Source organism: Procambarus clarkii, chromosome 90 (genome assembly GCF_040958095.1).
Source record: "Procambarus clarkii isolate CNS0578487 chromosome 90, FALCON_Pclarkii_2.0, whole genome shotgun sequence".
Taxonomy (NCBI): domain Eukaryota; kingdom Metazoa; phylum Arthropoda; class Malacostraca; order Decapoda; family Cambaridae; genus Procambarus; species Procambarus clarkii.
The window spans coordinates 6,070,822-6,131,908 of NC_091239.1; the positions used below are offsets into that span (position 1 = coordinate 6,070,822).

The window sequence follows — 61,087 nt, forward strand, 5'->3', positions numbered from 1 at the left end:
ATGCTTCATGTCTCTGAGAGAATCCTTCATATCTATGAGAGTGTCCTTCATATGTCTGAGAGTATTCTTCATGTCTCTGAAAGTGTCCTTCATGTCTCAGAAAGTATCCTTCATGTCTCTGAGAGTATCCTTCATGTCTCTGAGAGTATCTTTTTTATGTCCCTGAGAGAATCCTTGATGTCTTTGAGAGTATCCTTCAGGTCTTTGAGAGTATCGTTCATGTCTCAGAGAGTATTGTTCATGTATCTAAGAGTATTCTTCATTTCTCAGAAAGTACCCAACATGTCTTTGAGAGAATCCATCATGTCTCTGAGACTATCCTTGATGTCTCCGAGAGTATCCTTCATGTCTCTGAGAGTATCTTTCATGTCCCTGAGAGTATCCTTGATGTCTTTGAGAGTATCCTTCATGTCTCTGAGAGTATCCTTCATGCCTTTGAGAGTATCCCTGATGTCTCTCAGAATATTGTAAATGTCTCTGTGAGTATCATTCATATCACTGAGAGTTTCTTTCATTTATCTGAGAGTATCCTTCATATCTCCGAGAGATTCCTTCATGCCTCTGAGAGTATTGTTCTTGGGTCTGAGAGTATATTTCATGTCTCTGAGAGTATTCTTCATGTTTCTGTGAGTATACCTGATATCTCTGAGAATATCCTTCACGTCTCTGACAGAAACCTTCATGTCTCTGAGAGTATCCTTCATGTCTCAAAGAGTATCCGTCATGTCTCTGAGAGTATCCTTGATCTCTCTGGGAGTATCCTTGATGTCTCTGAGAGTATCCTTCATGTCTTTGAGGGTTTCCTTCATGTCTCTGCGAGTATCCTTGATGTCTCTGAGAATATCCTTCATATCACTGACAGTAACCTTCATGTCCCTGGGATGTATCACAGTATCCTTGATGTCTCATAGAGAATCCTTTATATCTCTGAGAGTATCCTAATAGAGTCCGAGAGTATCCTTTTTTGGCCTGAGATTATCCTTCACGGGTCGGCGAGTATCCATGATGTCTCTGAGAATTTCCTTTATATGTCTGAGAGTATCCTGCATGTCTTTGAGAGTAACCTTCATTGGTCTGAGAGTATCCTAGATGTCTCTGAGAGAATCCTTGATGTCCCTGAGAATATAAATGAGGACTCTGAGAGTATCCTTGATGTCTCTGCGAGAATCCTTCATGTCGCTGAGAGTATCCTTGATTACTCTGAGAGTATCCTTCATTTCTCTGAGAGTATCCTTCATGTCTTTGAGAGTATCATTTATATCTAGTAGAGTATACCTAATGTCTCTGAGAACATCCTTCACTGGTCTGAGATAATTCTTCCTGTCTCTGGGAGGAGACAGGAAGCCGGTCGGCCGAGCGGACAGCACGCGGGACTTGTGATCCTCTGGTCCTGGGTTCGATCCCAGGCGCCAGCGAGAAACAATGGGCAGAGTTTCTTTCACCCTATGCCCCTGTTACCTAGCAGTAAATTAGGTACCTGGGTGTTAGTCAGCTGTCACGGGCTGCTTCCTGGGGGTGGAGGCCTGGTCAAGGACCGGGCCGCGGGGATACTAAAAGCCCCGAAATCATCGCAAGATAACCGCAAGAACCTCTGAGACTGTCCTTCATGTCTCAGAAAGAATCCTTCATGTCTCTGAAAGTGTCCTTCATGTCCCAGAAAGTATTCTTCATGTCTCTGAGAGTATTTTTCATGTCTCTGAGAGTATCTTTCATGTCCCTAAGAGAATCCTTGATGTCTTTGAGAGTATCCTTCAGGTCCTTGAGAGTATCGTTCATGTCTCAGAAAGTATTGTTAATGTCTCTGAGAGTATTCTTCATGTCTAAGAAAGTACCCTACATGTCTTTGAGAGAATCCATCATGTCTCTGAGACTATCCTTGATGTCTCCGAGAGTATCCTTCATGTCTCTGAGAGTATCTTTCATGTCCCTGAGAGTATCCTTGATGTCTTTGAGAGTATCCTTCATGCCTTTGAGAGTATCCCTGATGTCTCTCAGAATATTGTAAATGGCTCTGTGAGTATCATTCATATCACTGAGAGTTTCTTTCATTTATCTGAGAGTATCCTTCATATCTCCGAGAGATTCCTTCATGCCTCTGAGAGTATTGTTCTTGGGTCTGAGAGTATATTTCATGTCTCTGAGAGTATCCTTCATGTTTCTGTGAGTATACCTGATATCTCTGAGAATATCCTTCATGTCTCTGACAGTAACCTTCATGTCTCTGAGAGTATCCTTCATGTCTCAAAGAGTATCCGTCATGTCTCTGAGAGTATCCTTGATGTCTCTGGGAGTATCCTTGATGTCTTTGAGGGTTTCCTTGATGTCTCTGCGAGTATCCTTGATGTCTCTGAGAATATCCTTCATGTCACTGACAGTAACCTTCATGTCTCTAAGAGTATCCTTCATGTCCCTGGGATGTATCACAGTATCCTTGATGTCTCTGAGAGTATCCTTCATATCTTTGAGAGCATCCTCCATGTCTCAGAAAGCATCCTTCATGTCTCTGAGAGCATCCTTCATGTCTTTGAGAGTATCATTCAAATCCAGTAGAGTATACCTCATGTCTCTGAGAATATCCTTCACTGGTCTGAGATTATTCTTCATGTCTCTGAGAGAATCCTTCATGTCTATGAGAGTGTCCTTCATATGTCTGAGAGTATTCTTCATGTCTCTGAAAGTGTCCTTCATGTCTCAGAAAGTATCCTTCGTGTCTCTGAAAGTATCCTTCATGTCTCTGAGAGTATCTTTAATGTCCCTGAGAGTATCCGTGATGTCTTTGAGAGTATCCTTCATGTCTTTGAGAGTATCGTTCATGTCTCAGAAAGTATTGTTCATGACTCTGAGAGTATTCTTCATGTCTCAGAAAGTACCTACATGTCTTTGAAAGAATCCATCATGTCTCTGAGACTATCCTTGATGTCTCGGAGAATATCCTTCATGTCGCTGAGAGTACCCTTCATGCCTCTGAGAGTGTCCTAGATGTCTCTGAGAGTATCCTTCTGTTATACTCAAATTCTACGTCAGTTGAAATATAACCAATCACAGGCAAGTAGGCCTCTGACGTCATGCCAGACAGAGGAGCATCAGCGATGCTCCCAGCAGCCTCAGTTCTCCTCACAGACTCATGGTAGGTGGACCTCGGTTGGCCAGATATATGCCTTGTTGTCTCGGTCAATAAATATATACAGAAGCGACTACTGTGACTACATTCAACCCGAACAAGGCAAACGAATACTGGTAGCAGCAGTAGGACCCAGAATTTTTTTTCTGGAAACAAAAGTTCAAGTACCCAGCATCGCCTCGTGTTCCAGCCAAAACCGCCGCCACCGCCATAAGCCGCCATCCTGCCACCCACGCATTAAATATTGTGCCAGACCGGGGTCCTGCCATCAACCACTACTCCAGGCCAACGTTTCAGAAGTAAGGGTCAATATTTTCCTGTGAGAACGCTCATTCATCAGTGAGGAGGAAGGAAGCTTCCCGCGCCAGCCATTTTTGAATCTCGCGCCACCACGTGGGAACCACCTGCACCCACCACCACCACGGCCACCCAAGCTGACAGCATCTAAGCTTTGTGAGTGTTTTAGCTACTGAAATCATGGTCAGTCATCGTCGCAAGCATCACCTGATCATCGTATGTGCTGTATTGTTCCTTGAGAATATTTGGTGGACTGCAATTGTTTGACTTAAGTGTCGCCACCAGCTCACACACCTCGCCACCAGCCCCTGCTACATCGTTTTGTGTGAACTTCTAGAAAATTGTGTTCTCCACCGCCATCGTCGCAATATCGTCGTCTCCGAGTTTATCTTCGCGCTCCCAACATCAATTCCGAGCTTGGGGGTCTCCACGGAGCTTCGCGCCACCGCCGCCAGGAGCGCTGCCATCGCACCAGTTTGTAAACAAGCCCTCACATGGTCCTCTTCACACGTCTCGTTACCGTTTTTCATTTTGGCCATTGTTATATTGCAAATCCTGCAGCCCTGAGTTAAGTAATTATGAGCTAAGATATCGTGTGCTATGATTTAATGAGGTTTAACGTAACTATGTCCATAATATCCTGTGAATTAACCATTCAGTGACTTGTTAAATATTGGAGCCGGTTTAGTACTCCATTCCCACAGTTTCTCTGAGTCCTTTCAATATTCCCTGCATTGATTCCATTATTCATTAATTGTTACTAGTGTCATTAGTGAATTCAAAGGTGAGAGAAGTAGGAAATAATTGTTTCTAGCAGTTTATTTTGCACAATAAAAATTTGTTTTGAGATTTCCATAGACAATAGAACATATAATTTTTTTTTATATTTCTCCAGACCTAACATGAAATTTATCCTTTAAGCATTTTATTTTAAATTTTTACCATAGCAGTTATATACATTCCTGTGTCTAGTTTATGTGCTACACCCATATTTCTTGCATTGCCACTTGTTGTGTTGAATCTTTTTAATGAAATTTTGCAATTGCATTTCCCAGTTTTTATTCTCAATTGCTGTGCTTAGTCTGGTTTAATTAATTTACATACATCTAATTCCAGTCATTTTTTAATGAAAGATTGCTAAAATTAGTTTACAATTTGCTTGTTCTTAATTATTTTCTTGCCTAGCCCAATTTAATAATTTTATTTCTGCCATTTTTACTTTAGCCAAGTTGATATTTTTTAGTGTGTTTATTTTTGTGTATACTATTTCTGATGCCAGGTGCACTTAATTATAATCTGCGTTCAAATATTACTTCCACGGCTGTGACAATGCCTACCACTGTTGAAACCCCTTCAGACTCAACGGGAACAGTTGCTCGTCCCAATGGCCAGAGATCAGCTCAGGAAATGGCTATTCCTCTTTTTGCTGGGGAATCGCGCTTATTAGAATCATGGTTTAGTAAGATTGAAGCGAAAACTGTTGCACGTTTTTCTAAGCCTACTGATGCCGAATACTTAGCAATTGCATGGTCAGCTGTGGACACAACCAAAGGTGATGCAGGTTTTGTTGTTGATGAGAAAGCCATTGTTAGCCTCCAGTCTTGGCCCGAATTTAAAGATTTCTTTCGCCGTCGCTTTGTTAATAAAGGAGACCTCGACCCGTATAGGTTAGTCAAGAAAATTGCCAATGACACCATGCAGCCTGGTGAATCTTTTAATGCGTTTACTAGCCGTCTCGATCAGTATCTGTATGCCTTAGTTTCTGCTATGAATAATTCGACTTGGTTAGATAAAAACAATAATCTGCCACCTGAGGCTATGGCCAAAATGATAGCATTTGGTACTTTAATGCATTTTGCCCCCGAGCATATTAAACCAATCGTTGAGCAACAAAATTTTGGTGTTAAACATGAAATTGGTGAAGTATTTGAGGCCATTAACAATGCCGCCGATAAACTAGCTCCCCGAAGTGCTCAACTGTTGCCACCCTCTGATACTGTAAATGTAGTAACAAGCTCTCAGCATCCTCCCACAAATTCTCAAAACTCTTGGTCGCAGAAGCGTACCCATGCTCGTAGCCCCCAGTCAAATTCGCCATCTCATAAATTGCCGAAACGCCATAGTCCACAACCATCCACTCCCTCATCTTGGCATTGTGGCAAAAGTAACCACCTCGCAAGGGACTGTTGGTCCGCCCCTAGATCATCACCTCCTAGACAATTCTCTCGGTCCCCTCGTCAATCTAATTATTCTAGGCTCCCATATTGCAAATACCATAAGCAAGTTGGTCACCACACTGGGGATTGTAGGCAAAGGACATCTCCACCTCGTAACTCCCACGGTCAGTCTTGGCGAGGCGCACAGCGTCCAAGACATTATCAGAACTCTCGTAATTACAACTCCCAGCCCAGCTATAATGCAACTTCAAATTATAATGCTCAGTCACAGAATGCTGGAGCTCAGAATGTTCACTCCATGTCGTCGGGAAACCCCCCAAGGCCATCCGCTAACCAATTCAAGCTAGCCAATCCTAGTGCCCTCCCTGTGTATTCAGTAGCTACCCAAAATAGATTTTAACACTTGACAGAGGAGGACACTGACTCTAGACCAGTTGTAGATGTTGACGGATCCACAGTAAATTTGACCCAAACAAGACGCAGATATCCCAGACAACATAAGTAAAAAGTAGTAACTTGTCCAGTCTCAAGTGATGGTCCCCTTGTATCAGCCATTGTACATGGCAGAGTTTTAAAAGTTTTTCTTGACTCAGGTGCAAAAATTAATATTGTCAAGCCCTCAGCTCTTAGAGACATTGAAAGTAAGCACCCTACTATTTTAAAACAGTCACACATACCTTTTCTAAGTGGTATTTCAGGAAACAAAGTAAAAGTTCAGGGTGAAATTGACCTCCCACTCAAGTTTAATGCCCGAAACGCTTTGCGTAATAGTGGCTTTAGGCATTGTATGTACTAGCTCTATCTATAAAGCCAACAAACTTTGTAAATCTCTTTATGTTTGTACCTTACCTAAATAAAAAATTATTATTAATTATTATTATTATTATTATTATTAATGATGTCACATTGTCTATAACATGTTTAGTTGTTGGTGTTATTCATTTTCCTGGAGACATTCTCTTAGGTCTGTACACCATGATTGATGAAAATATTGCATTGTTTCCCCATCGTTGGAACATAAGTATCAAAGACTACGTCATACCCTTGTGTAGCATGTATCGACAGGGCCACGAGTTCAACCTTCAATCAGATTACGTTAATTTTGTTGACACCCGCCTTGCTAGCGTAGGTTTGTCAGATCATTGTCGTGGTAGCATACCCGAGAAAACAGGCACTCGATTGAAGCATAGTAGTTGTGCAGTTGTTAAGGAGAATGAGTATCGGGACTTTCTGGAAGGGGACACCCTAACGGATTCTCGTTGTCTCGCTCGCCTGGCAGCTTCCATCTCTGAAGTCAGTGGTTCCACGGCTACTGACACTGTGCTACACCCTTATTCTCTCACCAGAATAAGAGTTAAGGTTCAGGGAGTGCCTGAGTTGTCGGATGTAATTGCGGAAAGTGAAACATGTAAAGTGAATGGTACATTTGTTGAACCCTCCTGGCACACAGCACAGTGCAGGATGGTACCGTTACATTATTTATTGCAAACACTAGTAATGCCGACATCCATCTCCAGTCTGGTACCCATGTTGTAGATTTTGCCCATTACTCGTTACCGGTGCGAGTTGTGGATGATGTCTCCATGGATCATACTGTTTGTACACTCACACCAGGAGAACAGGGATCTCAGCCAGAGGTGCAAGGGCAACACCTCAGTCCAACTGATTTTCCTGACTCTGTGGCTCAGCTTTTGGAAATTTTGAACAGGAATAGAGCTGTTGTTGCTCTACCAGGAGAAAAATTAGGTCTCACTCCTCTTATTACACATAAAATTCCCCTTGAACAAGGAACTATGCCTATTTATGTACCAGCTTACCGTCTTCCCCATTCTCAGAGAGCAGAAGCAGATAGACTTCTAGAGGAAATGTTACAGAGTGATGTAATTGAATCGAGTAATTCGCCATGGAACGCTCCATTGATTCTTGTACCAAAGCGAGATGGGACTTGGAGACCTGTAATCGATTATCACAAGCTTAACAGAGTAACAATACCTGATCGTTTCCCACTTCCAGTTCTAAATGATTTGTTGCAAAGTATTGGTCGAAACAAAGTATTCTCAACGTTAGATTTGTTGCAGGGATTCTGGCAAATCCCCCTTGATGAGGAAAGTAAACAATTGACAGCCTTTAGTACTCCCAATGGTCATTTTCATTTCAAAAGAATGCCGTTTGGTTTGCGTAGTAGTCCAATAACCTTTTCACAGCTCATGACAAATCTATTTTGTAGATTGATAGGAAGTACTCTTCTAGTTTACCTTAATGATCTCATAATCATGTCGCAAGATGTTCAGACTCATTTCCAGAACCTTGAGAAAGTACTTGCAAAGCTCGCTGAAGCTAATTTAAAAATAAAGCTTGCAAAATGTTCATTTTTAAAGCAAAAGATTATTTCCTAGGTCATACAGTTACACCTTCAGGTATTACATTGAATGAATAAAAAATTATTGCTGCCCGTGATTTTCCAACACCTCGTACCACAGAAGTCGTAAGACAGTTCACAGGTCTTGTAGGATTTTATCGTTCATTTATTGCTGGATTCTCTATTATAGCCGCTCCGCTCTACAAGTTGCAAAGAAAAGATGAACCCTTTGTTTGGGGAGAGGCCCAGGATCAGTCATTCAAAAAACTCAAAGCAGCCTTGATTTCGTCACCTGTCTTTAGGTACCCAGATTTTTCTAAACCTTTTACGTTGGTTACAGATGCTAGTGACATAGGTCTAGGTGCTGCATTACTTCAAACAGAAGGTCACAGAGATCACGCAATAGCTTATGCTAGCCGCACATTATCTAAAGAAGCGAAAAATTATAGCGCAACAGAACGAGAAGCCTTGGCAGTTGTCTGGGCACTTAAACATTTCAAGGATACAATTTATAATTACCCAATTCATGTTCTTACAGATCACCAACCATTAATTCCCTTGTTCAAAAATAAGAATCCAGTTGGAAAGTTTGCTCGATATTTGCTCACAATTCAAGAATTCAATCCCACATTTGGATATATACCAGGGAAGCAAAATGTTGTAGCCGATGCGTTTTCTCGACACGTAGCTGCGATTCAGTTAAATTACCCAGCATTAGATGCTACAGTAGTAGAAATGGAACAAAGACAAGACCCCATATGGGCACCCGTCATTAAATTTTTGACTAAGCAAGACTCTCGCCCGATTCATAAACCACCAGTACCACTGGAAGAATTAGTTATGTTGGACAATTTACTGTGTAGAGTAGTAAAGCTAGGGACAGCCCCGAGGAAATGTTGTCAGTTAGTTGTTCCAGCTGTCTTCCCAGCAAACACAAATCATCTAGAAAACGTTTGTCTATCTATTCCCATAGGCGTGGGAATGATTTGCATTGAGAATGGTGCAGGAGAGCCTTTGAGAAACTTTTAATCAAAAAATCCAAACACAAAGGTTTTATAATAAATTGTTTTTCTACAACTTTTTTGTTCCTAATGTATTACAAATAGTTTTTACATGTTTAAATATAAAATTTATGGTGTTTTTTTTGTAAAATTCATTAATAAATTGTGAATGATATATATTGGCTGAGTGAAACGTTCAAAATCCATTTTGTTATAATATGATCAGAAAAAAGTAGTTTTCCAAATTTTCTAAAAATCGCTCTTTTTAACACAATTTGACTCCTTATGCATTCCACTAAACACTAATATCATGTTTAAATATATAATTTATGTATTATTCCCTAAGATAATTTATATAAATTATAAAAGTTGCTGGGAAGTGGTGTGAAAGAATCTGAAAACGTTTTGTTGTCTTATATTGGCGTGTTCTTATTAACTAGAGTGAGTAAGAGTGAGCGAGAGTGGGTAAGAGTGAGTAAGAGTGACTGAAGGTGAGTGAGAGTGCCAGAGAGTGTGTAAGTGTGAGTAAGAGTGAGTATAAGTAAGAGTGACAGAGTGAGTAAGAGTGAGAGTAAGGGTGACAGAATGAGTAAGAGTGAGAGTAAGGGTGAGTATGAGAGTAAGAGTGATTGAGAGTTAGAGTGAGAGTAAGAGTGATTAAGAGTTAGTGAGAGTAAGAGTGATTGAGAGTAAGAGTGATTGAGAGTAAGAGTGATTGAGAGTAAGAGTGATTGGGAGTAAGAGTGATTGAGAGTAAGAGTGATTGGGAGTAAGAGTGATTGGGAGTAGGAGTCAGAGTGAGAGTAGGAGTAAGAATGAGAATAAGAGTGATTGAGAGTAAGAGTGAGTAAGAATGAGAGTAAGAGTGATCGAGAGTAAGAGTGATTGAGAGTAAGAGTGATTGAGAGTAAGAGTGATTGGGAGTAAGAGTGATTGGGAGTAAGAGTAAGAGTGAGAGTAAGAATGAGAATAAGAGTGATTGAGAGTAAGAGTGATTGGGAGTAAGAGTAAGAATGAGAGTAGGAGTGATTGAGAGTAGGAGTGATTGGGAGTAGGAGTGATTGGGAGTAAGAGTGATTGAGAGTAAGAGTAATTGAGAGTAAGAGTATGAGAGTAAGAGTGAGAGAGTGAGTATGAATGGGTAAGGGTGACTGAGAGTGAGTAAGAGTGACAGAGTAAGAATGACAGTAAGAGTGATAGAGAGTATGAGTGACAGAGAGTAAGAGTGACAGAGAGTAAGAGTGACAGAGAGTAAGAGTGACAGAAAGTAAGAGTGACAGAGAGTAAGAGTGACAGAGAGTAAGAGTGACAGAGTAAGAGTGACAGAGAGTAAGAGTGACAGAGTAAGAGTGACAGAGAGTAAGAGTGAGTATGAAAGTGAGTAAGGATGACTGAGAGTAAGAGTGAGTAATAGTGCGTAAGAGTGATTGAGAGTTAGAGTGAGAGTAAGAGTGATTGAGAGTTAGTGAGAATAAGAGTGATTGAGAGTAAGAGTGATTGAGAGTAAGAGTGATTCAGAGTAAGAGTGATTGAGAGTAAGAGTGATTGGGAGTAAGAGTGATTGAGAGTAAGAGTGATTGGGAGTAAGAGTGATTAGGAGTAGGAGTAAGAATGAGAATAAGAGTGATTGAGAGTAAGAGTGAGTAAGAGTAAGAATGAGAGTAAGAGTGATTGAGAGTAAGAGTGATTGAGAGTAAGAGTGATTGGGAGTAAGAGTGATTGGGAGTAAGAGTGAGAGAAAGAGTAAGAATGAGAATAAGAGTGATTGAGGCATTGTGTTGTGGGGTCCTCTCAACCTCGTGGCCCCAACCCAGGGAACCAGGGGTATTCTCTTGCACCATCGGTCTGTGTCAGGTTCGGTTAAAGGCAGTGTGTCCTGTGGAGGCAGGAATGTACTAGATGATCCTTAAGTGACTTTCCTCATCTCCAGGCCAGCATTGGAGGTGTTTGGGCAAACCTAGGCCAGGAAGGGTGGTCCCCATAGGTGTTTTTCAGCCAGTTCCAGATGTCAGTCAGGGCATTATGGAGAGGGCTTGCTAGGCCGTTAAAATACAGCGATGGGAGGATCCATCTCGACTGAGGGTCTGGAGTGGGGGCCTGTATGAGGAGCTCTGACCTCGTCTTCAGGTCTAGTTTGTTTTTAGCCGTTGCTATTACTCGTTCTGGGTATCCTCTGGCTGAGAACATGTCCCAGAGGTCTAGAAGTTGAGTAGCAAGTGTGTCTTCAAGGCTGTTTATCCTCTTCAAACGTAGACCTAAGGAGTAGGGTAGGGAGTTCTTCAAGGAGGAGGGGTGACTGGAGTCGTATCGTAGATACGTGTGCAGGTTCGTGGGCTTGTAGTATGCCTTCGTGTGAAGGAGCCTGTCCTCACTGCCGATGAACACTGTCGTATCCAGGAAGTTTATCTCTGTTTTACTCTGCTCCAAGGTGAACTTCAGATTTTCGTGGGCTGTATTTGTCCAGGCGTAGAAAGACTGGAGGAGTGTGTCTTGTCCAGTCATTATACCGAAAATATCATCAATATAACGGAAGTACACGTCTGGTTTATCTGGGCGGAGTGCTCTCTGGTGCTCAAAGGCCACGTGAACAAAGATTTCCGCTATAGCCACACTACTTGATGCTCCAATTGCCGTTCCCTTTACTTGTCTGTACGCTGCTGAATCGAAGGATAGAATTGTATCCCTCATGACATGCAGAATCGCTTCCTCCAGGAGAGCCCTTGATGGGGGCCTCCAAACTCCTGCGTCTCTTAGAGGCTGGCGTATGAGGTGTTTATGGTCGTCGAAGTACGTCGAGACCAATCTCGCTGCCTCCCGTTGGGGGATGCTTGGGTAGAGGGAGACTATGTCAAGGGAGAACAGGGTCGTGTTCTCTGGGACGGGTCCTCTGCTTGTATTCAAATCCCTTAGTTTCAGCAAAAGATCAGTTGTATCTTTCAGACATTCATCTAAAAGAGAGAGAAGGGGGTTTAGTAATGCTGTGCAGATCAAGTCAATTGGGCGAGTTGGTGCTTTGCAACCGCTAAGGACTGGTCTGCCCTGCCATGTACCTGTAAGAGGGTGTAAATCTTTATGAATCTTAGGAAGGAGGTATAGGTTCGGAAGCTCTGCTTTAAAGGCAAGGTAATAGTCTCTTGCGGCTGAGCTAAGTATACCTCCTGTTGAGTTTGCTTGTTTAATGTTAAAGAATTTCAGGACCAGGTTTCTACTCCTTGTCCTGGCGTTCTCCAGGACTGTGTGGCCTTGCTGTATTTTTTGGTAAGTCGTCTCGTCTGAGAGGTGCCTTACCATTTCCTTTGTGTAGTTCGTTTTTCTCCAGACTGCTACAGTACCGCCTTTACCCGCGGGTTTAATTATAATGTCTGGGCGAGCCTTAAGGGCGCGTAGCGCCTCCCTGTGTGTTTTTGTAAGGTTACCATGGGTTCTCTGCTTTACCTGTGTTTTTAAGGCTTTCCAGGGTTGCCTGGATTTGTGGATGAAGTCCATTTAAATTGAAAGTGGTGTTTCCTTGAACTGAGGCAGGATTCAGGTATTTCATTGAAAGCGATCTCTCGGGTTGTTGTTTCCTTTCTTGGTGGGGTTGTGGCCCTGACCTGAGTTTGCTCCATGCCTTGTTAATCTGTGTCTCTAGGTGTGAGAGGGTTTCCTCTACTGCCTGTACTCGTTTGGGTTCTGTAGGGGGGCCCAATCACAAAGGACAGGCCCCTACTCAAGAGGTCCCTCTCTATGGTGCTCAGAGGGACCTCAGATACCACCGATTTTTTTAGGGATTTTGCCCGTTTGATATTGGCCCGTTTGAGGTCTCGTTTTGCCCTCCTCCATAGTTCCACCCGGTGCCGTTTCCGGCGCCCTGTGTGGACACTCTGTTCCTGCCCCTGCCCCTGCCCCTCCCAGGTTTGCCCCTCCCAGGTCTGCCCCTGTGGGGGGGGTCTGGGCGGACCTTGAAAATTCTGGTTAGAGTATGGCCCGGGTTGTTGGGCATAGGGTTGAAAGTAGGGGTTGTGGGCATAGGGTAGGAACCCTGCTGGGGGTTGAGCATAAGGCCAGGGTGGAGGCTGCTGGGGGGCCTGGGCTGCCACCTCGGTTTGTACTTGGGGTTGAGTAACTTTTGTTTGTAGTTGGGGTTGAGCTACCTGAGTCTGGGATTGAGATGTCGTTCTGCCAGGCTGTGTAGACTGCTGCCCCGGATTTTTAGGTGGGGCTAAAGACTGTACCTGGGTTTGTTGGCTTGTACCAATCTCGTCGTCAGGGAGCGGCCGTAAGACTGAGCGGGGTGTAGCTAGTTGTTGCCCCTGGGTCTGGGCCTGTGGTCTTAGGATGTTCATTACCTTCTGCCGTAGTTCCTTCCAGGTCCCTTCGGATGGCGTTGTCTGAAAGATTGAATATTTTGTCGTGGACTGACCTGACCGTACAGTAAGTTCCCCTGAGTAAGTCGCTGGAGGTGGAGAGTGTTTCGGATGGGCTTTTCGTCTGTAACCCTCCCATAAAGTTGCGCCTATTCTCAGCGGGGGCCAGGCTCCATCCATTAGTCCTTCTGTGATTGTCTCTAGCTTTGTGTTCTCTCTTGCCAAGGAGGCTTTCAGCAGCAAGGTGTAGATCCCCATCAGGTTCCTTGCGTGTGCTGTGTTTAGCTCCGTGATAAACTTATCTAGGGCTGGAAAGAGAGGGAGATCTGTGGAAATGAAAGGAACTGTGGTTTTAAGACCCAGATATTCTGGTACTGTGCCCTGAATAGAAGCGCGCTGTATGTGTTTAAGCTTATCTTTAAGGTACTCAATAGTTGAGAAGACTGGTTTCATCAGATCCGCCAGTTCGAGTTCCTCCGGGCCCAGAACTATGCCGTCGTACTTACTCTCGTCTGAAAAAACCTGATCGATGAGGGCCGTTGTTTTATTTTCGTTATACAGTCCTGTTTCGGGGACTGCAAAGGGCAGGGACTTCAGGGCCGTTCCGCCTGAACCTGTCCACAATCTCTTCTCTCTCCAGATCCCTGGTAGGGAGCCTGGTTCTGGCGCAGGTTTATGGAGGTCACGGCTTCTGAGGTTTGCCAATAGCGAGGTGTCCCAGTCATCTCTGCTGCTGGAGCTGAAGGCATCGAGGAGGCCTGTCTCTGTGGTCGCATCGTCCTGGGTTGTTCTGGCACGTTGTGGCTGTGGGTCTAAGAGAACAGAATTAGGATCATGGTTGAGTACAGGGGATTTTTGGGCGAGGGGTATTGGACTCTCAGAGGAGCTTCGTTCTGGTGTAGTAGAAGCACTCCTGTGGGAGGGGTGTTTCTTTGACTCGTTTTTTTTAGGTGGAGTTTTTTCACAGGGGGAGGATGGTTTGGACTTCTTCCCTTGGCCGCTGCGGGTGCTATCTGCCGGCATTTTATGTTTTCTTTGTGAACAAGAATATAAGTTGGAATTTGTTTGAAACCCCCCAGACATATAGTATCACAAATCACACGTATGGAGAAAAAAACACTTTGTTGTAGTATCTCAGGTCCTCCCGTTTGAATGACTTTTTTTGTTTTTAAGAAATTCTGGGTGGAAGATTTGTGCAAGAAAATAGCGTCAACCGGGGTTACCCGGGAGCTTGTATGATGTCTACTCTAATATTACTTAGAGGGGGGGGGGGTTCTTTTACGTTAACCTGGCATTGTGTTGTGGGGCCCTGTCAACCTCGCGGCCCCAACCCAGGGAACCAGGGGTTCCTGGTTGAGAGGTTGAGAGGGCCCCACAACACAATGGTTAGATAAAAACAATAATCTGTCACCTGAGGCTATGGCCAAAATGATAGCATTTGGTACTTTAATGCATTTTGCCCCCGAGCATATTAAACCAATCGTTGAGCAACAAAATTTTGGTGTTAAACATGAAATTGGTGAAGTATTTGAGGCCATTAACAATGCCGCCGATAAACTAGCTCCCCGAAGTGCTCAACTGTTGCCACCCTCTGATACTGTAAATGTAGTAACAAGCTCTCAGCATCCTCCCACAAATTCTCAAAACTCTTGGTCGCAGAAGCGTACCCATGCTCGTAGCCCCCAGTCAAATTCGTCATCTCATAAATTGCCGAAACGCCATAGTCCACAACCATCCACTCCCTCATCTTGGCATTGTGGCAAAAGTAACCACCTCGCAAGGGACTGTTGGTCCGCCCCTAGATCATCACCTCCTAGACAATTCTCTCGGTCCCCTCGTCAATCTAATTATTCTAGGCTACCATATTGCAAATACCATAAGCAAGTTGGTCACCACACTGGGGATTGTAGGCAAAGGACATCTCCACCTCGTAACTCCCACGGTCAGTCTTGGCGAGGCGCACAGCGTCCAAGACATTATCAGAACTCTCGTAATTACAACTCCCAGCCCAGCTATAATGCAACTTCAAATTATAATGCTCAGTCACAGAATGCTGGAGCTCAGAATGTTCACTCCATGTCGTCGGGAAACCCCCCAAGGCCATCCGCTAACCAATTCAAGCTAGCCAATCCTAGTGCCCTCCCTGTGTATTCAGTAGCTACCCAAAATAGATTTTAACACTTGACAGAGGAGGACACTGACTCTAGACCAGTTGTAGATGTTGACGGATCCACAGTAAATTTGACCCAAACAAGACGCAGATATCCCAGACAACATAAGTAAAAAGTAGTAACTTGTCCAGTCTCAAGTGATGGTCCCCTTGTATCAGCCATTGTACATGGCAGAGTTTTAAAAGTTTTTCTTGACTCAGGTGCAAAAATTAATATTGTCAAGCCCTCAGCTCTTAGAGACATTGAAAGTAAGCACCCTACTATTTTAAAACAGTCACACATACCTTTTCTAAGTGGTATTTCAGGAAACAAAGTAAAAGTTCAGGGTGAAATTGACCTCCCACTCAAGTTTAATGATGTCACATTGTCTATAACATGTTTAGTTGTTGGTGTTATTCATTTTCCTGGAGACATTCTCTTAGGTCTGTACACCATGATTGATGAAAATATTACATTGTTTCCCCATCGTTGGAACATAAGTATCAAAGACTACGTCATACCCTTGTGTAGCATGTATCGACAGGGCCACGAGTTCAACCTTCAATCAGATTACGTTAATTTTGTTGACACCCGCCTTGCTAGCGTAGGTTTGTCAGACCATTGTCGTGGTAGCATACCCGAGAAAACAGGCACTTGATTGAAGCATAGTAGTTGTGCAGTTGTTAAGGAGAATGAGTATCGGGACTTTCTGGAAGGGGACACCCTAACGGATTCTCGTTGTCTCGCTCGCCTGGCAGCTTCCATCTCTGAAGTCAGTGGTTCCACGGCTACTGACACTGTGCTACACCCTTATTCTCTCACCAGAATAAGAGTTAAGGTTCAGGGAGTGCCTGAGTTGTCGGATGTAATTGCGGAAAGTGAAACATGTAAAGTGAATGGTACATTTGTTGAACCCTCCTGGCACACAGCACAGTGCAGGATGGTACCGTTACATTATTTATTGCAAACACTAGTAATGCCGACATCCATCTCCAGTCTGGTACCCATGTTGTAGATTTTGCCCATTACTCGTTACCGGTGCGAGTTGTGGATGATGTCTCCATGGATCATACTGTTTGTACACTTACACCAGGAGAACACGGATCTCAGCCAGAGGTGCAAGCGCAACACCTCAGTCCTACTGATTTTCCTGACTCTGTGGCTCAGCTTTTGGAAATTTTGAACAGGAATAGAGCTGTTGTTGCTCTACCAGGAGAAAAATTAGGTCTCACTCCTCTTATTACACATAAAATTCCCCTTGAACAAGGAACTATGCCTATTTATGTACCAGCTTACCGTCTTCCCCATTCTCAGAGAGCAGAAGCAGATAGACTTCTAGAGGAAATGTTACAGAGTGATGTAATTGAATCGAGTAATTCGCCATGGAACGCTCCATTGATTCTTGTACCAAAGCGAGATGGGACTTGGAGACCTGTAATCGATTATCACAAGCTTAACAGAGTAACAATACCTGATCGTTTCCCACTTCCAGTTCTAAATGATTTGTTGCAAAGTATTGGTCGAAACAAAGTATTCTCAACGTTAGATTTGTTGCAGGGATTCTGGCAAATCCCCCTTGATGAGGAAAGTAAACAATTGACAGCCTTTAGTACTCCCAATGGTCATTTTCATTTCAAAAGAATGCCGTTTGGTTTGCGTAGTAGTCCAATAACCTTTTCACAGCTCATGACAAATCTATTTTGTAGATTGATAGGAAGTACTCTTCTAGTTTACCTTAATGATCTCATAATCATGTCGCAAGATGTTCAGACTCATTTCCAGAACCTTGAGAAAGTACTTGCAAAGCTCGCTGAAGCTAATTTAAAAATAAAGCTTGCAAAATGTTCATTTTTAAAGCAAAAGATTAATTTCCTAGGTCATACAGTTACACCTTCAGGTATTACATTGAATGAATAAAAAATTATTGCTGCCCGTGATTTTCCAACACCTCGTACCACAGAAGCCGTAAGACAGTTCACAGGTCTTGTAGGATTTTATCGTTCATTTATTGCTGGATTCTCTATTATAGCCGCTCCGCTTTACAAGTTGCAAAGAAAAGATGAACCCTTTGTTTGGGGAGAGGCCCAGGATCAGTCATTCAAAAAACTCAAAGCAGCCTTGATTTCGTCACCTGTCTTTAGGTACCCAGATTTTTCTAAACCTTTTACGTTGGTTACAGATGCTAGTGACATAGGTCTAGGTGCTGCATTACTTCAAACAGAAGGTCACAGAGATCACGCAATAGCTTATGCTAGCCGCACATTATCTAAAGAAGAGAAAAATTATAGCGCAACAGAACGAGAAGCCTTGGCAGTTGTCTGGGCACTTAAACATTTCAAGGATACAATTTATAATTACCCAGTTCATGTTCTTACAGATCACCAACCATTAATTCCCTTGTTCAAAAATAAGAATCCAGTTGGAAAGTGTGCTAGATATTTGCTCACAATTCAAGAATTCAATCCCACATTTGGATATATACCAGGGAAGCAAAATGTTGTAGCCGATGCGTTTTCTCGGCACGTAGCTGCAATTCAGTTAAATTACCCAGCATTAGATGCTACAGTAGTAGAAATGGAACAAAGACAAGACCCCATATGGGCACCCGTCATTAAATTTTTGACTAAGCAAGACACTCGCCCGATTCATAAACCACCAGTACCACTGGAAGAATTAGTTATGTTGGACAATTTACTGTGTAGAGTAGTAAAGCTAGGGACAGCCCCGAGGAAATGTTGTCAGTTAGTTGTTCCAGCTGTCTTCCCAGCAAACACAAATCATCTAGAAAACGTTTGTCTATCTCTTTCCATAGGCGTGGGAATGATTTGCATTGAGAATGGTGCAGGAGAGCCTTTGAGAAACTTTTAATCAAAAAATCCAAACACAAAGGTTTTATAATAAATTGTTTTTCTACAACTTTTTTGTTCCTAATGTATTACAAATAGTTTTTACATGTTTAAATATAAAATTTATGGTGTTTTTTTTTTGTAAAATTCATTAATAAATTGTGAATGATATATATTGGCTGAGTGAAACGTTCAAAATCCATTTTGTTATAATATGATCAGAAAAAAGTAGTTTTCCAAATTTTCTAAAAATCGCTCTTTTTAACACAATTTGACTCCTTATGCATTCCACTAAACACTAATATCATGTTTAAATATATAATTTATGTATTATTCCCTAAGATAATTTATATAAATTATAAAAGTTGCTGGAAAGTGGTGTGAAAGAATCTGAAAACGTTTTGTTGTCTTATATTGGCGTGTTCTTATTAACTAGAGTGAGTAAGAGTGAGCGAGAGTGGGTAAGAGTGAGTAAGAGTGACTGAAGGTGAGTGAGAGTGCCAGAGAGTGTGTAAGTGTGAGTAAGAGTGAGTATAAGTAAGAGTGACTGAGAGTGAGTAAGAGTGACAGAGTGAGTAAGGGTGACAGAATGAGTAAGGGTGAGTATGAGAGTAAGAGTGATTGAGAGTTAGAGTAAGAGTGATTGAGAGTTAGTGAGAGTAAGAGTGATTGAGAGTAAGAGTGATTGAGAGTAAGAGTGATTGAGAGTAAGAGTGATTGGGAGTAAGAGTGATTGAGAGTAAGAGTGATTGGGAGTAGGAGTCAGAGTGAGAGTAGGAGTAAGAATGAGAATAAGAGTGATTGAGAGTAAGAGTGAGTAAGAGTAAGAATGAGAGTAAGAGTGATCGAGAGTAAGTGTGATTGAGAGTAAGAGTGATTGAGAGTAAGAGTGATTGGGAGTAAGAATGATTGGGAGTAAGAGTAAGAGTGAGAGTAAGAATGAGAATAAGAGTGATTGAGAGTAAGAGTGATTGGGAGTAAGAGTGATTGAGAGTAAGAGTAATTGAGAGTAAGAGTATGAGAGTAAGAGTGAGAGAGTGAGTATGAATGGGTAAGGGTGACTGAGAGTGAGTAAGAGTGACAGAGTAAGAATGACAGAGTAAGAGTGATAGAGAGAATGAGTGACAGAGAGTAAGAGTGACAGAGAGTAAGAGTGACAGAGAGTAAGAGTGACAGAGAGTAAGAGTGACAGAGTAAGAGTGACAGAGTAAGAGTGAGTAAGGATGACTGAGAGTAAGAGTGAGTAATAGTGCATAAGAGTGATTGAGAGTTAGAGTGAGAGTAAGAGTGATTGAGAGTTAGTGAGAATAAGAGTGATTGAGAGTAAGAGTGATTGAGAGTAAGAGTGATTCAGAGTAAGAGTGATTGAGAGTAAGAGTGATTGGGAGTAAGAGTGATTGAGAGTAAGAGTGATTGGGAGTAAGAGTGATTAGGAGTAGGAGTAAGAATGAGAATAAGAGTGATTGAGAGTAAGAGTGAGTAAGAGTAAGAATGAGAGTAAGAGTGATTGAGAGTAAGAGTGATTGAGAGTAGGAGTGATTGGGAGTAAGAGTGATTGGGAGTAAGAGTAAGAGTGAGAGAAAGAGTAAGAATGAGAATAAGAGTGATTGAGAGTAAGAGTGATTGGGAGTAAGAGTAAGAGTAAGAATGAGAGTAGGAGTGATTGGGAGTAGGAGTGATTGGGAGTAAGAGTGATTGAGAGTAAGGGTAATTGAGAGTAAGAGTATGAGAGTAAGAGTGAGAGAGTGAGTATGGAGGGATAAGGGTGACTGAGAGTGAGTAAGAATGACAGAGTAAGAGTGACAGAGAGTAAGAGTGACAGAGAGTAAGAGTGACAGAGAGTAAGAGTGACAGAGAGTAAGAGTGACAGAGTAAGAGTGACAGAGTAAGAGTGACAGAGAGTAAGAGTGTCAGAGAGTAAGGGTGACAGAGAGTAAGAGTGACAGAGAGTAAGAGTGACAGAGTAAGAGTGAGTAAGGATGACTGAGAGTAAGAGTGAGTAAGAGTGATTGAGAGTAAGAGTGAGTAATAGTGTGTAAGAGTGATTGAGAGTAAGAGTGAGTAATAGTGCGTAAGAGTGATTGAGAGTGAGAGTGATTATGAGAGAGTTAAGAGTGTGAGGTGTGAGAGGGTAGCAGGCCAGCAAAGCAGGATGTGTGGTCACAGATAGGCCTAGGCCTCGTGATCTCTAATGTTGGTTTTTATATATATGTTGGATTTTTTGTCCTGTTTCAAATTATAATTATTTAGCAGGAATGTAATAAGAAATTGCACAGTATTAATGTGACAATAATATATGCATTATTTCCTTGATAATCAAACTTGTTGTTCAGAGATAATATACAGTCTTTGAAGGAAACATTTTGAGAGCGCGAGCTGCCAACACTGGGCTGGTGGGTGAGAGAGACATATGGTTAGTTGTGCTCAGACCTTCAGTGGTGAAGGGTGTGTCCCAGGTGGCCGCCACCAGCCGCCACCCGCCGCCACCACCCACCACCACCAGCCGCCACCCACCACCACCAGCCGCCACCCGCCACCCACCACTAGCCGCCACCCGCCACCACCCACCACCAGCCGCCACCACCCACCACCGCCACCCACCACCCGCCGCTACCACCCACCACCAGCCGCCACCCGCCACCAGCCACCGCCACCCACCACTGCCACCCGCCGCCACCACCCACCACCACCAGCCGCCGCCGCCACCACCACCCACCACCACCGCCGCCACCACCCATCACCTGCCGCCGCCACCACCACCCACCACCACCGCCGCCACCACCCATCACCACCGCCGCCGCCACCACCCATCACAGCCGCCGCCGCCACCACCACCACCCACCACAGCCGCCGCCGACACCACCGCCACCACCCACCACAGCCACCACCACCACCCACCACCGCCGCCACCACCACCCACCACCACCACCCACCACTGCCGCCACCAGCCACCGCCACCCACCACTGCCACCCGCCGCCACCACCCACCACCACCAGCCGCCGCCGCCACCACCACCCACCACCACCGCCGCCACCACCCATCACCGCCGCCGCCACCACCACCCACCACCACCGCCGCCACCACCCATCACCGCCACCGCCGCCACCACCCATCACAGCCGCCGCCGCCACCACCACCACCCACCACAGCCGCAACCGACACCACCGCCACCACCCACCACAGCCGCCACCACCACCCACCACCGCCGCCACCACCACCCACCACCACCACCACCCACCACCGCCGCCACCACAAGCCGCCACTGCCCGCCACCGCCCGCCACCAGCCGCCATCACCACCACCACCACCAACCGCCATCACCGCCACCAGACGCCACCAGCTGCCACCACCACCAGCCGCCACCACCGGCCGCCACCAGCCGCCACAACCACCAGCCGCCACCACCGCCCGCTATCAGCCGTCACCGCCCGTTGCCACAGTCACCACCGCAAGCCGCCACCGCCGCCCGCCACTGCCCGCCACCGCCCGCCACCACCGCCAGACACAGCCGCCAGTGTCCGCCACCGCCGCCACAGTCCGCCACCGCCGCCACTGTCCGCCACCGCCACCACTGTCCGCCACCGCCACCACTGTCCGCCCGCTGCCACCACTGTCCGCCTGCCGCCACCACTGTCCGCCTGCCGCCACCACTGTCCGCCCGCCGCCACCACTGTCCACCCGCCGCCACCACTGTCCGCCCGCCGCCACCACTGTCCGCCCGCCGCCGCCACTGTCCGCCCGCCGCCGCCACTGTCCACCACCGCCGCCACAGCCGCCACGGTCCGCCCCCCGCCGCCACTATCCGCCACAGCCGCCACTATCCGCCACCGCCGCCACTGTCCGCCCGCCGCTACTGTCCGCCCGCCGCCACTGTCCGCCCGCCGCCACTGTCCGCCCGCCGCCGCCCTGTCCGCCCGCCGCCACTGTCCGCCCGCCGCCACTGTCCGCCCGCCGCCACTATCCACCACCGCCGCCACTGTCCGCCCGCCGCTACTGTCTGCCCGCCGCCACTATCCGCCACCGCCGCCACTGTCCGCCTGCCGCCACTGTCCGCCCGCTGCCACTATCCGCCACCGCCACCACTGTCCGCCACCGCCACCACTGTCTGCCACCGCCACCACTGTCTGCCACCGCCACCACTGTCCGCCCGCCACCACCACTGTCGGCCCGCCACCACCACTGTCCGCCCGCCGCCACCACGGTCCGCCCACCGCTGCCACTGTCCGCCCGCCGCCGCCACTGTCCGCCCGCCGCCACGGTCCGCCCGCCGCCACTATCCGCCACAGCCGCCACTATCCGCCACCGCCGCCACTGTCCGCCCGCCGCCACTGTCCGCCCGCAACCGCCCTGTCCGCCCGCCGCCACTGTCTGCCCGCCGCCACTATCCGCCACCGCCGCCACTGTCCGCCCGCCATTACTGTCCGCCCGCCCCCACTATCCGCCACCGCCGCCACTGTCCGCCCGCCGCTACTGTCCGCCCGCCGCCACTATCCGCCACCGCCGCCACTGTCCGCCTGCCGCCACTGTCCGCCCGCCGCCACCACTGCCACTGTCCGCCTGCCGCCACTGTCCCCCCGCTGCCACTATCCGCCACTGCCACCACTGTCCGCCACCGCCACCACTGTCTGCCACCGCCAGCACTGTCTGCCACTGCCACCACTGTCCGCCCGCCGCCACCACTGTCCACCCGCCGCCACCACTGTCCGCCCGCCGCCACCACTGTCTGCCCGCCGCCACCACTGTCCGCCCGCCGCCACCACTGTCCGCCCGCCGCCGCCACTGTTCGCCCGCCGCCACCACTGTCCACCTGCCGCCGCCACTGTCCGCCCGCCGCCGCCACTGTCCGCCCGCCACCGCCACTGTCCGCCCGCCGCCGCCACTGTCCGCCCGCCGCCGCCACTGTCCGCCCGCCGCCACTGTCCACCACCGCCGCCACAGCCGCCACGGTCCGCCCGCCGCCACTATCCGCCACCGCCGCCACTATCCGCCACCGCCGCCACTGTCAGCCCGCCGCCACTATCCGCCACCGCCGCCACTGTCCGCCCGCCGCCACTGTCCGCCCGCTGCCGCCACTGTCCGCCCGCCGCCACTATCCGCCACTGCCGCCACTGTCCGAAACAGCCGCCACTCTCCGCCGTACAGCCTCCCCTCTCTCCGTTAGTAAATAATTATAATTGTTAGTAAATAATAAAAGAAATATAAATTATTAGATTTTTTTTACCCTTAAATTGGTTTTAATATTTAAATTGAAAATAATAATATAATATAAAATATATTAAAAATAATATAATATAAAATATAATTTAATTTCAAGAAATTTAACTTTAAACACAAAGATGTGAAAAGGGTTCAGATTATAGGCTCAAACCTTTCATAAGAGATTCATATTGTATATGAATGGATTATGAATGATTCAGGTTAGGATTGTAAAGTTGCCACAACATCTCAAATTAGTGTTAGATACGTAGGTTTTGGTTATAAGTTTTGGAAACCTATTTAAGTCCACACACAATATTGTATCTGATACGATAAAACAAACGTTTCCAATCCTTTTAAATACTTTCCAGATATGTTGTGGCAACCTAAAATTGTTTGCTGGGTTGGTACCAACTGTATTAAAAATTATCCATGATGCTCCTGCAAGTGCACATCCAGGAAAGGATCGTGCACTCCAACATGGTCGATTGAAGTATTTTTGGCCAAAAATGGCTAAGGAGATTGCTCATTATGTTGACAGATGTTTAACTTGTTTACAGCACAAGGGACATGTTTCAGGACCTAATCCAATTCATGTGTACCCAGCAACTAAAGCTCCTTGGGAACGAATATCGATGGATTTATTGAAAAATTTTGCAGAAACAGAGAAAGGGAACAAACATTTGCTTGTAATGGTCGATAATTTTTCACGGTTTTGCGAACTAGTTCCTATCCTGATCAAAACAGCAGAAACTATAGCCAGTGCATTCCATGACCAAATAATTTGTAGATACAGTATGCCTAAAGTAATCCTTTCAGATAATGGTCCAGAATTCAGTAATAGTATTTTAACTAGCTTGTGTGATTTATATGCAGTCTCCATGTTGTAGTGGTAAGACACTCGCCTGGCGTTGCGCGAGCGCTATGTCATGGGTTCGTATCCTGGCCGGGGAGGATTTACTGGGCGCAATTCCTTAACTGTAGCCTCTGTTTAATGCAACAGTAAAATGTGTAGTTGGATGAAAAAAACGATTCTTTGCGGCAGGGGATCGTATTCCAGGGACCATAGGATTAAGGACGTGCCCGAAACGCTACGCGTACTAGTGGCTGTACAAGAATGTAACAACTCTTGTATATATCTCAAAAAAAAAAAAAATATATAACATCAAAAAATGTAGCATCATGCCTTATTATCCAGCAAGTAATAGACTAGCCGAACGTACTAACAGGAAAGTGTTAGATGCCTTGAGAGTCACGTTGAATTTTGATAACAACAATTGGGATGATTTTATACCCTTAATTCAGTGTGCTATAAATTCTTCAATTAATGTTTCTACAGGTGACACACCTCATGCTATTCTTTATGGTACAGATAAGATCCTCCCTAATGAATTGATTAACGTACCTCCTACTCCCTTATATAACGTAGATGATTTTGTTCAAGTGAAGCGGAGACAGATGCAACTAGTATTCAAGAAAATACGAGAACAACTGTCCAAAGCTACAGCCGAGTTCATTTGAGCAAGGAATGAACGAGCTAAACCCAGTAAAATAAATATTGGATCTGTAGTAATGATACTTAACCAACACAGGTCTGGTCCTATGTATAAGTTAACTAAAAAAATTTTGGGTCCATATAAGGTAATCGAGCTTATTAAAGGTAACAAATACAGACTTAAGAACTTGTTAACAGGAGAGTATATAAATGAACATTTAGACCACATGAAGTTAGCTAAAATGACTGTTGACGAGACTGATGAGGAAGATGACAATGAACTTACCCAGACAGATACTCCTACTCGGACACCACCTTCTGTGGTTGACAGACCACTTGATGTTCAGCAACCCCATACTAGCAACTATAATCTTAGATCTAGACCTCTTGTTTCAACCGTGCACTCACCACATGTCCATTGGCTAGATGTTAACGAGGATATCTCTCAAGATGATAGTTTGTCACATGAAGTTTCATCTGTTCCGGACCTTCAGTCAGAGCCAGAGTTGTATAGTGCTCTGGATGAGCTAGGTGTAGATATCCGCAGAATTTATAATTGAGTGCACTCTGCAGTTATTTTGTTTGTTTTGAAAAAAAAAAATCATTTGCAGTATTTCTACCACATGTGTCTTATTATTACCATTATATATAATGTATAGTTTTCCTGAACTTTATTTTGTTATCAATTAGATGCCATTGTTAAGTCTACTACCTAGTATTTACTACTAAATACCTAGTATTTACTATACTACTACTCTAGTATTTTTACAGTGCTTGTCATAAGAGTTCATTAATGTTCTAGCAACCTCATAGAGGCCAGTGAATCCTGACTGCTATCACGCAGATGTTAGTCTTCTTGATCCAGGTCTTGTATATAGCTTGTAATTATATTGGACATTAAATATATTGTACATTGGTCTTGTAAATATATTGTATATTTCAGTGTCAAAAAAAAAGAAAGGGGAAAAAAATCATTATCTAATCTTAAAATTCATTTGTGGTTGTTAGGTCAGAACTTTGTTCCATTAATGTAATAATTGTTCAATTTTGTATGGTTTCAAGCACATGCCATTGACACATGTTAATAATTTTGTTTAGCAATACCTTGAGTTGTATTGTTCATATCTGATCAGTAGACATGCACATGTTCTTAATACTCTGGTTTAATCAAAGCATTGTTACCATGATTTTCACCTATTATGATTATTTTTTTTTTTGGCGCATATGCCGAGTTGTTAGTATTACACACACCTGATCTTCTTTCAATGTTTTATTATGCAAATTTCACATGTAAGCCATTATTGAATGCCACCGAGGTCCTTCAGTATCATTGTAACTATATAGCTAGCCAGAGCTTGTCGACAAGGGACGTCGAGTTGGTAGCGTGTCCGAGCGGTGTTATACTCAAATTCTATGTCAGTTGAATTATAACCAATCACAGGCAAGTAGGCCTCTGACGTCATGCCAGACAGAGGAGCATCAGCGATGCTCCCAGCAGCCTCAGTTCTCCTCACAGACTCAGAGTAGGTGGACCTTGGTTGGCCAGATATATACCTTGTTGTCTCGGTCAATAAATATATACAGAAGCGACTACTGTGTCTACATTCAACCCGAACAAGGCTTTCTTTGATATGAATACTTCATATCAAAGAAAGTATTGTTCATGTCTCTGAGAGTATCCTTCATGTCTCAGAAAGTACCCTACATGTCTTTGAGAGAATCCATCATGTCTCTGAGACTATCCTTGATGTCTCTGAGAATATCCTTCATGTCGCTGCAGTGTCCTTCATGTCTCTGAGAGTACCCTTCATGCCTCTGAGAGTGTCCTAGATGTCTCTGAGAGTATCCTTCATATCTAAGAAAGTATCCTTCATGTCTCTGAGAGTATCCTTCATGTCCCTGAGTGTATCCTTAATGTAAATAAATAAATAATAATTTTTTTTTGAGATATATACAAGAGTTGTTACATTCTTGAACAAAAATGTTTATTTAGGTAATGTAGGTAAGGAAATAGGTAATGTCTGCAAGAATCCTTAATATCTCTGAGATTATCCATCATGGATATGAGAGTATCATTCATGTCCTTCATAGAGACATGAAGGATGTCAAAGATATCCTTCATGTCTCTGAGAGTATCCTAGATGTCTCTGAGAGTATCCTTGATGTCTCGGAGAGTATCCGTGATGGGTCTGAGAGTATCCTTAATGTCTCTGAGAGTATCATGATGACTCTGAGAGTATCCTTCATGTCTCTGAGAGTATTCTGAGAGTGTCGTTCATGTCTCTGAGAGTATCCTTTGTGTCTCTGAGAGTATCCTTTATGTCTATGAGAGTATCCTTCATTTCTCTGACAGTATCCTTCATGTCTCTGAGAGTATCTTTCATGTCTCTGAGAGTATCCTTCATGTCTCTGACAGTATCCGTCATGTCTTTGAGAGTATCCTCGATGTCTCTGAGAGTATCCTTGATATCTCTGCGAGTATCCTTGATGTCTCTGAGAGTGTTTTTCATGTCTCTGAGAGTATCCTTCATGTCTCTGAGAGTATCCTTCATGTCTCTGACAGTATCCTTCATGTTTCTGAGAGTATCCTTCATGTCTATAGGAGTATCCTTTATGGATCTGAGAGTTTCCTTCATGGGTCTTAGAGAATCCTTCATGTCTCTGAGAGTATCCTTCGTTTCTCTTGGGAGTATCTACATTTCTCTGACAGTATCATTCATGGTTCTGAGAGTGTCCTTCATTTCTCTGAGAGTATCCTTCATGACTCTAAGAGCATCCGCCATGTCTTTGAGAGTTTCCTTGATGTCTCTGAGGGTATCCTTAATATCTCTGAGAGTATCCTGCATGTCGCTGAGAGTATCCTTCATGTCTCTGAGTGTATCCTTCATGTCTCAGAAAGTATCCTTCATGTCTTTGAGAGAATCCTTCATGTCTTTGAGAGTATCCTTCATGTTCCTGAGAGTATCCTTGATGTCTGAGAGAATCCTTAATATCTCTGATATTATCCATAATGGATATGAGTGTATCATTCATGTCTGTGAGTATCATTCTCGTCTGAGAGTATCTTTCATGTCTCTGAGAGTATGCTTCATGTTTTGAGAGTATGCTTCATGTTTTGAGAGTATCCTTCATATCTCTGAGAGTATGCTTTATGTCTCTGAGAGTATCCTTCATGGATATTAGAGTATCCTTCATGTCTGAGAATATCCTTCATGTCTCTGAGAGTATCCTTCATATCTCTGAGAGCATCCTAGATGTCTCTCAGAGTATCCTTGATGTTTCGGAGATTATCCTTGATTGGTCTGAGAGTATCCTTGATGACTCTGAGAGTATCCTTGTTATCGCTGAGTGTATCCTTGATGACTCTGAGAGTATCCTTCGAGTTTCTGAGAGTATCTTTCATATCACTGAGAGTATCCTTGGAGTCTCCGAGAGTATCTTTCATATCACTGAGAGTATCCTTCAGGTCTCTAGGAGTATGCCTTATGTCTCTGAGCGTGTCCTGGATGTCTCTGAGAGTATCCTTCTAGTCTCTGAGAGTATCTTTCATGTCTCTGGGAGTATCCTCATGTCTCAGAGAGTATCTTTCATATCAGATTCAGATTCAGATTCAGATTCAGATGTTTATTCAGGTAAGGTATATACATACAAGTGATGTTACATTAATGGATTGATATATAGATAGAGCTAGTACATACAATGCCTAAAGCCACTATTACGCAATGCGTTTCGGGCAAGAAAAACATTAATATCTAGAACTTAATACTAATTGAGCATAAAGAATAAAAAGTGTTGAGAACAAATACAAATAAAGATAAAAAAAAGGGGGAACATGACTGAAAAAGCAGCACAAATACAATAGGTTGACAAACAGTGTTGATTAAAAAAAAAGAAAATAACGGACATGGGTTGACAATAGAGGAGTGAGGTAGGTTACAGGGAATTTATTAGGTAGTGTTTAGTTTTTATCTTAAATTGGTTGAGAGAGGTACTGTCTTTAACATGGTTGGGAAGGTCATTCCACATTCTGGGCCCCTTGATTTGTAGAGCATTTCTGGTTTGATTAAGACGTACTCTAGGAATATCAAAACTGTATTTATTTCTGGTGTGGTGCTCATGGGTTCTGTATCTGAGTGAATCCATGATGTCTCTGAAAGTATCCTTTAGACCTCTGAGAGTATCTTTTAGGTCTTTGAGAGTATCCTTCACGTCTTTGAGAAAATCCATCATGTCTCTGAGAGTATCCTTGATGTCTCAGAGAGTATCCGTGATGGGTCTGAGAGTATCCTTCTTGACTCTGAGAGTATCCTTGATGTCTCTGAGAGTATCGCTGATGACTCTGAGAGTATCTTTGATGACTCTGAAAGTATTCATCAAGTCTCCGGGCCATCAAGTCTCCAGGAGTATCCATCATGTCTCTTATAGTATCCTGGATGTCTCTTAGAGTGTCGTTCATGTCTCTGAGAGTATCCTTCATGTCTCTGAGAGTATTCTTCGTGTCTCTGAGAGTATCCTTTATGTGTATGAGAGTATCCTTCATTTCTCTGACAGTATCCTAAATGTCTCTAAGTGTATCTTTAATGTCTCTAAGAGTGTCCTTGATATATGTGAGAGAATCCTTCATGTCTCTGATAGTATCCGTCATGTCTCTGAGAATATCCTTGATGTCTCTGAAAATATCTTTGATATCTCTGCGATTATCCTTGATGTCTCTGAGTGTCCTTCATGTCGCTGAGAGTATCCTTCATGTCTCTGAGAGTATCCTTCTTGGGTCTGAGAGTATATTTCATATCTCTGTGGGTATCTCTCATGTCTCTGAGGGTATCCTTGATGTCTCTGAGAGTAACTTTCATATCTCTGAGTGTATCCTTGATGTTTCTGAGAGTATCCTTCATGTCTCTGACAGTATCCCTCATGTATCTGAGAGTATCCTTCATGACTCTCCGACTATCCTTCATGTCCCTCACAGACTCCTCCATATCTCTGCGAGTATCCTTCATGTCCCTGAGAGTATCCTTCATGTCTCTGAGAGTATCCCTCATGTCTTTGATATCATCCTTTATGTCTGTGAAAGTACCCTTCATGTCTTTGAGAAAATCCTTCATGTCTCTGAGAGTGTCCTTGATGTTTCCGAGAGTATCCTTGATGTCTCTGAGAGTATCCTAATAGGGTCCGATAGTATCCTTTATGTTTCAGAGAGTAGCTTCTATGGATCTGAGAGTATCCTTCATGCGTCTGAGAGTATCCTTCATGTCTCTGGGAGTATCTTTTCATGTCTCTGAGAGTATCCTTCATGTCTCTGAGAGTATCCTTTATGTCTCTGAGAGTATCCTTCATTTCTCTGAGAGTACCCTTCATGTCTCATATTGTATAGTAAATGTCTCTGAGAGTATCCATGGTGTCTCTAAGAGTATCATTCATGGGTTTGAGAGTATCCATGATGTCTCATATAGAATCCTTGATGTTCCTGTGAGTATCCTTGATGCCTCTGAGAGTATCCTTCATGTCTCTATGAGTATCCTTTATGTCTCTGGGAGTATCCTTCATGTCTCTTAGAGTATCCTTCATGTGTCTCTGAGAGTATCCTTCATGTCTCTGAGAGTGTCCTGCGTGTCTCTGAGAGTATCTTTCATGTCTCTGAGAATATCCTTTATGTTTCTGGGAGTATCTTTCAGGTCTCTGAGAGTATCCTTCATACCTCTGAGAGTATCCATCATACCTCTGAGAGTATCCTTCATGTCTCAGAGATTATCCTTCATATCTCTGAGAGTATCCTTCATGTCTCGGAGAGTATCTTTCTTGGGTATGAGAGTATATTTTATGTCTCTGACAGTTTCCTTCATGTCTCTGCGAGTATCTTTGACGTCTCTGAGAGTATCCTTCATATCTCTGAGTGTATCCTTGATGTCTCTGAGTGTATCCTTCATGTCTTTGATAGAATCCTTCATGTCTCTGAGAGTATCCTTTATGTCTCTGAGAGTATCCTTGATATCTCTGGGAGTATCCTAATAGTGTCCGAGAGTATCCTTTATGGGTCTGAGATTATCTTTCATGGGTCTGAGAGTATCCATGATGTCTCTGAGAGTATCCTTCCTTGGTCTGAGAGTATCTTAGATGTCTCTTAGGGAATCCTTGATGTTCCTGAGAGTATCCATGAGGACTCTAAGAATATCCTTCATTTCTCAGAGAGTATCCTTCATGTCTTTGAGAGTATCATTCATATCTAGTAGAGTATACCTCATGTCTTTGAGAATATCATTCACTGGTCTGAGATTATTCTTCCTGTCTCTGACAGTGTCCTTCATGTCTCAGAAAGAATCCTTCATGTCTCTGAGAGAATCATTCATGTCTATGAGAGTGTCCTTCATATGTCTGTGAGTATTCTTCATGTCTCTGAAAGTGTCCTTCATGTCTCAAAAAGCATCCTTCATGTCTCTAAGAGTATCCTTCAAATCTCTGACAGTATCTTTCATGTCCCTGAGAGAATACTTGATGTCTTTGAGAGTATCCTTCAGGTCTTTGAGAGTATCGCTCATGTCTTAGAAAGTATTGTTCATGTCTCTGAGAGTATTCTTCATGTCTCAGAAAGTACCCTACATGTCTTTGAGAGAATCCATCATGTCTTTGAGAGAATCCATCATGTCTCTGAGAGAATCCATCATGTCTCTGAGACTATCCTTGATGTCTCCGAGAGTATCCTTGATGTCTCTGAGAGTATCCTTGATGTCTCTGAGAGAATCCTTCATGCCTCTTTGAGTATCCCTGATGTCTCTCAGAATATCGTAAATGTCTCTGTGAGTATCCTTCATATCTCTGAGAGTATCATTCATATCTCCGAGAGATTCCTTCATGTCTCTGAGAGTATCCTTCTTGTCTCTGCGAGTATACTTGATATCTCTGAGAATATCCTTCATGTCTCTGACAGTAACCTTCATGTCTCTGAGAGTATCCTTCATGTCTCAAAGAGTATCCGTCATGTCTCTGAGAGTATCCTTGATGTCTTTGGGAGTATCCTTGATGTCTCTGAGAATATCCTTCATGTCACTGACAGTAACCTTCATGTTTCTGAGAGCATCCTTCATGTCTCTAAGAGTATCCTTCATGTCCCTGGGAGTATCCTTGATGTCTCTGATAGTTCCTTCATATCTTCGAGAGCATCCTTCATGTCTCTGAAAGTATCCTTCATGTCTCAGAAAATATCCTTCATGTCTTTGAGAGAATCCTTCATATCTTTGGGAGAATCCTTCAATTCTCTGAGAGTGTCCTAGATGTCTCTGAGAGTATCTTAATTGGGTCTGTGAATATTCTGTATGTGTCTGAGAGTATCCTTCATTCCTCCGAGAGAATCCTTGAGGTCCCTGAAAGTATCCTAATTGGGTCTGAGAGTATCCTTCATGTGTCTGAAAGAATTCTTAATGTCTTTGAGAGTGTCATTCATATCTCTTAGAGTATACCTCATGTCTCGGAGAATATCCTTCACTGGTCTGAGAGTATTCTTCATGTCTCTGAAAGTGTCCTTCATGTCTCAGAAAGTATCCTTCATGTCTCTGAAAGAATCCTTTATGTCTCTGAGAGTATCTTTCATGTCCCTGAGAGTATCCTTGATGTCTCTGAGAGTATCATCATGTCGCTGTGAGTGTCCTTCATGTCTCTGAGAGTACCCTTTATGCCTCTGACAGTGTCCTAGATGTCTCTAAGAGTATCCTTCATATCTCAGAAAGTATCCTTCAAGTCTCTGAAAGAATCCTTTATGTCTCTGAGAGTATCTTTCATGTCCCTTAGTGTATCCTTAATGTCTGAGAGAATCCTTAATATCTCTGAGATTATCCATCATGGATATGAGAGCATCATTCATGTCCTTCATAGAGATATAAAGGATGTCAAAGACATCCTGCATATCTCTGAGAGTATCCTAGATGTCTCTGAGAGTATCCTTGATGTCTCGGAGAGTATCCGTGATGGGTCTGAGAGTATCCTTGATGTCTCTGAAAGTATCATTGATGAATCTGAGAGCATCGTTGATGAATCAGAGAGTATCCATTAAGTCTCTGAGAGTATCCATCATGTTTCTGAGAGTATTCTTGATGTCGCTGAGAGTGTCGTTCATGTCTCTGAGAGTATCCTTCATGTCCCTGAGAGTATTCTGAGAGTGTCATTCATGTCTCTGAGAGTATCCTTCGTGTCTCTGAGAGTATCCTTTATGTCTATGAGAGTATCCTTCATTTCTCTGACAGTATCCTTCATGTCTCTGAGAGTATGCTTCATTTCTCTGAGAGTATCCTTTATATCTCTGAGAGTATCCTTCATGTCTCAGAAAGTATCCTTCATGTCATGGAGAGTACCCCTTCATGTCCCTGAGAGTATCCTTGATGTCTGAGAGAATCCTTAATATCTCTGAGATTATCCATAATGGATATGAGAGTATCATTCACGTCTGAGAGTACCTATTATGTCTCTGAGAGTATGCTTCATGTTTTGAGTGTATCCTTCATATCTCTTAGAGTATGCTTTTTGTCTCTGAGAGTATCCTTGATGTCTTTGAGAGTATCCTTCATGTCACAGACAGTATCTTTCATGGGTCTGAGAGTATCCTTCATGGGTCTGAGAGCATCCTTGATGTCTCTGAAAGTATCCGTCATGTCTCTGAGAGAATCCTTTATGTCTGTGAGCGTATACTTGATGTCTCTGAGAGTATCGTAAATGCCTCTGAGAGTATCTTTTTTGTCTCTGAGCGTATCCTTGATGTCCCTGTGCGTATCCTTGATGACTCTGAGAGTATCCTTCAAGTCTCCGAGAGTATCCTTAATATCTCTGAATGAATCTTTCACGTCTCTAGGAGTATGACTTATGTTTCTGGGAGTATCCTTCATATCTCTAAGAGTATCCTTCATGCCTCTGAGAGTATTCTTCTTTTCTCTGAGAGTATATTTCATGTCTCTGAGAGTATCCTTCATGTCTCTGCGAGTATACTTGATATCTCTGAGAATATTCTTCATGTCTCTGACAGTAACCTTCATGTCTCTGAGAGTATCCATCATGTTTCAAAGAGTATCCGTCATGTCTCTGAGAGTATCCTTGATGTCTTTGGGAGTATCCGTGATGTCTCTGAGAATATCCTTCATGTCACTGACAGTAACCTTCATGTCTCTGAGAGCATCCTTCATGTCTCTTAAGAGTATCCTTCATGTCCCTGGGAGTATCCTTGATGTCTCAGAAAGCATCCTTCATGTCTTTGAAAGTATCCTTCATGTCTCAGAAAATATCCTTCATGTCTTTGAGAGAATCCTTCATGTCTTTGGGAGAATCCTTCAATTCTCTGAGAGTGTCCTTGATGTCTCTGAGAGTATCTTAATTGGGTCTGTGAGTATCCTTCATATGTCTGAAAGAATTCTTCATGTCTTTGAGAGTATTCATATCTAGCAGAATATACCTCATGTCTCTGAGAATATCCTTCACTTGTCTGAGATTATTCTTAATGTCTCTGAGAGAATCCTTCATGTCTATGAGAGTGTCCTTCATATGTCTGAGAGTATTCTTCATGTCTCTGAAAGTGTCCTTCATGTCTCAGAAAGTATCCTTCATGTCTCTGAAAGAATCCTTTATGTCTCTGAGAGTATCTATCATGTCCCTGAGAGTATCCTTGATGTCTTTGAGAGTATCCTTCATGTCTTTGAGAGTATCGTTCATGTCTCAGAAAGTATTGTTCATGTCTCTGAGAGTATTCTTCATGTCTCAGAAAGTACCCTACATGTCTTTGAGAGAATCCATCATGTCTCTGAGACTATCCTTGATGTCTCCGAGAGTATCCTTCATGTCTCTGAGAGTACCCTTTATGCCTCTGAGAGTATCCTTCATGTCTTTGAGAGAATCCTTCATGTCTTTGAGAGTATCCTTCATGTCCCTGAGTGTATCCTCAATGTCTGAGAGAATCCGTAATATCTCTTAGATTATCCACCATGGATATGAGAGCATCATTCATGTCCTTCATAGAGATATGAAGGATGTCAAAGATATCCTGTATGTCTGTGAGAGTATCCTAGATGTCTCTAAGAGTATCCTTGATGTCTCGGAGAGTATCCGTGATGGGTCTGAGAGTATCCTTGATGTCTCTGAGAGTGTCATTGATGAATCTGAGAGTATCGTTGATGACTCTGAGAGTATCCATTAAGTCTTTGAGAGTATCCATCATGTCTCTGAGAGTATTCTTGATGTCTCTGAGAGTATTCTGGGAGTGTCGTTCATGTCTCTGAGAGTATCCTTCATGTCTCTGAGAGTATTCTGGGAGTGTCGTTCATGTCTCTGAGAGTATCCTTCGTGTCTCTGAGAGTATCCTTTATGTCTATGAAAGTATCCTTCATTTCTCTGACAGTATCCTTCATGTCTCTGAGAGTATCTTTCATGTCTCTGAGAGTATCCTTCATATATTTGAGAAAATCCTTCATGTCTCTGATAGTATCCGTCATATGTTTGAGAGTATCCTCGAGGTCTCTGAGAGTATTCTTGATATCCCTGCGAGTATCTTTGATGTCTATGAGAGTATCCTACATTTCTCTGACAGTGTCATTCATGTACCTGAGAGTGTCCTTCATTTCTCTGAGAGTATACTTCATTTCTCTGAGAGTATCCTTCGTGTCTCTAAGAGTATCCGCTATGTCTTTGAGAGTATCCCATGCCTAGTAAAAGTAAACTATTGTATAGTAAACCCATGTCTGGGTTTTTTTAGGCTTACAGTCCCCAAGAGGGCATTTGAAGGCATAGACGACGTTGGTCTCTTTTAAAGCGTTCTGCTTTGTGTCTGGAGAGTTTCTCATGAGTAGGCTGGCCGTTTTTCTGGTTTTATAGTAAATTGTCAGTTGTATCTTCTGATTTTTGTCTGTAGGGATAACGTTTCTACTGACAATATCTTTCAGGACCCTTTCCTCCGTTTTATGAGCTGTGGAAAAGAAGTTCCTGTAAAATAGTCTAATAGTGGGTATAGGTGTTGTGTTAGTTGTTTCTTCAGAGGTTGCATGGCGTTTCACTTTCCTTCTTATGATGTCTTCCACGAAACCATTGGAGAAGCCGTTGTTGACTAGGACCTGCCTTACCCTACAGAGTTCTTCGTCGACTTGCTTCCATTCTGAGCTGTGGCTGAGGGCACGGTTGACATAAGCGTTAACAACACTCCTCTTGTACCTGTCCGGGCAGTCACTGTTGGCATTCAGGCACATTCCTATGTTTGTTTCCTTAGTGTAGCCTGCAGTGTGGAAAACTCCGCTCCTTTCCATGACTGTTACATCTAGAAAGGGCAGCTTCCCATCCTTCTCCATCTCGTAAGTGAAACGCAACACAGAATTCTGCTCAAATGCCTCCTTCAGCTCCTGCAGATGTCTGACATCAGGTACCTGTGTAAAAATGTCGTCAACATACCTGCAGTATATGGCCGGTTTCAAGTTCATGTCGACCTAGACTTTTTGCTCGATGATACCCATGTAGAAGTTTGCAAACAGGACACCTAGGGGAGAACCCATGGCGACCCCATCTACTTGCTTATACATGTGTCCATCCGGGCTCAAGAAGGGTGCATCTTTAGTACAAGCTTGGAGTAGTTTCCTTAGACTGTTTTCTGGTATGTCAAGAGGAGTACATGCCGGATCACGGTACACTCTGTCGGCTATCATCCCGACTGTTTCATCCACAGTCTGTTTGCAAACTTCTACACGGGTACCATCGAGCAAAAAGTCTTAGTCGGAGAAATGAAGGATACTCCCAGAGACACAAAGGATATTCTCAGACATGAAGGATACTCCAATATCCATGAAGGATAATCTCAGAGACATGAAAGATACTCTTCGAGACATCAAGGATACTCTCAGAGACATAAAGCATACTCTCAAAGATATGAAGGATACTCTCAAAACATGAAGCATACTCTCAGAGACATGAAAGATACTCTCAGACGTGAATGATACTCTCATATCCATTATGGATAATCTCAGAGATATTAAGGATTCTCTCAGACATCAAGGATACTCTCAGGGACATGAAGGGTACTCTCAAAGACATGAAGGATATTATCTGAGACGTGAAGGATACTCTCAGAGATATGAAGGATACTCTCATCGACATGCAGGATACTCTCAGAGATATAAAGGATACTATCAGAGACATCAAGTAGGGATGATAGGGGTTGAAACATTGAAAGTGGTAGTGATAGTAACGATGGTAGGAGTAGTATCAGTGCCAGTGGTAACTGGGGCAGTACCAGTGACAGTGGAAGCTCTGGTAGTTATGTTAGTCGTAGTACCAGTGACAATGGTACCTCTGGTATTAATGGTTGGGGTATTATCAGTGCCAGTGGTAGCTCTGGTAGTCATGGTTGTGGTAGTACCATTAACAGTTGTAGTGATGGAAGGGTTAATAACAGTAACAGTGGTAGCTTTGGTAGTGATAGCAAGGGTAGTACCATTAACAGTGGTAGCTCTGGTAGTGATTGTTGTGACAGTACCAGTGAGAGTGGTAGGTGTGTTAGTGATGATAGAGGTATTACCAGTGACACTGATAGCTATGATAGTGATGATGGGTTCATACTAGATACAGTGGAAGTTCTGGTTGTGATGGTAGGGGTAGTACCGGTGACAGTGGAAGCTCCGGTAGTGATGGTAAGGGTAGTACCGGTGACCGTGGTAGCTCCGGTAGTGATGGTAAGGGTAGTACCGGTGACCGTGGTAGCTCCGGAAGTGATGGTAAGGGTAGTACCGGTGACCGTGGTAGCTTGGTTGCAGTGACCCAAGTGGAGGTAATGGGTGCTGGTAATAGCTCAATTGGAGGTGATTCGTTATCTTCAGATGATTTCGGGGCTTTTTTTTAGTGTCCCCGCGGCCATGTCCTAGTCCAGGCCTCTACCCCCAGGAAGCAGCCCGTGACAGCTGACTAGCACCCAGGATCTATTTTACTGCGAGGTAACAGGGGCATAGGGTGAAAGAAACTCTGCCCATTATTTTTCCCCGGCGCCTGGGATCGAACCCAGGACCACAGGATCACAAGTCCCGCGTGCTGTCCGCTCGGCCGACCGGTTCCCATGGGATGCTGGTAGTGATGGGTGCTGGTAGTGATGGGATGCTGGTAGTGATGGGTGCTGGTAGTGATGGGTGCTGGTAGTGATGGGTGCTGGTAGTGATGGGTGCTGGTAGAGATGGGTGCTGGTAGTGATGGGTGCTGGTAGTGGCCAAGAAGGTGATGATGGGTGCTGGTAGTGTCCCAAGTGTAGGTAATGGGTGCTGGTTGTGTCCCAAGTGTAGGTAATGGGTGCTGGTAGTGTCCCAAGTGTAGGTAATGGGTGCTGGTAGTGTCCCAAGTGTAGGTGAAGGGTGCTGGTAGTGTCCCAAGTGTAGGTGATGGGTGCTGGTAGTGTCCCAAGTGTTGGTGATGGGTGCTGGTAGTGTCCCAAGTGTAGGTGATGGGTGCTGGTAGTGTCCCAAGTGTAGGTGATGGGTGCTGGTAGTGTCCCAAGTGTTTGTGATGGGTGCTGGTAGTGTCCCAAGTGTAGGTGATGGGTGCTAGTAGTGTCCCAAGTGTTGGTGATGGGTGCTTCTAGTGTCCCAAGTGTAGGTGAAGGGTGCTGGTAGTGTCCCAAGTGTAGGTGATGGGTGCTGGTAGTGTCCCAAGTGTTGGTGATGGGTGCTGGTAGTGTCCCAAGTGTAGGTGATGGGTGCTGGTAGTGTCCCAAGTGTTGGTGATGGGAGTTGGAAGTGGCCCAATTGGAGGTATTGGGTGACGGTAGAGACCCAAGTGGAGGTGATGGGGTGCTGATATTGGCCCAAGATGAGGTTATGGGTTCTAATAGTGGCCTAAGCGAAGGTAATGGGTTGAGGTAAAGACTCGAGTGTAGGTGATGGGTGCAGGGAGTGGTCCACGTGAAGGTGATGGATGCTGATAGTGGCTCGGATGGAAGTGATGGGTGCAGATAGTGGCCCAAGTGGAGGTGATGGGTGCAGGTAGTAGTGACACTGACAGTAGTAGCTGTGGTAGCGATGGTTAGGGTGGTATCAATGCCAGTGTTAGCTCTGGTAGTCAGGATTGGGGTATTACCAGTGACAGCGGTAGGGATGGTAGGGGTTGTAACATTGTAAGTGGTAGTGAAAGTAGTGATGGTAAGAGTGGTAGCTCTTAATCAGTGCCGGTGGTAACTGTGACAGTGATGTCTGGGGCAGTACCAGTGACAGTGGAAGTTCTGGTAGTTATGTTTGTCGTTGTACCAGTGACAGTAGGAGCTCTGGTAGTGATTTTTGGGGTATTATCAGTGTCAGTGGTAGCTCTGGTAGTGATGCCAGGGGTAGTACCAGTGACAATGGTAGCTCTAGTAGTAATGACTGGGGTATTATCAGTGCCAGTGGTAGCTCTGGTAGTGATGGTAAGGGTAGTACCAATGCCAGTGGTAGCTCTAGTAGTAATATCAGGGGTAGTAACAGTGACAGTGGAAGTTCTAGTGGTGAGTGTAGGGGTAGTACCAGTGTCAATGGTAGTGATGGAAGGGGGTAGTACCAGTGGCAGTGGGAGCTCTGGTAGTGATTGTAGGGGTAGTACTATTGACAGTGGTATCTCTGGTAGTGATAGTTGTGGTAGTACCAGTGAGAATGGTAGTGATTGTAGGGGTAGTAACAGTGACAGTGGTAGCTCTGGTAGTCATGGTTGTGGTAGTACCAATGACAGTTGTAGTGATGGAAGGGTTAGTAACAGTGACAGTGGTAGTTCTGGTAGTGATAGTAGGGGTAGTACCATTGAGAGTGGTAGCGCTGGTAGTGATTGTTGCGAAAGTACCAATGGCAGTGTTAGCTCTGTTAGTGATGATAGGGGGTATTACCAGTGACATTGATAGCTATGGTCGGTATAGGGGAGCCGGTCGGCCGAGCGGACAGCACGCTGGACTTGTGATCCTGTGGTCCTGGGTTCGATCCCAGGGGCCGGCGATAAACAATGGGCAGAGTTTCTTTCACCCTATGCCCCTGTTACCTAGCAGTAAAATAGGTACCTGGGTGTTAGTCAGCTGTCATGGGATGCTTCCTGGGAGTGGAGGCCTGGTCGAGGACCGGGCCGCGGGACACTAAAGCCCCGAAATCATCTCAAGATAACCTCAAGATGGTAGTGATGGTTGGGGTCGTACCAGAGACGGTGGTAGTTCTTGAACCGGTGACAGTGGAAGCTCCGGTAGTGATGGTAGGGATAGTACCGGTGCCAGTGGTAGCTCTGGTAATGTTGGTTGGGGTAGTAACAGTGACTCTGGTAGCTCTTGTAGTGATATAGTGGTAATACCAGTGACAGTGGAAGCTCTGGTAGTGATGGTTGGGGTAGTACCAGTGACAGTGGATCGTCTGATAGTGATTCTAGTGATAATAAAAGTGTGTGAGTTGATGTGTGAATTGATGGAGAGGCACAACTGCACTCATATATGATGGTGATGATTTTTTTTTTGTGAATGATTGCTGGCTGCCAGTAGCAGCAAGCTGTAGCTGTTGCACAAGAGGTGGAGAGAAGTTACCATGCGAGGACAGAGTTCCAGTCTTGGTGCCGCATCCGAAGAGCAGTCCTGTGGTGACTTGCAGATGTGTGGTTGGTAGAGGAGCTTGTAGTTGATGTATACAATGATTTTGTCCTGGTTGGTAGAGGTATTGGTGTCAGATGTTGACTTGTTAGCTCATAGTTCGTGCCTGTTATATATATATTGGATCAGGAGGTTCCCATTCCTCATCACGTAAGAGGGTTACTAAGTATCCTGGGCCGTGAGTAATTCCTGTTGTGGATATACCGCCTGACGTTTTGTTGTAGTTACATCCTCCATGTTCTGTGGGGCTGATCTCGTATCTCATAGTTGGTAGTGTTAAATGCCGTAATGGGATCGTCACGATTCGGTAAGTGTTCTTCATTTTGTATAACTGCGTTACTGGGAGTTTGTGGAGGCGTCTATTCAACGGTTCTATCTTTTACTGAGTGAGGAGGCTGTCATTCCTAATTTTGTCGGCAAGTGTCACTCATGCTACAAATCTGAGTGCTCTATTTTGAACTCTTTGAAGTTTCAACATATTTGACTGTTAGTAAGAGCAAGCGGGGTGTATGGGTATTCTAGGATTGATCGAATAAGCATTCTGTATATATGTATACAGAATTGCCTGAATCGGTACAGCCGAGCTAGTAGTGCTTTGGCTAAGGCCTCTTTTTTACTGATATGCTTGGTGGAATTCAAAAGTATCGATATTACATTGCCCAGAATTGTAGTGTAGTTCTGAACCTGTATTAACATGCCACCGATTTTGATGACCTCGAGTGAACTATCCCAGCTGCCCACCGAGCACAATTCAATCTAGTTAGTGTTTGTCACGATTTTCCAGTCTTGTTCTCAACTTGCTGTGGCTCCGAGTTCCTCTTTCGTCTTCCTTATGACTGACTCGTGTTTAGTTCCTTGGCCAGCAGGCATCAACGACACTACATGAATGACATTGTCCGCGAACTGAGTGATAATAGTGTCGTTATAAATAGGGCGTGGCAAATCGTTACAAAGAGATTGAGGAGGAGAGGGCTGATGCACGATCCCTAAAGAACTCCAGCTGTCGGGGAAAAGGCTTCAGCTTCCTTGTTGCTAAACAGTGGAATTATTGATCTTAGAATTTTTTTTTACATGTCTTAAAAGGGTCCAGTTGTGGTGTGGTATGGATTGCAGCTTGATAAGCAGACCATTATGCAATAAACTATCAAAGGCCTTGTTGACATCTCTGGTTGATATTAATGCTGTTTCCTGATACTGTCTGCTGCATCATAAATTATATTGATGGCATTTTGTGTTGATCTGCGGTTCCTAAAACCAAACTATTTTTCAGTATCCAGGTGGTGGTACTCCATGTAGTAGTTAATACGATTTGAGAGCATTTTCTCAAAGCAATTTCCTGTCGACTCCAACAGGGAGATAGGCCTATAGTTTCCAGGGACATGTCTGCTTTTGCCTGGCATCGGAATAAGGATCATTTTGGCAGTTTTAAATGCCTGTGGGAAGTGGCCTGAGACGAGGATAGCGTTGAAGACATTGAGCATGGACTGCAAGTTAGTTGAGAAGCAGAAGCTTCAGTTAGTTGACTGTTATTCCTGATAAACCTGGCGCTTTGTTCCTCGTTTTCTTTAATACTTCTAGCAGTTCCCGTAGGGTGATGGGTCGGGTGCTCTGGGTCAAGGAGTGCGGTGTCCACTAGAGGCCTGCTAGACAGGTTCTCCACATTTTCAGCAACCCATTGGTTGACTGTACGGAGGTTGTCATTGTTGATTTGGCTGTTGTTTTCTGTAAAGATTTCCACCCAAACTAATCCCCTAAGATTAGCCTGCAGGTGTCCATCTTCCAATCTGGTGGTTATTACCTCGTTGTTGTCATCAGTATATGTATAGTTGAGATGCGAAAGCGGTGTCTTTGACGATCCTAGGAGTTGTCTGATCTTTCCCCAGAATCTGGCAGGTTCTCTCTTGTACTGGTTAACTTGGTTGACTAGAATACCCCAAATATGACGTTTGTGTAGGAGCGTGAGGCCTAAGACTTCACGTCTTAGGGACTGAATAATTTGGAAGGATGGCTGGCCTGTGCGTAGGCGCCTCACACATTCTTGCTGGTAATGCCTCATTTTATCCTTGATCTCTCTGGTCGGTTTGTATTGCTGAATTATTCTGGTGTTAGTTAGCTCACAATTCATCATAGTTGCTTCAGTAATGAGAGAATGTATGAAGGCAATTACTGTGTAAATGTCCTGGACCGGTTGATTGTCAAGATCAGCGGTTGAATCCGTGCAAAGGAACTCTATATATTGGCGAAGTCGAAGCGTGTTTAGTTTGGGTCTGGGGCGTCCCAGAATTCTAAAGGGAGATGCTTGGAGGTGGAGAATAACAAGTATGTGATCTGAGCCCACATCATTACCTGGGAGAATTCAACTGTGAAAGATTTTGCATTCAACATTCGTCAGTATAATATCAGGTTTTCTTTGCTGGTTATCTACAAATAATGACGACTTTATATAGACTGTTACAGTGTCACCTTTCTTCTACCAAAATAAAAACATCAGAACACGTTTTATGCTTACTGGGAAATAGTTAATTCTAATGAAAACACATTGATTTTTATAATTTTTAATGGAAACAACATTTCCATATGCATTTTAATATTATAACTAACATGAATCTCGCCTTTAGGTTTGATGTAAAAATCATCGAATTTGATAATATATTGAAGTTTTTTCACGATTTTCCAGGATGTGTGATTTTAGGCAAAAACAATCGAATTTATTAATATTTCCATACTATTTCATGTTTTCTCACAATATGGGATTTGACAACTAACCTCGCAATTTTTGCAATGTATTGTATATTTTAACTAGTGTTCTTGCATTTGATTAATTAAAAAAATCATCGAATTTAGAAATATATTTACTTTTTTCATATTTCTTTGCTCTATGTGTTTTAACCAAATATAGACAATTTGGGCAATATTTTGGCGTTTTCCCACATTTATGTGAATTTTCAGATAACGTTAATAATTAAATAAACATATAATAAATATGATGCTAACCTAAAATTGATGTCAAATTTATCCTCAATATTTTATTTTCAATCAATCATTTGCACCTCCTTAAAATAGTGGGAGATATAGATTAAGAGAGTTATGATGTTTTTATTGCATATTTGAATATTTCAGTATTATTTGTATTGGAAAAGACATTTTCATGTACATTTTGATGATCTAAATAACACGAAATCTCGCCTTATGATTTGAAGTAAAAATCAGCAAATTTTTTATTATATTGCCGGTTTTTCACGTTTTCCATGTTTGTGATTTCAAGTAAAAATAATTAAATTTACTAATTTTTCGATACAATTTTACGTTTTCTCACGATATGTGATTTGACCTACAAGTCTCAGAATTTCGCAATATTTTGCATTTTTTACCTAGTTTTGTTGCATTTTTTTTTGCTTTCAAATTTATCAAATTTAGCAATATTTTTCTGACATTTTCATCATTCCTTGCTTTATGTGATATAATCCAAATATCGACGATATAGACATTATTTTGACGGTTTCCCACGTTTTTAAGAATTTTTTGTTAATGTTATTAAATAAATATATATATATATATATATATATATATATATATATATATATATATATATATATATATATATATATATATATATTCTGGTTTAGGGCTTCTATCCCTCTAACTATTTTCTTAGCATCAGGGCTTAATTGGAATAGGAGTTCTCCAAAACTCATTTTCGTACTTTTAAGGTGAAGAAAAGAAGTGATTTACTATAGAGTGTATTACACTTATTTGTATAATTTGCACGACGTTTCGAACCTCCATGGTTCATTCTCAAGTGAACAGATCTTACAATACTAGTTGATTTTATACCCGCATTAGGTCAGGTGATAATACAATGAAGGTGAAAAACATGGGGGGATACATAAGGGATAAACATAGGGGCTGCAGAAGGCATATTGGCCCATACGAGGCATCTCCTATCCAAACACAAAGATTAATCCAGTGTAATTGGCCTGTTATGTTGGCCATTGTCTTCTGTGTTGGCATCGATATGTTCTTGTCTTGTCCTTACTCTCATGGTGGGTAGAGTAAATAGTTCCGTGATTTGGGTGTTCATGGTAGGTCGCTCTATTCTTATGTGAATTGCCTCAAGAATTTGTAATCTTCTTGAATCTTGGGTTTTGTCTATTATGCAAGTATTCTTGTTCAACATTTCTCTTGTTAGAGTAATGTCATGGGCTTGTCTCATGTGATTCCTAGGGGCACCAGATTGAAGATGGCATGTCAAACGCCTCGTCAGCTTGGTCGACGTCATACCTATGTACTTACATTGAAGGTTACATCCTTCGTGGGGGCAAGTGTACATGTATACAACGCTTGACTGCTGTAGAGGGTTCTCCGTCGGCTTCGGGCTGTTTTTGATAAGGAGTTCGGAAGTCTTCTTGGTTTTGTAGAATATTATCAGGTTTATGTTTTGGTTAGGAGTAGTGCTTTTTACTCCTTTACGGATTATTTCTTTCATTATTCTTTCCTCTTTTATATGTTCACTGTGCATGGTTGATTTGTAATATAATTTTATTGGGGGTGTTGTGGTTTCTGTTCTAGGTTCTGAATTATACCAACGGTCCAAGTGTCTTCTTATAGCAGCGTTTATTTCCGCGTTGCTATATCCGTTGTTCACCAATACCTGAGTTACTCTTTCAAACTCTCTACTCACGTTGCTCCATTCAGAGCAGTGGGTAAGCGCTCGACGAATATAAGCATTGAGAACACTGGCTTTGTATCTTTGGGGGCACTCACTTCTACCGTTCAGGCATAATCCTCTGTTGGTGGGCTTGGTATATACGTTGGTGCTTAAAGAGGTTCCTGTTTTTGTTATTAGTACATCCAAGAATGGCAGACTGTTATTTTCACTATTTTCATGTGTAATTCGGAGTACTGACTCTCTCTCTAGGTGTCTTTTTAGGTCAATTAGTTCATCTGAGTCTTTTACTATTACGAATATGTCATCTACATAACGGCAGTATACAGTTGGTTTTTGTCTGCTACTGAAGACCCTATCTTCGATGGTTCCCATATAAAAATTAGCAAATAAAACTCCTAAGGGGGTGCCCATTGCTACTCCGTCAATTTGTAAATACATGTCTCCTTGTGGACTGATGAAAGGGGCTTCCTTTGTACATGCTTCGAGAAGACTTTTCAAGTGTGGCTCAGGTATGTCTAATTTGGGGGTGCTCTCGTCTCTGTATACTCTGTCCAGTATCATTCCTATGGTTGTGTCGACTGGGACGTTGGTAAAAAGGGATTCAACGTCCAGGGAAGCGATGATTCCATCGGGCTGGGTAGATTTGATCAATTCTAGGAAATCTGCTGATGATTGTAGACTAAACTTACTTGGAGTGTATGGAGTTAGGAGTTCATTGAGTTTCTTTGCCAGGTGATAAGTTGGGGTTGGTATTTGGCTGATTATAGGGCGTAGTGGGTTACCTGGTTTATGCGTCTTAACATTGCCGTAGGCATATCCTAAGCCATAGTCGCCTTGAAGTTTATTGAAATGCACACTACCATTCTTTGCGTTGATTGCTGTAATTGTTTTGTTTACTTTCCGCTTAAGGTCTTCTACGGGGTTCCTCGTGATTCGTTGAAATTTGGAGTCGTCACTTAGGATGTCGCTAATTTTGTTCATGTATTCATGGGTAGGAATCAATACATATGCTGCTGTTTTGTCGGCTTTTCTTATTGTTACGTCTTTCAGATTTTTTAGTTGTTTCGCTGCTTCTTTGAGTCGTGGGGTTAAGATTGTAGATGAATATGTTCCTCGTTTTTTCCCTGCTTCTGCAAGTAGTTCAGCTTGAAGTGTGTCAGTGGTGATGACTTTTTTGTTGTCTTCTAGCTTATGGATATCGTCCAGAAGCATTTCGATTTCCAGGCGTTTTTGATGCATCTTTGGTTTAGATAAGAATTGACAATTTAGACCAAGATTTAAGAGGTCTCGTTGGTCCTGGGTAAGATCATAAGAAGTCAGGTTAAAGTAGCCATCTTTAGGACGAGGGATTTTTAGCTGTCCACCGTTTAGGGATGTTAACTTACGGAGTGTCTTTGTTTCTACAAGAGTTTTATGTTGTTGTTTCAGGTTAAATAGTTCACTGTTGATGGTTTGCTTGAGTTGGATAGGGATGTCGTACTGGGTCCATTTGTTTAACAGATGCTCCGCCTGCTCTATAAAGGTTTGGAGGGCTTCCTTTTTCTTGTTTAGTTGATGCCGAATGAGCTCTTGCCTATACCTATAGGTAAACTCTGTATTGCGGACTGCTGGGTCATGTGGGTTTATATTGGTGTATACTGGCAGCAGGTTTTCTTTCAAACATGTTTCATTGAATATGACCGCATATTCTGTATTTATTATTTTCTGGTTTAGGGCTTCTATCCCTCTAACTATTTTCTTAGCATCAGGGCTTAATTGGAATAGGAGTTCTCCAAAACTCATTTTCGTACTTTTAAGGTGAAGAAAAGAAGTGATTTACTATAGAGTGTATTACACTTATTTGTATAATTTGCACGACGTTTCGAACCTCCATGGTTCATTCTCAAGTGAACAGATCTTACAATACTAGTTGATTTTATACCCGCATTAGGTCAGGTGATAATACAATGAAGGTGAAAAACATGGGGGGATACATAAGGGATAAACATAGGGGCTGCAGAAGGCATATTGGCCCATACGAGGCATCTCCTATCCAAACACAAAGATTAATCCAGTGTAATTGGCCTGTTATGTTGGCCATTGTCTTCTGTGTTGGCATCGATATGTTCTTGTCTTGTCCTTACTCTCATGGTGGGTAGAGTAAATAGTTCCGTGATTTGGGTGTTCATGGTAGGTCGCTCTATTCTTATGTGAATTGCCTCAAGAATTTGTAATCTTCTTGAATCTTGGGTTTTGTCTATTATGCAAGTATTCTTGTTCAACATTTCTCTTGTTAGAGTAATGTCATGGGCTTGTCTCATGTGATTCCTAGGGGCACCAGATTGAAGATGGCATGTCAAACGCCTCGTCAGCTTGGTCGACGTCATACCTATGTACTTACATTGAAGGTTACATCCTTCGTGGGGGCAAGTGTACATGTATACAACGCTTGACTGCTGTAGAGGGTTCTCCGTCGGCTTCGGGCTGTTTTTGATAAGGAGTTCGGAAGTCTTCTTGGTTTTGTAGAATATTATCAGGTTTATGTTTTGGTTAGGAGTAGTGCTTTTTACTCCTTTACGGATTATTTCTTTCATTATTCTTTCCTCTTTTATATGTTCACTGTGCATGGTTGATTTGTAATATAATTTTATTGGGGGTGTTGTGGTTTCTGTTCTAGGTTCTGAATTATACCAACGGTCCAAGTGTCTTCTTATAGCAGCGTTTATTTCCGCGTTGCTATATCCGTTGTTCACCAATACCTGAGTTACTCTTTCAAACTCTCTACTCACGTTGCTCCATTCAGAGCAGTGGGTAAGCGCTCGACGAATATAAGCATTGAGAACACTGGCTTTGTATCTTTGGGGGCACTCACTTCTACCGTTCAGGCATAATCCTCTGTTGGTGGGCTTGGTATATACGTTGGTGCTTAAAGAGGTTCCTGTTTTTGTTATTAGTACATCCAAGAATGGCAGACTGTTATTTTCACTATTTTCATGTGTAAATCGGAGTACTGACTCTCTCTCTAGGTGTCTTTTTAGGTCAATTAGTTCATCTGAGTCTTTTACTATTACGAATATGTCATCTACATAACGGCAGTATACAGTTGGTTTTTGTCTGCTACTGAAGACCCTATCTTCGATGGTTCCCATATAAAAATTAGCAAATAAAACTCCTAAGGGGGTGCCCATTGCTACTCCGTCAATTTGTAAATACATGTCTCCTTGTGGACTGATGAAAGGGGCTTCCTTTGTACATGCTTCGAGAAGACTTTTCAAGTGTGGCTCAGGTATGTCTAATTTGGGGGTGCTCTCGTCTCTGTATACTCTGTCCAGTATCATTCCTATGGTTGTGTCGACTGGGACGTTGGTAAAAAGGGATTCAACGTCCAGGGAAGCGATGATTCCATCGGGCTGGGTAGATTTGATCAATTCTAGGAAATCTGCTGATGATTGTAGACTAAACTTACTTGGAGTGTATGGAGTTAGGAGTTCATTGAGTTTCTTTGCCAGGTGATAAGTTGGGGTTGGTATTTGGCTGATTATAGGGCGTAGTGGGTTACCTGGTTTATGCGTCTTAACATTGCCGTAGGCATATCCTAAGCCATAGTCGCCTTGAAGTTTATTGAAATGCACACTACCATTCTTTGCGTTGATTGCTGTAATTGTTTTGTTTACTTTCCGCTTAAGGTCTTCTACGGGGTTCCTCGTGATTCGTTGAAATTTGGAGTCGTCACTTAGGATGTCGCTAATTTTGTTCATGTATTCATGGGTAGGAATCAATACATATGCTGCTGTTTTGTCGGCTTTTCTTATTGTTACGTCTTTCAGATTTTTTAGTTGTTTCGCTGCTTCTTTGAGTCGTGGGGTTAAGATTGTAGATGAATATGTTCCTCGTTTTTTCCCTGCTTCTGCAAGTAGTTCAGCTTGAAGTGTGTCAGTGGTGATGACTTTTTTGTTGTCTTCTAGCTTATGGATATCGTCCAGAAGCATTTCGATTTCCAGGCGTTTTTGATGCATCTTTGGTTTAGATAAGAATTGACAATTTAGACCAAGATTTAAGAGGTCTCGTTGGTCCTGGGTAAGATCATAAGAAGTCAGGTTAAAGTAGCCATCTTTAGGACGAGGGATTTTTAGCTGTCCACCGTTTAGGGATGTTAACTTACGGAGTGTCTTTGTTTCTACAAGAGTTTTATGTTGTTGTTTCAGGTTAAATAGTTCACTGTTGATGGTTTGCTTGAGTTGGATAGGGATGTCGTACTGGGTCCATTTGTTTAACAGATGCTCCGCCTGCTCTATAAAGGTTTGGAGGGCTTCCTTTTTCTTGTTTAGTTGATGCCGAATGAGCTCTTGCCTATACCTATAGGTAAACTCTGTATTGCGGACTGCTGGGTCATGTGGGTTTATATTGGTGTATACTGGCAGCAGGTTTTCTTTCAAACATGTTTCATTGAATATGACCGCATATTCTGTATTTATTATTTTCTGGTTTAGGGCTTCTATCCCTCTAACTATTTTCTTAGCATCAGGGCTTAATTGGAATAGGAGTTCTCCAAAACTCATTTTCGTACTTTTAAGGTGAAGAAAAGAAGTGATTTACTATAGAGTGTATTACACTTATTTGTATAATTTGCACGACGTTTCGAACCTCCATGGTTCATTCTCAAGTGAACAGACCTTACAATACTAGAGAAATGAGAACAAGAATACTTGCATAATAGACAAAACCCAAGATTCAAGAAGATTACAAATTCTTGAGGCAATTCACATAAGAATAGAGCGACGTACCATGAACACCCAAATCACGGAACTATTTACTCTACCCACCATGAGAGTAAGGACAAGACAAGAACATATCGATGCCAACACAGAAGACAATGGCCAACATAACAGGCCAATTACACTGGATTAATCTTTGTGTTTGGATAGGAGATGCCTCGTATGGGCCAATATGCCTTCTGCAGCCCCTATGTTTATCCCTTATGTATCCCCCCATGTTTTTCACCTTCATTGTATTATCACCTGACCTAATGCGGGTATAAAATCAACTAGTATTGTAAGATCTGTTCACTTGAGAATGAACCATGGAGGTTCGAAACGTCGTGCAAATTATACAAATAAGTGTAATACACTCTATAGTAAATCACTTCTTTTCTTCACCTTAAAAGTACGAAAATGAGTTTTGGAGAACTCCTATTCCAATTAAGCCCTGATGCTAAGAAAATAGTTAGAGGGATAGAAGCCCTAAACCAGAAAATAATAAATACAGAATATGCGGTCATATTCAATGAAACATGTTTGAAAGAAAACCTGCTGCCAGTATACACCAATATATATATATATGACAATGTCAGACCACGGAGGAAAAATGAAACAGGAAATTTCCTTAAGTACTTTCGTATATTAAATACATCTTCAGAAGGTGATTTTTCCTCCGTGGTCTGACATTGTCACATTCTTAATCACGTGTTTATTTTCGTGATATACACACATATATATATATATATATATATATATATATATATATATATATATATATATATATATATATATATATATATATATATATATATATACATATATATATATATATATATATATATATATATATATATATATATATATATATATATATATATATATATATATATATATATATAAGCTCCAAAAAACCCAGTATATAGGCAAGACAACAACATCTCTTTCTAGGCGTTTAACGATGCATAAGCAACAGGGCTCTATTAAGGAACATATAATCTCTTCCCACAACCAAACCATCGCCTGAGAAATCCTAGTAAACAACACAGAAATCATCGATAGATACAGCGATAGCAGGCGGCTTGACGTTTGCAAGGCACTACACATTAAGAAGTCAACACCAGCAATCAACAGCCAATTAATGCACAACTATATTCTACCCACCTCAAGACTCCGCTCCAATATAGAAGCATCAAGAAATATGGACCAATAGGCTTTCTACAATCACTTCCATTCAATATTTATTGTTTCGTGTTCTGTCTTGTGTTGATGAATTATATGATACGAAATTATATTATTACCTAATGTTTTATATTCGAAATGACTGTGGAGACAAATCCAGATTTTCTTCGCCGCCAAGTAATACTGTGTTGGAAAACTATTAAAAACTACAATTTGACTGACGATTAATATTTTCCATTTCCAGACACTTTTATCATTTTACAAAGTTAAACAAACTAAGATTTTTATCTGAATTACTAATAAGAGAGGATTGTCATGTAATTACCTGACACTTATTCACTTAACAGATTTGTTAAGTCGATGTGATATATAATAATTGCCTCTAATAATGTATTACATAAAACTATTTATAATATAAAAATATTTATTTTATAACTAGTTAGGACCCAATTGATGATAATGGTTGCTGGTAGTTTCCCAATTGGAGGTGATGGGTGCTGGTAGTGACCAAAGTGTAGGTGATGGGTGCTGGTAGTGACCAAAGTGAAGGACATAGGTGCTGGTAATAGCCCAAGTGTAGGTGATGGGTGCTGGTAGTGTCCCAAGTGTAGGTGATGGGTGCTGGTAGTGTCCCAAGTGTAGGTGATGGGTGCTGGTAGTGTCTCAAGTGTAAGTGATGGGTGTTGGTAGTGGCCCAATTGGAGGTGGTGGGTGCTGGTAGTGGCCCAATTGGAGGTGGTGCGTGCTGGTAGTGGCCCAAGTGTAGGTGATGGGTGCTGGTAGTGTCCCAAGTGTAGGTGATGGGTGCTGGTAGTGTCCCAAGTGTAGGTGATGGGTGCTGGTAGTGTCCCAAGTGTAGGTGATGGGTGCTGGTAGTGTCTCAAGTGTAAGTGATGGGTGTTGGTAGTGGCCCAATTGGAGGTGGTGGGTGCTGGTAGTGGCCCAATTGGAGGTGGTGGGTGCTGGTAGTGGCCCAAGTGGAGGTGATGGGTTCTGATAGTGGCCTAAAATAAGATAAAGGCTTGAGGTAGAGGCTCAGATGCAGGTGATGGGTACAGTTAGTGGGTCAGTTGGAGCAGATAGGTGCAGGTAACTGCTACTACTGTAACACTGACAGTAGTAGCTCTGGTAGCGATGGTTAGGGTGGTATCAATGCCAGCGATAGCTCTGGCAGTCATGATTGGGGTATTTCCAGTGACAGCGGTAGGTATGGTAGGGGTAGTAATATTGATCGTGGTAGTGATAGTAGTGATGGTTTGAGTAGCATCAGTGCCAGTGGTAGCTGTGGCAGTGATGGCTGGGGCAGTACCAAGTGACAGTGGTAGCTCTTGTAGTTATGTTAGTCGTATTACCAGTGCCAGTGGTAGCTCTGGTAGTGATGCCAGGGGTCGTACCGGTGACAATGGTAGCTCTAGTAGTAATGGCTGGGGTATTATCATTGCCAGAGGTAGCTTTGGTAGTGATGGAAAGGGTAGTAACAATGCCAGCGGAAGCTCTGGTAGTGATGGTTGGGGTAGTACCAATGCCATGGTAGCTCTAGTAGTGATATCAGGGGTTGTAATAGTGACAGTGGTAGTGGTAGTGATGGAAGGGGTAGTACCAGTGAAAGTGGGAGCTATGGTAGTGATTGTAGGGGTAGTACTATTGACAGTGGTAGCTGTGGTAGTGATAGTTGTGGTAGTAACAGTGACAGTGGTAGCTCTGGTAGTCATGGTTGTGGTAGTACTAATAACAGTTGTAGTGATGGAAGGGTTAATAACAGTAACAGTGGTAGCTCTAGTAGTGATAGTATGGCAATTGACAATGGTAGCGCTGGTAGTTATTGTTGCGAAAGTACCAGTGACAGTGGTAGCTCTGTTAGCGATGATAGGGGAATTACCATTGACATTGATAGCTATGGTAGTGATGTTTGGGGTTGTATCAGTGCCAGTTGTAGCTCTAGTAGTGATAATAGGGAGTAGTACTAGTGACTGTATAGCTCTGGTAGTGATGGTTGGGGTTGTAATAGTAACAGAGGTATTGATGGTTGAGGTAGTACTAGTGTCAGTGGTGGCTCTGGTAGGGGTAGTACCAGTGACAGTGGTAGCTCTGGTAGTGATTGTTGGGATAATCATAGTGATAGCTATGTTAGTGATAGGTGGTATCGTGCCAGTGATAGTTCATTTTCTACTTTGTTGAATAGAAATATTTAAATCAATTTTAATAAACTGATAATGACATTACTTCATCTCTCATATTCCAAATGACTGCGGACAAAAATCCAGGAAGTTTTCGCGGCTAAGTAATACTGTTTAAGCATGCTGTTAAAAACTACAACTTGCATGACAATTAATATTTTCAGTTTCCAGACACTTTTACCCTTTTACAAAGTTTAACAAACTAAGATTTTTCAGAATTGTTAATAAGAGAGGATTGTCATGTAATTACCAGACACTTATTCACTTAACAGATTTGTTAAGTCGCTGTAAAATATAATAGTTGCCACTGATAATGTATTACGTTAAACGATTTATAATGTAAACCTATTTATTTTATAACTGGTAGTGGCCTACGTGGAGGTGATGGGTGCTGGCAGTGGCCAAAGAGGTGGTTATGGATGCTAGTAGTGACTCAAGTGATGGTGATGGGTGTTGGAAGTGACCCAATTGGAGGTGGTAGGTGCTGGTAGTGACCCAAGTGAAGGTGATGGGAGCTGGTAGTTACCTAATTGAAGGTGATGGGTGCTGGTAGATGTTGAATTGGAGGTATTGGGTTGATGCTCAATTGGAGGTGATAGGTGCAGATATTGGCTCAAGTGAAGGTGATGGGTGCTGATATTGGCCCAAGATGAGGTGATGGGTTCTAATAGTGGCCTAAGAGAAGGTAATGGGTTGAGGTAAAGGCTCGAGTGTAGGTGATGGGTGCAGGTAGTGGTCCACGTGAAGGTGATGGATGCTGATAGTGGCTCAGATGGAGGTGATGGGTACAGTTAGTGGGTCAGTTGGAGGTAATAGGTGCAGGTAGCAGTAACACTGACAGTAGTAGCTGTTGTAGCAATGGTTAGGGTGGTATCAATGACAGCGTTAGCTCTGGTAGTCATGATTGGGGTATTACCAGTGACAGCGATAGGGATGATAGGGGTAGAAACATTGAAAGTGGTAGTGATAGTAACGATGGTAGGAGTAGTATCAGTGCCAGTGGTAACTGGGGCAGTACCAGTGACAGTGGAAGCTCTGGTAGTTATGTTAGTCGTAGTACCAGTGACAATGGTACCTCTGGTATTAATGGTATGGGTATTATCAGTGCCAGTGGTAGCTCTGGTAGTCATGGTTGTGGTAGTACCATTAACAGTTGTAGTGATGGAAAGGTTAATAACAGTAACAGTGGTAGCTTTGGTAGTGATAGCAAGGGTAGTACCATTAACGGTGGTAGCTCTGGTAGTGATTGTTGTGACAGTACCAGTGAGAGTGGTAGGTGTGTTAGTGATGATAGAAGCATTCCCAGTGACACTGATAGCTATGATAGTGATGATGTGTTGTAATCCACAAGTTAGTAGGAATTATTAGCTAGAGGATCATTACTACAACACTTAACGAATGATGATTGAAAGTACATGTAAGTAGACAGACTATGGATCACATATCTAAGAAAGGTCAATGGATTAAGACCGAAGCTGTTTAGCCAAATTAATAATTCCTGGAAAGAGGAATTATTCTTCGTCAGGCTTCTAGGATCAAGGTTACCGCTCTAGGGATAAGGTTAATCGGATTATACCTTCCTCGAGAGGCTTGGTGAAAAGATTGAGGCCATGGTTGGCTGGAGGCAGTCTTGTTGTGGAAGTTGAACTGGCAAGTCCTTCGAGGTCTCCGTTTGTGGCAGCAGCGAAGTGTAGCAGACAGCTATGTGAGAGCCTGTTGTGATCTTAGTGACCAAGTTAAGTCTGCAGTATGTGAGTATATAATGTAAGACTAACCGGGTGAGGAGCGTTGTAGTAATCATTCCGTATTAGGGACTTAGGCGGGAGTTACGAGTGTGTGTGGTGATCGCGGAGGTCAAGTGGTCTATGGGTATTGGAAGTGTATTGACCTAATAGAGTATGTTAATATATTATTATTTGTCAGAGTCTATTCTTTGTAATTAAATGACAAAACACGACGGCCTTTAAATACCTTCCATATGTTCATTCATTGTGTTCCAGTACAAACCTAGTGGTACGCCTCAAGGGTCTGGTGTGTGTAGGAGTACATGGTGGTAGTAACGGTTGCTGAGGCAAGGTGCTATGTGTTGTGTAATCGCTGTGTTCGGAATGAACCGGGGTTCAGCGTCACGACATATTTGGTGGCAGCGAAAACAGGTTTGGAACACTTTGAGAGATGAAGGAAGTGTGTTACTGGTTTAGTTGGTGAGGGAATGTTCGGGAATTGGTAGACGTCGGGTTGTGTTCAGGATGGTGGATATTGGAGTGAGGAAGGGAAGGTGTGTGGGCCAGTGAGTGGCCATAGTGGGGTGTGGGGCCAAGTGGAGTGGCCACGTTGTGCGGCAGGGAAAGGTCCCCTAAGGGGTGGAAACAGTAGTGTGGGGAACTGATAAGTGACGTTGTTAATGGTGGCTTAAAATTATAAGTGATTCTAGTGAGATTAAGGGAATAAGGCCAAGTAAGGTTACTGTACGACAAAGCGTCAAGCTGGTTCATACACGAGCACATAAGGGGCGAGTAGCCATGACGGGTACGGGTAGTAATAGGGGCGCCAGTGGCCAGGCCACGAGTAAGGTCGGTCAGGGTGAGAGTGGTGATAACACGGCGGCGTTGCTTACGGCGCAGGCGGCAGCGTCAGAGACAATTGGGCAGGTTGCACAGTGGTTGAAAAATGTGTTGAGCACGCATGAGACGACTAATGCAGGACCTAAGGTATATGGAGACATACCCACGTTTTGGGGCGCCAAACGGGATTCGAAAGGTCAGATACTGACGGATATTAGAACATTTTTCTTTGCTCTAGAGAAGGCGACTAGTGTGGGGTCATGGTCGGATCAGGCAAAGATTGCATTGGCATATTCCAAGGTGAAAGGGGAAGCAAAGACCCTGCTCAACTCGGCGGAAATTAGAGAAATAAATAGTTATAGCGAGTTTAAACAGGAACTGATAGATCATTACGATGTGCAGCACGATGCAGTAGAACTAAAGGCTCAGTTAGCTGCACTTAAACGAGAACCAGGGGAACAATTAAGGGCGTTTGGCCATAGAATAAGACTCTTGGGTGATGTGATTGAGCGGACGGAAACGCAGTTCACGGGGGTAGTAAGAGATTCTATGCAACGGAGTGTTTTTTTCGGTGCATTACCACGGGAAAGTGCGTTACACTGCAGGGAAGCTAAGTCTTTTAAGGAAGCGGTGAAACATGCAGTGTTTTGGGCAGAGAATAGCCCGACACATAAACTGACAGAGGATGACATCTTCAAGGAAGTGTCCCCTAAGGAACAGGCAAATCTTGCAGACACGCAAGAGAGACAGGCTCAGCTCTGGGCCCCAGTAGCTCAGCCAGTGGAGGATGGACCCGCGGCGGGGGTCACACATTCCAAGGGCAAGGGGCGAGGTGCTCCTCGACGTAACAATAATAAGGGCTGGGAGCCAAGGGTGTTCCAGGGACACAATACGAGTGGGGTATCGTGGGGACCCCATCAGGGTACTCGCGGGCAGCGAGGAGGCTATAATCAAGAGGCACGTGGAGGCAGGTTCACTCCTGCTCCACCACGATACACGCCTGCTCAGGGAGCAACAGGAATGTACCACCAGAACCAGGGTACCGGTAGAGGGTATCCCCGGGGAACGGGGTACACTGCGGGTAAACACGAGCCAGAACGACCTAAGCAGACAAAAGTGTGTAAGCTGTGTGGTGACGGTAGTCGCTTGGCCTGGCAGTGTAAGCTTTTTGTTCCGCCTAATTACCCAGTGTGTACAGTAGGGGGTGGCGGACAGTGGTTGTGTACCGTCGGGTCGGGTCATCCCATAAAGGTACATTTACGGTTAAAGGGCACTATCTATACAGCCTTGGTGGACACCGGTGCTTCCGTGTCCATCATGAGTCGTAGCGTGTTAGGATCAGACGTTAGGCTGATACCTAACAACAGGAGATTAACGGCGGTGGGGGATAATGCGTTGCGGGTGTTGGGTGAGACAACTGTGGATTTCCAGCTAGAAGATAGATGGTTTAAACATAGTTTTGTAGTAATACAGGATATAGGGCTGAAACATACCAACATTATCTTGGGAATTGATTTCCTCGAAAAATACTCATGTACCATAGCGTTCAGCGCAAGGGGGAATAAATTGGTATGTGGGGGTCAAGCGGTAGACGTTAACAAGGTGAGGAGTAGAGAAGGAGTAGCAGTAGTGAGGGGTAACTGTGGTAACTCGGCTGGGGACCAGAATATACAGTGGGCAGTCACGGTACCCAAGGATGTCACCATTCCGGGAGAAGCATCCTTAGTGATTAAAATGGCATGTAAAGCCAAGGGAGTAGACGTTGTGCAAATTGAGCCATTGCAGGGTTGGTGATAATGGAGACTATTGAAGACATAAATGAAGGGGTAATTCGGTTGAGGGTTTTTAATCCCTCTCGGTGGCCAGTCACCTTGAGTAAGCATGCACAGGTAGCGTGGGCGCACCCTGTGGAGGAGATTATTGCAGCCATGTCAGTAAGTCAGAGTGAGGGCGATGAGGATAGAATGGATAAATTAATGGGAATAGTGGATAGGATGTCCATGGAAAGGGAGGTTAAGGAAGCCTTAAGGGGCTTAGTCAGGGAGTTCCCGGATGTTTTTGCGTTGAGAGGGGAACCCCCAGGGTGCATTACTCAAGGAGCACATAGAATTGACGTAGAGGGCGCACATCCAGTATATACGAGAGCATATAGCATACCAGTGGCACACCAGAGGGAGGTGAAAGAGGAGATAAGCCAGCTAAGGGAGCATGATATCATTGAACCATCCAGTTCACCGTGGCACAGCCCTCTCGTAGTAGTCAGGAAAAAGAATGGGGGAGTGAGGTTATGCGTAGATTTACGCAGAATAAACAAGCTGACGAAAGACTAAGCATACCCATTACCAAACATACAGGACACATTGACACACTTGAAGGGTACACAATATTTTACCACATTAGACCTACTCAGTGGGTATCACCAGATACCGCTGGAGGAAGAGTCGAGGGAAATCACAGCGTTTAGTGCGTGCAACGAGCTCTGGCAATATAAACGACTTCCTTTCGGGTTGAAGTCAGCACCTGCTGTGTTCAGTAGGCTAATGATGAGTGTATTATCGGGGTTGATAGGTCCCACAGCGTTGCTGTACCTCGATGACGTAATCGTGCTGAGAAAGTCATTAGAGGAGCACATGCATAATTTGAGGAAACTCTTGCTAAGGCTGAGGTCACACAACCTCAAAGTGAATTTCGAAAAATGCAGTTTTTTTGGAGAATCGGTAACATTCTTGGGTCATACAGTGGGCCGGATGGGTATCAGTCCATTGCCAGATAAAACCAGGGATATTCAAGAGTTCCCAGTTCCACAGAACAAGAAAGAGTGCAAATCTTTCCTGGGGTTGGTTAGCTATTATCGGCGATTTATTAAAGATTTTTCAAAAATTGCAAGACCATTACGTCAGATCAGTGGACTTGCAGAGTTCGTGTGGGGGAAGGAACAACAGCAGGCGTTCCAGGTACTGAGGGCTGCTGTCAGCTCTCGCAGTATCTTGGCGCACCCAGATTTTAGCAAACCATTTCTGGTGTATGCAGATGCTTCTGGAGCAGCGATAGGTGGTGTGGTAGCTCAGGTGGATGAGCGAGGACGGGAGCGTCCCATTGCATTTTGTTCACGAGTACTATGTCCTGCAGAGAGGAACTATAGTACGATTGAGAGGGAAGCGCTAGCGATCACATTCACATTACAACGGAACCGGTACATCTTGCTTGGACATGAAATTTGGCTCAGAAGCGATCACAAACCCCTTAAGTATGTGTTCGAGTCCAAGGAGCCTTGTCAGCGATTGGCACGGTGGGTTACCTCGCTCGCAGAGTTTAACATTACAAACTTTGAACATGTACCAAGGAAAAGCAATGTGGTCGCTGACGCGTTGTCAAGGTGTCACAATGTAGCAGTGGTGAGTGAAAGGGGGGAGGAAGATGTGTCGTGGAATGTAAGGGAGTTGATACGGAGTCAGGAAGGTCACCCCCTGTGGGGGGAGGTAAGGAAGTTTTTGAGGGGTCAGCGTGCGGAGTTGAGGAAGTCACTTCCAGCTCCAGTGGATGAGTTTGTGGTTGAAGATGAGGTGTTGTATCATCTTGGTAGGGTTTCGGGTATACGGTCTGAACCAGTATACCAGGCAGTCTTGACACCGGAGTTCCAGAGGACTGCAATGTATCTGTGTCATAACATCCCAGCAGCAGGCCATGGAGGGGAGTCCAAGACGTTGCAGAGGGCACGTCAAAGGTTCTATTGGCCATCCATGGGTAAAGATATCAAGGTCTATGTAGCCTCTTGTGACAGTTGTCTGAGGTACAAGGCACATAGGTTGGGGGCGGAACCTTTGCGTAGGTGGCTGGAGGTGAGTACTCCCTTCGAGAGAGTACACATAGACCTCATTGGGCCGCTACCACAAGCTCATTCAGGGGCGAGGTACATATTTGTAGCAGTGGATGCACTCACACGGTTCACTGTGGTGAGTGCACTCCGTTCTAAGTCGGCAGAGGATGTGACCCAGGCCATGGTGGAAAGTGTGTTAACCAGGTTTGGGGCTCCTCAACAAGTTGTGTCAGACCAAGGGTCAGGGTTTATCAATCAAGTATTTCAAAGCATCGCGAGTGTGTATCAATTCAAACATTCTCCAGTGCTGGCATATCGACCATCGGCGAATGGTTTGGTTGAAAGACACAATGCTGAAGTAATCAGTATTCTGCGGCATTTGGCTGCAGATGATGTGCTTGCATGGGATCAGAGTTTGTCGATGGTGGAGTCGGCGCTCAACACGGCGTTCAATAGGTCGGTGGGAGAAACCCCGCATTTTTTGTTGCATGGGTTCGATCCCCGACTTCCGTTCACGACGTTCACAAGCAAGCAACCGCCATGCTATGCGTTAGACTTCAAAAGTGTTGTCTGTAGGCGAGCAACCAAGGCATTTGACTTGGAGAAACTACATTTAAGAAAGTCGACAGAGGTAGCAGAGGCATATTATAATGCGCGGAACAAGGTCCAAGCAAAGGTGATCAATGAAGGTGATAGGGTATTCGTGAAGCAGATGCACGCTCAGGCAGAAGGTAAGTTGGCACCCAAGTTTGTGGGGCCATGTCGGGTAATTAGCAAAAAGAATGCAGAAGTTAAGGTTAAGGTGCTAAACACAGGGCATGTGTTCTTCTGTCACCCAGACCGCGTCTATACACAGACCGGTCAGGCAAGTGAGGAGCCATACCCTACGGGGAGTGTTCCAGGGGAGAGCACACCAGCGGCTGAGAACATAGGTAGGGGTACGAGGAGTTGGCAATCAAGGGTAGATAACACAGAACAGCCTTCGCAGGACCGAGGACAAGGTCCACAGGCGACGGTGACACATCGCTATCCGACCCGCTCTCGTGGGGTCATGAACACAGAAGGAGCATAGTATGTACTGTAGAGTAGTGCATGGCCATGGTAGTTTTTGTAGAGTGTGGGGTAGTGTGTAGTGTGGTGTGTAGTGGTGCATGGGCATGGTAGTTTTGTAGAGTGTGGGGTAGTGTGTAGAGTGCGGTGTTGAGTGGTGCATGGGCATGGTAGTTTTTGTAGAGTGTGGGGTAGTGTGTAGAGTGTTGTGTAGAGTAGCATGTGTAGTGGGTGGTGTAGTGTTGTGGCGTTTGGACGCCTGGTATGGAGTGTGGTGTTGTGGAGTACATAGCGGCACAGGAGGCCAGGTGGTGGTGGGTACGGTG

At 43.7% G+C, this 61,087-nt stretch overlaps 11 protein-coding genes across 11 annotated transcripts in view; all 11 read right to left on the minus strand.

The window, feature by feature from the left end:
- The window catches only part of LOC138359341 (uncharacterized), a 911-nt gene extending 207 nt beyond the window's left edge, over positions 1-704 (minus strand). Inside the window, exons 1-2 of the mRNA XM_069318479.1 lie at positions 637-704; positions 278-477 (exon numbers count right to left, since the gene is read on the minus strand). Coding sequence (XP_069174580.1) covers positions 278-477; positions 637-704 — 268 coding nt within the window. The remainder of the gene's footprint in view (positions 1-277; positions 478-636) is intronic.
- A 3-nt stretch (positions 705-707) lies between these two features.
- On the minus strand, positions 708-2,238 carry LOC138359342 (leucine zipper protein 4-like). Its single transcript, XM_069318480.1, has 4 exons — positions 2,171-2,238; positions 1,838-2,011; positions 987-1,240; positions 708-904 (listed from the first exon to the last, which is right to left on the minus strand). The coding sequence occupies exons 1-4, from the start codon at positions 2,236-2,238 to the stop codon at positions 708-710; spliced, it is 693 nt and encodes a 230-aa protein (XP_069174581.1).
- A 24,994-nt stretch (positions 2,239-27,232) lies between these two features.
- LOC138359343 (uncharacterized) lies at positions 27,233-27,877 on the minus strand. The gene is made up of 2 exons (XM_069318481.1): positions 27,698-27,877; positions 27,233-27,619 (listed from the first exon to the last, which is right to left on the minus strand). The coding sequence occupies exons 1-2, from the start codon at positions 27,875-27,877 to the stop codon at positions 27,233-27,235; spliced, it is 567 nt and encodes a 188-aa protein (XP_069174582.1).
- Positions 27,878-29,686: 1,809 nt separating this feature from the next.
- Positions 29,687-30,031, minus strand: LOC138359344 (uncharacterized). The gene has a single exon (XM_069318482.1). It carries the CDS (start codon positions 30,029-30,031, stop codon positions 29,687-29,689), a length of 345 nt encoding a protein of 114 aa, XP_069174583.1.
- Positions 30,032-30,434: 403 nt separating this feature from the next.
- On the minus strand, positions 30,435-31,525 carry LOC138359345 (cylicin-1-like). The gene is made up of 3 exons (XM_069318483.1): positions 31,451-31,525; positions 30,821-30,994; positions 30,435-30,710 (listed from the first exon to the last, which is right to left on the minus strand). The coding sequence occupies exons 1-3, from the start codon at positions 31,523-31,525 to the stop codon at positions 30,435-30,437; spliced, it is 525 nt and encodes a 174-aa protein (XP_069174584.1).
- Positions 31,526-31,582: 57 nt separating this feature from the next.
- On the minus strand, positions 31,583-31,945 carry LOC138359346 (hyaluronan mediated motility receptor-like). The gene has a single exon (XM_069318484.1). The coding sequence runs from the start codon at positions 31,943-31,945 to the stop codon at positions 31,583-31,585; it is 363 nt and encodes a 120-aa protein (XP_069174585.1).
- Positions 31,946-33,457: 1,512 nt separating this feature from the next.
- LOC138359347 (uncharacterized protein PF3D7_1120000-like) lies at positions 33,458-34,027 on the minus strand. The gene has a single exon (XM_069318485.1). The coding sequence runs from the start codon at positions 34,025-34,027 to the stop codon at positions 33,458-33,460; it is 570 nt and encodes a 189-aa protein (XP_069174586.1).
- A 3-nt stretch (positions 34,028-34,030) lies between these two features.
- Positions 34,031-34,886, minus strand: LOC138359348 (uncharacterized protein PF3D7_1120000-like). The gene is made up of 3 exons (XM_069318486.1): positions 34,738-34,886; positions 34,420-34,533; positions 34,031-34,136 (listed from the first exon to the last, which is right to left on the minus strand). Exons 1-3 carry the CDS (start codon positions 34,884-34,886, stop codon positions 34,031-34,033), a joined length of 369 nt encoding a protein of 122 aa, XP_069174587.1.
- A 139-nt stretch (positions 34,887-35,025) lies between these two features.
- On the minus strand, positions 35,026-36,952 carry LOC138359349 (uncharacterized protein PF3D7_1120000-like). The gene is made up of 4 exons (XM_069318487.1): positions 36,860-36,952; positions 35,562-35,662; positions 35,357-35,498; positions 35,026-35,235 (listed from the first exon to the last, which is right to left on the minus strand). Exons 1-4 carry the CDS (start codon positions 36,950-36,952, stop codon positions 35,026-35,028), a joined length of 546 nt encoding a protein of 181 aa, XP_069174588.1.
- Positions 36,953-52,487: 15,535 nt separating this feature from the next.
- LOC123750135 (integumentary mucin C.1-like) lies at positions 52,488-53,267 on the minus strand. The gene has a single exon (XM_045732257.2). It carries the CDS (start codon positions 53,265-53,267, stop codon positions 52,488-52,490), a length of 780 nt encoding a protein of 259 aa, XP_045588213.1.
- An 854-nt stretch (positions 53,268-54,121) lies between these two features.
- LOC138359350 (uncharacterized) lies at positions 54,122-54,460 on the minus strand. The gene has a single exon (XM_069318488.1). It carries the CDS (start codon positions 54,458-54,460, stop codon positions 54,122-54,124), a length of 339 nt encoding a protein of 112 aa, XP_069174589.1.
- Between the last annotated feature and the right edge of the window lie 6,627 nt (positions 54,461-61,087).

Excerpts from the sequence above, each read along its gene's own strand:
- LOC123750135 (XM_045732257.2), bottom strand. The coding sequence starts at position 53,267 with ATGATTATCCCAACAATCACTACCAGAGCTACCACTGTCACTGGTACT.
- LOC138359350 (XM_069318488.1), bottom strand. The coding sequence starts at position 54,460 with ATGACTACCAGAGCTACCACTGGCACTGATAATACCCATACCATTAAT.
- LOC138359342 (XM_069318480.1), bottom strand. The coding sequence starts at position 2,238 with ATGAAGGATACTCTCAGAGACATGAAGGTTACTGTCAGAGACATGAAG. Across the intron at positions 2,012-2,170 it reads GATATTCTCAGAGATATCAG|AGCCATTTACAATATTCTGA; the intron begins GTATACTCACAG and ends TGATACTCACAG. Across the intron at positions 1,241-1,837 it reads ATGGATTCTCTCAAAGACAT|ACATGAAGGATACTCTCAGA; the intron begins GTAGGGTACTTT and ends ATACTCTCAAAG.
- LOC138359345 (XM_069318483.1), bottom strand. The coding sequence starts at position 31,525 with ATGAGCGATACTCTCAAAGACCTGAAGGATACTCTCAAAGACATCAAG. Across the intron at positions 30,995-31,450 it reads TCAGGGACATGAAAGATACT|GATACTCCCAGAGATATCAA; the intron begins GTCAGAGATTTG and ends GGACACTATTAG. Across the intron at positions 30,711-30,820 it reads GCAGAGACATGAAGGAAACT|AGGTATGATGGATACTCTCA; the intron begins GTCAGAGACATA and ends GGATACTCTCAG.
- LOC138359348 (XM_069318486.1), bottom strand. The coding sequence starts at position 34,886 with ATGAAGGATACTCTCAAAGACATGAAGGATTCTCTCAAAGACATGAAG. Across the intron at positions 34,534-34,737 it reads ATGGATTCTCTCAAAGACAT|AGACATGAAGAATACTCTCA; the intron begins GTAGGGTACTTT and ends GGACACTTTCAG. Across the intron at positions 34,137-34,419 it reads GATATTCTCAGAGACATGAG|AGACATGAAGGTTACTGTCA; the intron begins GTATATTCTGCT and ends GGATGCTCTCAG.
- LOC138359346 (XM_069318484.1), bottom strand. The coding sequence starts at position 31,945 with ATGAAGGATACTCTCAGAGACATGAAGGTTACTGTCAGAGACATGAAG.
- LOC138359347 (XM_069318485.1), bottom strand. The coding sequence starts at position 34,027 with ATGATGGATACTCTCAGAGACATGAAGGTTACTGTCAGAGACATGAAG.
- LOC138359349 (XM_069318487.1), bottom strand. The coding sequence starts at position 36,952 with ATGGATATGAGAGTATCATTCACGTCTGAGAGTATCTTTCATGTCTCT. Across the intron at positions 35,663-36,859 it reads TATCCTTCATATCTTTGAGA|GCATGGGATACTCTCAAAGA; the intron begins GTATGCTTTATG and ends TACTTTTACTAG. Across the intron at positions 35,499-35,561 it reads GAAATGAAGGACACTCTCAG|GGATATCAAGAATACTCTCA; the intron begins GTACATGAATGA and ends AGATACTCGCAG.
- LOC138359344 (XM_069318482.1), bottom strand. The coding sequence starts at position 30,031 with ATGAGGGATACTCTCAGAGACATGAAGGATACTCTCAGGGACATGAAG.
- LOC138359343 (XM_069318481.1), bottom strand. The coding sequence starts at position 27,877 with ATGAAGGATACACTCAGAGACATGAAGGATACTCTCAGCGACATGCAG. Across the intron at positions 27,620-27,697 it reads TCAGAACCATGAATGATACT|GAAACTCTCAGATCCATAAA; the intron begins GTCAGAGAAATG and ends AGACCCATGAAG.